The 72,089-nt window shown below is 42.6% G+C and overlaps 2 protein-coding genes across 3 annotated transcripts in view; one reads left to right on the forward strand and one right to left on the reverse strand.

The window, feature by feature from the left end:
* Nucleotides 1-9,002: 9,002 nt before the first annotated feature.
* Nucleotides 9,003-49,581, forward strand: HTRA3 (HtrA serine peptidase 3). 2 transcript variants are annotated; one of them, XM_073342620.1, is made up of 9 exons: nt 9,003-10,047; nt 27,713-27,812; nt 29,968-30,190; nt 31,727-31,921; nt 34,585-34,617; nt 35,279-35,393; nt 43,800-43,848; nt 46,870-46,965; nt 48,510-49,581. In XM_073342620.1, the coding sequence occupies exons 1-9, from the start codon at nt 9,624-9,626 to the stop codon at nt 48,673-48,675; spliced, it is 1,401 nt and encodes a 466-aa protein (XP_073198721.1). In that variant the 5' UTR covers nt 9,003-9,623; the 3' UTR covers nt 48,676-49,581. The 2 variants fall into 2 exon arrangements, with proteins under 2 accessions (XP_073198721.1, XP_073198722.1); XM_073342621.2 differs by lacking the exon at nt 34,585-34,617.
* Nucleotides 49,582-68,557: 18,976 nt separating this feature from the next.
* The window catches only part of LOC144930514 (uncharacterized), a 14,068-nt gene continuing 10,536 nt past the window's right edge, over nt 68,558-72,089 (reverse strand). The window contains exon 2 of the mRNA XM_078852587.1: nt 68,558-70,937. Coding sequence (XP_078708713.1) covers nt 70,300-70,857 — 558 coding nt within the window. The 5' untranslated portion in view covers nt 70,858-70,937 and the 3' untranslated portion in view covers nt 68,558-70,299. The remainder of the gene's footprint in view (nt 70,938-72,089) is intronic.

Genomic DNA, 72,089 nt, shown 5'->3' on the forward strand with positions numbered 1-72,089 from the left:
GTGGCTGGGTGGCCTAGGGGCTAGATCACTGGTCTTTCAGTCTGCAAAGCCAGAGCGGGTGGTGGGGGATCCAGACCCTCCTTCTTTATTGGGTCCCAAGCCAGGGCCCTGTGTAGATCTCCCCTTAAACAGGGGAGATGATGTCTCTCTCCTGGCAGGGAGTCAAGACCCACTCCCCTGGGCTACATCCTACAAGTCTCTTCAGTTTGGGGTGTGGCCCCATTAATCCAGTTGCCCCTATTGCCTCCCTTTGGCAGGGGAGCCCTTACTTGCCTCAAGCGTCTGGCTGGTCGCTGACCCATCCCTTCAGTTAGACAGACAGAGAGCGCTTGTCTCCTCGCCAGTCAGCCTCCTACTGAGACAGACTCCCGTCTTTTCTTCCCCCTCCAAGCTTGGCGTTTGCTGGAAGTATAGCAGGGTGGGGCTAGCTGAACCCAAAGGTTTTCTTTAACTCCCACTGTGCCAGATGGCAGTTTCTCTGCTCCCTCACACTTATATAGCACTTTTCATCCATATATTTCAAGGAATTTACCAACGTGGTTGTAATGATCTGCATTTGACAGATTCATAGATTCCAAGGCCTGAAAGGGCCATTGTGATCCTCTAGTTTCATCTCCTGCATAATACAGGCTATGGAACTTCCCCAAAATAATTCTTAGAGCATATCTTTTAGGGAGACGCAGCAAGACAATGGCAGAACTTGGACCTGCTTGATTTCTAGACCTGTGCCTTTTCCAATGGGCCAAACTGTCTTCCCCCTTATTGTGCCTATAGGCATATGCTTTTGTGGTGAGGAGTTGTGAATGGAGTAGAAAACAATGAAAGATGTGACTTTTCTCTACATATGTCTGACTCTGTGCTCATGCTGTGAGCACAGCCTATGTTTTTCTAGCTCTTGGCCAGATTCTTCTGTCACACCAGTTTCAATGAGTTCAGAAAAGTCACTTCTGATTTGTATGAGTGTATACTACAGGAGAATTAGCTCCTTGATTTTAGAACATGCTTTCACGAGCTTTTAAAGGACACATGAGTTTAATGCATTCTAGAGATTCGGTATTTCTTTCAAAACTGTCTTTTTGGTGTCATAGGTTTGGACAGAATACAAGAAGGGAAAACTGATCCCTACCTGCCTTCCATCACTGTCACAGAAGAGATTTGCAATAAGAATATGCCTTTGTTGTGCAGCGATAAAGGCCTCAGGCACAGCTTCCCCCTTTGATGAAGGCAGCTGAGAAAATTCTCACTGTTTGGGCTGACCTGTTTGTGAAAGTTCTCTTTCTCCCCCTTTTCTCCCTTGCAATGTCTAGTCTGAAAACAAACTGACAGCTGTATTCTTGGACCAGTTTGTGGGAGTTGCAGTGTCAGAAGTGCAAACAGACTGTAGCTACTTAGTTCAGGAAATGAAATGCAGATAATCTGATAAATAAACAGTGTTTATTACTCTGTTTTATGTGTGCTTTGGATTTCTTTTCAAAATACTCCTACAAGGAACTGCGAATGCATATTAAACATGTGCTATTAATTTAAAGTCCTGAATGGCAAGGTCAAATTGGTCATTAACTTAAATAATTTGATCCCCAGAAAAGTGAGAATCCTTGAACTTGAACCATATTAAGTAAACAGTATCAGTGCATTACTTTTATATAAAGAAAAGGAGTACTTGTGGCACCTTAGAGACTAACCAATTTATTAGAGCATAAGCTTTCGTGAGCTACAGCTCACTTCATCAGATGCATATCGTGGAAACTGCAGCAGACTTTATATATACACAGAGAATATGAGCTGTAGCTCATGAAAGCTTATGCTCTAATAAATTGGTTAGTCTCTAAGGTGCCACAAGTACTCCTTTTCTTTTTGCGAATACAGACTAACACGGCTGTTACTCTGAAACCTACTTTTATATAGAAATTCATCCCAAAGAAGAGCAAAGCACTTTGCAATATGAATGCAGACAGGGCTAGATGCGAGTAAAAGGGATAAAATACTACAGAGTTTAGGACAGAGGGTGGAGAAGAAGGTTGTATCTAACTTAAATGGAGAGGGAATTATTTAAGTAGGGTGAAAAGTAATTACCCAAACTGGAATTTGGAGAGGACAGTGGGATTTAGTTACCCAGTTTGGACAGGACAGTGGGGTTGCGTCCTTACCATTGAAATAATTTGTTAAGATATTTTTAATTATCACAGGGGTTAAGAGTCTGGTTTGACATTTCATCCAAATGACAGCTCTCTAGCAGCACGGAATTCCCTAGATCAGCACCAAGATGTGGCGTCGGTTCCTTCCTAAGTCAGGGCCAGTTTGTGACCCATTTAGTTAAGGTTCCCCCTTACTAGTCTTTAGTGGCTACCAGGACTGCTAGTAGCAGCACAGAATGGAAAATGGCATTAATGGATCCAGCATTAACATTTGTGCAGCTGGGCAAGGAATGGCCCAGCAAGGATAGGGATAGGGTGAAGCCTTGACTCCATCCCCACAGGGGGATGAGCATGCACAGCAGGGTAATTAATCTAGGCCAGATATAGGGCCTGCATGGATTCCTTCTCCTCTGGAGCAAGAGCAGAACCATGACCAGAGTGTGATTCTGTGAGTCACAATCTGGCTCCTGGTGTGCTCCTAGGGCAGGGCCATTACAGGCTACCCCATTCTCAGAGCTTGCAGAAAAGCTGCCATCTAACCCTCAGGAGAGAAGGCAGCCACCCACTGAATCATCAGCACTCTTTCCTGTACTGCCCTGGGTTTGTCTTGAGGAGCCTCCCATCCAACTACTGACCCAGCATGACTCTTGCTGAGTGATTCAGAATCCATGTAATTGTTTTTCCCATTGTGCAGAATTCTTTTCACTGAACAATCTGATTCATTGTCTGAAGGAATTTTAGCTGCATATATTTGGTATTTGTATGTAGTGTAGTTGTAGCCATGTGGGTCCCAGGATGTTAGAGTGACAAGGTGGGTTAGGTAATACCTTTTATTGGGCCAACTTCTGTTGGTGAGAGAGACAAGCTTTTAAGCCACATAGAGCTCTTCTTCAGCTCTGGCCACTCTACCTTGAATGGTCCCTTACTATATGTGCTAACTACTTATGCTAAACAATCTGTTCCAAATTGCATTTTGCTATGATACTAGGAGTACCTTTTCCAGACCTGAAGAAGAGCTTTGTGTGGCTCGAAAGCTTGTGTCTCTCTCACCAACAGAAGTTGGTCCAAAAAAGATATTACCTCACCCACTCTCTCTCTCTTATATTCAATATTTGTATTTGAAGTGAATTTAAGGGCTAGGGAAAGGTATTGGATTGACAGCACTGGACAGGGAAGTTCTTTATTTATCCACAGATGAAGTACAGCATGCACAGTGTCAGTTCCATTTCTTTTCACCCCACCATGTGTGTCAACCTTGTTTTGGAGAGAGAACCTATGGGAGTAAGAGGGTAGCTCAGTCTCTCTAACCACTTAGGCTATGTCTACACTAGAAAGCTTACAGTGGCACAGCTGTACCAATGCTGCGCTGTCCCCACCGCCAACCTAGTATAGTCCACACCGGCGCGTTTGTTGGTGTAACTTATGTCACTCATGGCGTGGGTTTTTTTCCCACACCCCTGAGTGACATAAATTATACCAGCATAAGTGGTAGTGTAGACATAATTAGTCTCTGGTCTCTCTGGTGAGACTGCTAAGGAAGGGTAATAAGAGATTGATCTTGCATGGTGATGAATTCCTACTAGGAGTTGAGAGCGCTCAGTACCACTCTGGACACAATCAAGATGGAGTCCTAGTGGGGGCAATGTTTTTGTTATGTGTACACCTGTCCCAAAGAAATTGTAAACTAATTCCTCTTACTTTGGCCACTGAACAGCCATCAGATAAAAATACTTTTAGACCCTCCCAGCCTGAATTAACAACATGCAAGCCACTAACCTAGATGTGAAGGGCTATGTAAAACTCCACACACTTGCTAGATTTCAAGTTCCCCAAGGACAGACCTAAGTCATCCTATATATTTGTAGGCCCCTAGTATAATGGAGGCCTTAGCCTACTTGGGACTTCTATGTGCTACTACAATAGAAATAATAATAATAATGATGATGATGTGAAAGGTTCTGTCACCCATCAGAAATACCATAGTCTACTCAGTCGCTCACAGCCCATTATTTACAACTAGAAATCTTTTCCTTGACCTCTCACTTGCAGCTAAGGTTGTGCCAAAATAACGAAAATACTTCCATGAAATATCACAGACAGACAGACACAATTGCACGCACACAGGTAGTTTCTTTCTGGAGTTTGTTTAAATCCCAACACTTTTCTTTTTTGTGATTTCTCTTCCCCCCTCCAAAAAAAAAAAAAAAAAGTTTTTGCATGAAAACACAGATGTTTTCAACATTTTGTTTCAGTTAAAAAAAATCTTTGTCAGATCATTTCAGTTTTTGAAAATGTCCAGGATCTGCTCAAAAGCAAAATTTCAGTTTTTTTTCTCCCATGAAACTGGACTAGTTCAGGAAAATCCAAAAGGAGTATGATAACAGAACATTTCAAAGTCTTTGAATTTTAAGTTGAGCTACACCGAACATTCTCAGTCAAAGCTTGTTTAGTTTTTCAGTATCAAACACTATAAAAATATTTTCTATAAAGTAACAAGAAAATGAATATTTTGATTTACAGTAACAACTAAGGCCACAATCCTGCAAAGACTTACTCATATACTTACCTTCACCCAATGGGACTACTCACAGAATGTAAAGTTGGATGGCCCAGATCCTCAAAAGTATTTAGGTGTCCAACTTCCACAGAAATCAGTGAGAGATAGGCGCCTAAATATCTTTGAGGATCTGGGCTGATGTGTGCATGATTCAGCAGGATAAGGGCCTAAAATGGTGATGGCAACTGGTAGCCTAGGGGCTGTATCTGGCCTGCCGGATCATTTTATTTGTCCTGCCACTGCCCAGCTTGATGCAAATGATCCAGCAGTGCCAGGGCCAGGAAGGGGGTGGGGGGCCATGGTGGGGGCAAGGTCTCTGCATGCAAGGCCCCGCATGCCTGTGTCATGTGATGCTGTGGCGAGAGTCAATGGGCCAGGGAGGAGAGCTGGGCCCAGCTCCATGGGATAGGAACTGCCACTGAGGGGTGGATGGGAAGGGCGTGCTCGCTTTCAGACCCCCCCCCCGGCCCTTCCACCCCTCTAGGGGCAGGACCTGACTCCCCCACATCACACAACCCAGCCCGCCAAAGGGTTTTAGTGGATTTTGTGGACCTCTAGTACCTTAAAGTTGCCCATCCCTGGCCTAAAATAACATCGATCTGCTCAAGTTAAAAGATTCCAGTTTCCAGGAGAGTAATGCACTTTTTGAAATGTTTGGCCTTTAAAATCTTTAAAAGTTATAGTTTAGTTGCTGCTTCCTTTACTTACTTTGGGTTAGCATAAATATTCATGTTCATACATTTCTGAGAATCAAGTTATTTATTTGAATAAAGAAGCGCTTTATCTTTCATGCAAATAACCCTCCAGACAAAAGCATATATAAAGTAAGCTGACCATCTGTTCCAATCTTCTAAACTAGATCTGCATATCAAAGGTTGGAGAATAGTATGGAGTTCCATGTAATAATTTCTCGTGGAAAGTTTTGCCAACAGGGGGAGGCTATTGACCCTGAAGATGTGGGGGGAAGCTAAGAGAGCAAGATATGGCATAATCTAGGGTGAAATAAGTTGGGAATGGGTGATAGGATCTTCTCCTTCCAAAGATACAAATTTGCGGCTTCAAAAAAATTGCACTTTTACTGGGACTATGGGAGACTCATAGTTGAAAAGTAGAATGTTTGGGCTGATCTGCAAAAGCATCAGTGTGTCTTCCATTCCCAGGGCAGAAGCTGTGAGCCAGGGCTGTTTGCACTAAACACGGAGAATTCAAACCCAGCAGGAGAGACAGATGGGAACCATTGTAGCAGCACTTGGTTTATTTGTTTAAAAAGGTATTCTGGAAGTGAGCATGAACTTACAAGCACTGAATCTGGGCATTCCTCTCCTCTCCCTTTTCTAACAGTCCTGCTCAGATAGAGTGGGGCAGCACTGTGTGTCTCCACCCGGTCCTCCGCTAACTCCCCCAATCCTATCCGCCCTATGGCTCCTCCAATCTCTCTGAGTTTCTTTCTTTGCTGAACCCTCTCTTTTTCTCCTCTTGCCAGTGTGTTGCATAATGAACATAGGAGTCCGCAGGGGCCACTCTAGCTACAGGTAAACAGACATCTGCCCAGGGCAGCAGATTCTGTCTAAGGCACCAGGGGTGGTTGGGCCAAACCTGAGTGATGGTGTGACCCGTGTGCCAGGTTACAATGCCATCCCTCAAATTGGGTCCACGTGCGCCACTCCTCGTCATGACCGAGGGATGGCTGGCCCAGACCTGAGTGAGTAGCATTGTGACCTGGCGCTTGCCCCCGCATATCTACCATAACCATCGAACCGTCAGGAGGCTCGATGCACTCCCATCCACAGTTGAGAACCTCTGTTCTATGAGTTAGGAGAGGGGAAGACTGTCTTGAGCAGCCTCTGCGAGTCTTGGGGAAGAAGGGAAGCACCGATTCAGCTCCTGCACACAGGGATTCCTGCAGGGAAGGAGGAAGTACTGTGGTGTCTGGGCTCTGCAGCATTCACCCTTTCTGCCTGGCAGGGCAGCATATTGAAGGATGATTAGGGAAAGGATTAGGGCTTTTCTGAGATGTCCGACTTTCCTCTCTGCGTCATCCAGGCTTTCCCTCAATGTCATGCTCTCCTACGAGGTCTATTTAGAGATCTGTGGCTGAAGAAACCATCTCACGCCCCATTCTCAGACTGGAAACAACATGCAGTGCCAACTCGAAGATCTGCTTGCATTCAGGGGATGAATCCCACTCTTGTGGCCCAGGGTGTGACACCACGACTGATCTCTCGACTCTCCTCTGCTACAGCAGCTCATGCACTCCTGGACAAGAGCACTACTGGCCCTTTACCATGCACAGATGATCAGTGCTGCCAGGGAGCTAAAAAAGACATTTTTATAGAGCAGAAGCATTGGTGGGAAATTCTAACACACTAAGCAAATTCAGGAGCCCATCACTTGTCCACTGGACCAGGCTCAACAGGCTACTCTCTGGTTCATCCAGAGTTGCCTCAGCTACGTGCTGCACTGGCTTTAGATTCTTCTCCATGTTGTGACTGTAGGGCAGCAGTGCAGAAAATAGCTCATGTGGTGGAAGAGTGCCCAACTGAATATCTGGAGGGCACTTTGCAATACCTAGCCTCCCTTGATACAGAGACCATGCTCTAGCTACAGAATCGGGACATTGAGCTCTGATGTCCGCATACGAAAAGAAGGAATTTCTCCTGCCCAGAGCTTGCTTGAGATTTCAACTTGTGTGCCTGAGAGAGTTAACAAGGAGGGAAACTATACCGGCTCCACAGGATGGAGAAGGAAATAAAGTTAACAAAGATCAAAGACTATAAAAGTGACACAGGATATGTCTACACTTCAAAATATAAATAAATAAAACCATCTGTGGCAGAGTCTCAGAGCCGAAGTCAACTCACTCGGTCTCGTGGGGCTCATACTATGGGGCAAAAATAGCCTTGTAGACTTTCCTGCTCAGGCTGGAGCCTGGGCTCTGACACCCTCCCTCCTCGCCTGGTTTCGGAGACCAGGCTCCAGCCCTCGCAGGAACATCTACACTGCTATTTTTAGCTCCATAGCAAAAGCCCCATGAGCCCATCGGCTAACGGGCTCTGAGACCATAGGTTCTGGAACTAGGGATGCTGCTGCACCCCCTGGCTTGAAGTGGTTTCCACCATATACAGGGTTTACAGTTTGGTTCAATGGCTCTCAGCACCCCCACTATACAAATTGTTCCAGCATCTGTCTGAAACTTGCAGCCGCAGGTTTGTTTTTGCAGGGTAGACGTACCCACAGAGAGAGAGAGGTGCAGTCTGAACAGATGACTGGAAACTAGAAATTCCTGATTACTAATGCTGGCTGTGACAGTGTCCTCTCGTGCCCTTGGTCAAATCATTCATGACCTAAAGTCAATGGGTGCAATCTGGCCCTCAATCCATGCCGTAATTGTCCTCTCTGTAAAATGGGAATATAGTATTACATCCCTACCTCACAGCACTATTAGGATTAATTAATGTGTGCAAAGTACTATGTAAGTATTACCTCCTACTGAAATATTTTATAAGAATGAGAATGTAAAAAATAAGCTTTAAAGTCATTTTCAGCGAGTGGTGATTTGGAGGATTGCAGGCAAAGGGCCAGATCCTCAGCGGGTGCACATAGGCATGATGATTTCAGTGGATCTATGCAGATTTACATCAGTTGGGACTCTTACTCAGAGCTGGGAGTCAGGAATTCCTCAGCTGTAATCTAGCTGTGCCACTGAGCCTTTGTGGGGGTCGGGCAAATCGCCTAATCTCTCCCTGCCTCAATTTACTCATCTTCTAAAAAGAGGATCATAATACTTATTGCCCTGGTACCAGTGTTGTGGGAATTCAGGGGAGAGTGGGGTCCTGATCTCGGTTGGTCGCTAGGCCTCACCACAATTAATAATGTTTGTGAGGTGGTTTGAACATATATAATTTGCTATATTTAAAGGGTATTTAATTAAGGGCAAAGGTGAGAGGGAAAGAGGAAGAAAATGAGCGTGGATGATGCCGTAGCCCACTTCCCTCTCCGATTTCCAGGCATGCCACGACTGACTTGTTCACAGCTATTTTGGACCATCTGCTTGTGAGTTAATCCCTCATTTTCACACAGTGTAGCTCTGGCCTTCTGCCCACGGGCTCGCTGCTGCTTTTCATCCTCGCTCTGTTTAACCAACAGTTACTGTGGTGAGGCAAACATGAAAACCCGAGCCTCTGCCCCCACGTAAACTCAGTCACTTCCCTTTGCACGGAGCCCAGCCAGCTTGCTGAGCCCGGACACGGTGCAGCCCAGTGCGTGTCCGCAGGGAAGGGAGGCGGCTTCCCCACGCCGGAGGTGGGGCCTGACCGCCGGCTGAAGCGGCGGGCTCTGCAGCTGGTCCTGCCAGTGCTGCCGCTGACAGGGACCCCGGAGAGGCAGCTGCTGCCGCCGCCGCCGCCGCCGCCTCCCGCATCTAACTGCCCGGCGTCACTCGCTTCTGTCTCCGCCGCGCTCCCGATAGCTCCTGCAGCGGCTCTGGGGAGCCGGAGGCCGGGGGTGGAGGCTTCGTGAGGATTAAAGGAGCGCGCAGAAGCCCAGCCCGGCAAGCGCGTCCCGAAGAGCCGCTGCGCTGTTGCACGTTGACTCCACGCGGATGGACTGACCCAGCCTTGACTTCGGGGCTTCGTGGTTTAACCTCTTCCCAGCCTCTCTTTTCTTTCTGCCTGCCGCTCCCTCCTGTATTGTGGAGAGCCCCATAACTTTAACAGGGGTGTGCCAGTCACAGGCTGGGGGGCTGTTTAAGGAAGATTAACTCTTTCCTTTTCTTGTGTGTGTGCAAAGCCTGACTTCCCCTTTTCTGTTATTCCCTCACTGCATTTTAATTGCACATTTTGCCTGTTTTTGCCCCCGCCCCCCCGCACGCCCTTCTTATTCCCCTGGATTTGCACATTTTCCTCTCCCCAATTAAAAAGGTGTCACAGGTGATGATGGTTTTTCTGTTGCGAGTTTTGCTCCTGCTGGCGCTAAGTTCTAGCCGGACCTTTGCAGAGCCCTTTGTGGCCAATGGCAAATGTCCAGCTCGTTGCAATGTCTCCAAGTGCCCGAGCCCCAGCTGCCCAAGCGGCTATGTTCCCGATCGTTGCAACTGCTGCCTTATCTGTGCTGCGGGAGAAGGTGATTCCTGTGGCCGCAAGGAAGACCCGCCATGCGGGGACAGCCTGGATTGCAAGCACCCCGTGGGCAAGCGCTTCGGCAAAGGGGTATGCCAGTGCAAGCTCAGCTACCAGGTGTGCGGCAGCGATGGCAGGACCTATGACAATGTGTGTCAGCTGAAGGCGGTGAGCCGTAAGGCTTTGCAACAGGGGTTGCCAGCTGTCATCCAGATCCAGAAAGGCGCCTGTGAATCGGGTAAGACCATGCAGGGCACCGCCACCCCCATCATTACCACTGGTAACATTGAGCTGCTGCACTTTCAGCAGGACCATCTTGGGTGCTCGGGACTGCTTAACGTGTTCCACCCAGGAGATAGGATGCAATGGGTGGGGGAAGGGAGGCGTTTTGTGGGTGAACATGAACCCCTTAGCTGTTGTGCACATCACACATCAGTTTCCAAGTTAATGAAACATTTAAATTTCAAGTGATCTTGGAGGATGGGATGGCTCAGGGGACTGGAATGAGATACAGAGCTGTTGTCAGTTAGACTCCTTACTCAATTTGGCAACCAAAGAAGATCTAAGCTGTTTGTGAAATAAGCCAGGGTGTTCAGGCCTTGTCCATATCAGATCAATCACATTCACTAATGGGCACTGTGGTCTTGTGGTTAGAGCCCTGGATTCAGGAGTACTGTGTTCTAATCCTGGCTCTGCTATTGATCTGCTGTATGACCTTGGGTAGCTCACTCTCTGTGCTTCAGTTTACACCAGTTTAAAATGGAATAATGAAACTTACATTCCTTTGTAAAGGTACTTTGAGATCTTTGAATGAAAAGTGATATAAAGGAATGAGCATAACATTTTATTAGCAGTAAGAAAGCAGCAATAGAAAAGCCACAACTGCATGGTCAGCATTATCCTTTCAGCCTTAAAAGTGGTCCTTCCAAGTCAAAATCAGGGCACTGAAATCTTACAGTCTGGGGCATTTCACAATGCCTACATTTACACAGTGAAATGTTTTGACCTGCCATACATCGATTAAAAAAGCACATGTGATATCTGATGTATAAGGCAGAGCAAGAAGAGACATAACAATAACCAGCCCAGCAGGTGCAAGCTAAAGTATCACTTATATTTTGTTTTACTGTAACAATGTACTGTAGTCCATCATCCATACAGTACTCCCCACATATCAGAGTGCTTTTGTGTATTTTGAAATGGCAAAGATACCAGGATGCTATTGTCTGTTCAACTTGTACACTAAATCATTTGAATGTTTTAGAGTGCAATTTGGTATTACTGTTTTTGTCTGACCTAGGATATTGTACTATTCCCAGCTCACGTCCAACTGGATTTACTAACTTCAAAAGACTTTGGTGATCAGTTGTTGATTTTTAGGTATTAAAATGAACGACTTTTCTGAAAGTGTCGATTTGACTTATTTTTGCAAAAGTTCACAAATTTTCTAGTAAATTATTTAATGGCTGATTTTTACATTGTTTCCATCAACATCCCCGAAAACAACAGTGGATAGGTGTTCTGGCATTTTAAGTGACACATCAATGCTTCAGTAAAGTCAGATGAAATATATTAGCAAGGGTTGTAAAAACCATAAGAACTTTGAGCAAACAATTCATTGGAAGGGATGTAGGTAGGGAAAGGGGACTTGCCTATTGTTAGACTCTTATAGCACTTTTCATCTGTGGCTCTCAAACTGCTTGAGAAAGGAGCTAAATATTGTTATCCCCATTTTATAGATGGGGAAACTGCGACAGAGAGGTGGAGTGATTTGTCCTAGGTTATCTAGCAGACCCCAGTCCACTGTACTTTCTACTGAGCCACTTTGCCTCCCTAAAATTTTGAAGTTGTAACGTTCTCTTATCTAGACATCTCAACATATAAAACCATTAACTCTGACACTTTCAATACTTAGTTTGAACTCATTCATTCAGAACATTTAGAATGTTTAACCATAAAAATTAGTATTTGATATTGTACCTAGGGACTTAAGGAATGTTTTGTTTTTAGTTTCAGAGTAGCAGCCTTGTTAGTCTGTATTTGCAAAAAAAAAAGGAGTACTTGTGGCACCTTAGAGACTAACAAATCTATTTGAGCATAAGCTTTCGTGAGCTACAGCTAACTTCATCGGATGTACTCAGTGGAAAATACAGTGGGGAGATTTATATACATAGAGAACATGAAACAATGGGTGTTACCATACACACTGTAAGGAGAGTGATCACTTAAGGTGAGCTATTAACAGCAGGAGAGCGGGGCGGGGGGGGGGGTTTGGGAGGAAAGCCTTTTGTAGTGATAATCAAGGTGGGCCATTTCCAGCAGTTGACAAGAACCTCTGAGAAACAGTGGGGGATGGGGGGGGAATAAACATGGGGAAATAGTTTACTTTGTGTAATGACCCATCCACTCCCAGTCTCTATTCAAGCCTAAATTAATTGTATCCAGATTGCATATTAATTCCAATTCAGCAGTCTCTCGTTGGAGTCTGTTATTGAAGGTTTTTTGTTGAAGAATTGGAACTTTTAGGTCTGTAATCGAGTGACCACAGAGATTGAAGTGTTCTCCAGCTGGTTTTTGAATGTTAAAATTCTTGACGTCTGATTTGTGTCCATTTATTCTTTTACATAGAGACTGTCCAGTTTGACCAATGTACATGGCAGAGGGGCATTGCTGGCAGATGTCATATATCACATTGGTAGATGTGCAGGTGAATGAGCCTCTGATAGTGTGGCTGATGTGATTAGGCCCTATGGTGGTGTCCCCTGAATAGATATGTGGACGCAGTTGGCAACGGGCTTTGTTGCAAGGATAGGTTTCTGGGTTAGTGGTTCTGTTGTGTGGTGTGTGGTTGCTGGTGAGTATTTGCTTCAGGTTGCGGGGCTGTCTGTAAGCAAGGACTGGCCTGTCCACCAAGATCTCTGAGACTGATGCGTCGTCCTTCAGGATAGGTTATAGATCCTTGATGATGCTTTGGAAAGGTTTTAGTTGGGGGCTGAAGGTGATGGCTAGTGGCATTCTGTTATTTTCTTTGTTGGGCCTTTCCTGTAGTAGGTGACTTCTGGGTACTGTCCTGGCTCTGTCAATCTGTTTCTTCACATCAGCAGGTGGGTATTGTAGTTTGTAAGAATGCTTGAAAGAGATCTTGTAGGTGTTTGTCTCTGTCTGAGGGGTTGGAGCAAATGTGGTTGTATCGTAGAGCTTGGCTGTAGACAATGATCGTGTGATGTGGTCTGGATGAAAGCTGGAGGCATGGAGGTAGGCATAGTGGTCAGTAGGCTTCCGGTATAGGGTGGTGTTTATGTGACCATCGCTTATTAGCACCGTAGTGTCCAGGAAGTGGATCTCTTGTGTGGACTGGTCCAGGCTGAGGTTGATGGTGGGATGGAAATTGTTGAAATCATGGTGGAATTCCTCAAGGGCTTCTTTTGCATGGGTCCAGATGATGAAGATGTCATCAATGTAGCGCAAGTGGTGTAGGGGCATTAGGGGACGAGAGCTGAGAAAGCGTTGTTCTAAGTCAGTCATAAAAATGTTGGCATACTGTGGGGCCATGAGGGTACTCATAGCAGTGCCGCTGATTTGAAGGTATACATTGTCCCCAAATGTGAAATAGTTATAGGTGAGGACAAAGTCACAAAGTTCAGCCACCAGGTTTGCCGTGACATTATTGGGGATATCGATCCATTGTCTATAGCCAAGCTCTATGATACAACCACATTTGCTCCAACCCCTCAGACAGACACAAACACCTACAAGAGCTCTATCAAGCATTCTTACAAACTACAATACCCACCTGCTGAAGTGAAGAAACAGATTGACAGAGCCAGAAGAGTACCCAGAAGTCACCTACTACAGGAAAGGCCCAACAAAGAAAATAACAGAACGCCACTAGCCATCACCTTCAGCCCCCAACTAAAACCTCTCCAATGCATCATCAAGGATCTATAACCTATCCTGAAGGACGACCCATCAGTCTCCGAGATCTTGGGGGACAGGCCAGTCCTTGCTTACAGACAGCCCTGCAACCTGAAGCAAATACTCACCAGCAACCACACACCACACAACAGAACCACTAACCCAGGAACCTATCCTTACAACAAAGCCTGTTGCCAACTGTGTCCACATATCTATTCAGGGGACACCACCATAGGGCCTAATCACAACAGCCACACTATCAGAGGCTTGTTCATCTGCACATCTGCCAATGTGATATATGCCATCATGTGCCAGCAATGCCCCTCTGCCATGTACATTGGTCAAACTGGACAGTCTCTATGTAAAAGAATAAATGGACACAAATCAAACATCAAGAATTATAACATTCAAAAACCAGTTGGAGAACACTTCAATCTCTGTGGTCATTCGAATACAGACCTAAAAGTTCCAATTCTTCAACAAAAAAACTTCAAAAACAGACTCCAACAAGAGACTGCTGAATTGGAATTAATTTGCAAACTGGATAAAATTAACTTAGGCTTGAATAGAGACTGGGAGTGGATGGGTCATTACACAAAGTAAACTATTTCCCCATGTTTATTCCCCTCCCCCCCCCCCCCCCCCCCCCGCCCCGCACTGTTTCTCAGATGTTCTTGTCAACTGCTGGAAATGGCCCACCTTGATTATCACTGCAAAAGGTCGTCCCGTCCCGTCTCCCCCGCCCCCCGCCCCCGGCTCTCCTGCTGTTAATAGCTCACCTTAAGTGATCACTCTCATTGCAGTGTGTATGGTAAAACCCATTGTTTCATGTTCTCTATATATATAAATCTCCCCACTGTATTTTCCACTGAATGCATCCGATGAAGTGAGCTGTAGCTCAAGAAAGCTTATGCTCAAATAAATTTGTTAGTCTCTAAGGTGCGACAAGTACTCCTTTTCTTTTTGTTTCTAGTGCATGTGGCATTTCTTCCTGGCATCCTCCTGTGTTCACTGTAATAACTTAGGAATTTGGAGCAGTGGGGTAGAGGTTACATTTTTTTTCCAAGTAACTGTTTTTGTGTTCCTGTTATTTGGCAATTTGTTTCTGACCTGGGAAAACGTCAACTCCAATGTAACATCTGGTTTAGAGTGAAGTTCTGATTTTTTTTTTTTTAAATTCTACAGCTGTGCTGACTGAAGCTCAAAGTGACCAAGTGTTTCGCCCAAGGTCAGACAGAATCAATGGATGAGCCAGGCGTAGAACTCAGTTATGGTTCTTTTAAAAACAGTAACGTGCTATGGCTGTCATAAAATATTTTAAAAGACAGTAACTGTTCAAAGTTAGTTGTGTGTCTACATTTTCTCTGTTTGTGCAGGGAATCTGGCTGCAGATTGCTCAGAATTTGGAGACACTGACATACTTATAAAGTTGATCCAATTTCACTCCACCAGTTGTATATAAAATAATATCCAGACTAACGATAGCTTTACCAAGTGGTTTAGGTTATACCTTACAGAGTATACCATGAGGAGTAACCTTGGAACTTCTGCTGCTTTGCTTGTCAGCAGTTTGACATATGTATGCAAAGTTAGGTAGTCACTATAGTTAGCTAAGATAGGGAGATGCAACACTGGCTGTACTTTCTAATGACATACATCTGTGATAAGTGTGGTTGGATAAAAATAGGGCTGGTGGAAGACAGAGGGAGGAAGAATACATGTCAAAAACAAAGGCACAGAATGACTGAGGGGGTGAAGAGTGCTCATTTTTCTGATCACCTCTGCTCCTTCAGAACATTCTTTGGTTGAGAAAGGAGCACGAAGGACCGCACAGACTCCTATACCTGGGCATGCCGAATCCAAAGAACTGAGTATCATAGATCATTTGTATATACAAACACAGCTATAAGCACCAGATCATGCTGTCACTATTGTTACTGTATAATGGCTTGAGCCTCCAACATGAACAGCCTTACTCAGGTGAGTAGCCCAAGTGACCGTGGGACTACTTGCAGAACTTGAGCTCAGGCCATAATGAGCAAGTAATTTGTTACTGATTTAATACAGTGCAAATTCATTTCTTTTCTTAGCAAATCAGCATTTTGCTACAGCTCTTAGTTTTTAAATGAATGTCTTCTATTGAGTTTTCTATCCCAAATGTAAAAAGACAAGCCATCCAAAAATTAAAGAGGCTAGGACTTTTCAGCTTGAAAAAGAGAAGACTAAGGGGGGATATGATAGAGGTATATAAAATTGTGAGTGGTGTGGAGAAAGTGAATAAGGAAAAGTTATTTACTTGTTTCCATAATATAAGAACTAAGGGCCATGAAATGAAATTAATGAGCAGCAGGTTTAAAACAAATAAAAGTAAATTCTTCTTCACACAGTGCACAGTCAACCTGTGGAACTCCTTGCCTGAGGAGGTTGTGAAGGCTAGGACTATAACAGGATTTAAAAGAGAACTAGATAAATTCATGGAGGTTAATTCATTAATGTCTGTTAGCCAAGATGGGTAAGGAATGGTGTCCCTAGCCTCTATTTGTCAGAGGGTGGAGATGGATGTCAGGAGAGAGAGATCACTTGATCATTACCTGTCAGGTTCACTCCCTCTGGGGCACCTGGCATTGGCCACTGTTGGCAGACAGGATACTGGGCTGACCCAGTGTGGCCATTCTTATGTTCTTATACAGACATAGAATATCAGGATTAGAAGGGACCTCAGGAGGTCATCTAGTCCAACCCCCTGCTTGAAGCAGGACCAATCCCCAATTTTTGCCCCAAATGGCCCCCTCAAGGGATTGAGCTCACAACCCTAGATTTAGCAGGCCAATGCTCAAACCACTGAGCTATCCTTTCTCCCCCATGTTTTCCTCATTGTTTTAATAGCAGCTTAAACCTGCCTGGAAAATAAATGCTTTGCAATCAAAGATGCAAACCCTTACCTTCCATTAAAGTAAACATAATTAAGTTGTAATTATATTACTTATGCTCCCAATAAAGTCAATCAAAGTATTCAAATGACTAAAGAATTGAAAGATCAGGCTCAAATTTTGCAGGTGTATCACATATGTTTTGTATTTCTCTTGCTGATTTCTTAACTATTAAAGATATTTGCATGCAACAGGTTCTTTAGAGCTCCTTAGAATTCATGTGCTGTTAATAAAGTATCCCCTGCATGAAATCATAATTCTCTGCAACATCAGAGGTGGTTTCTGTGTGAACAACCCTGATATATATGTAAATTTATATATAAATAGATTTCTATGATCTGGAGAACAGTAGAAAGGAACAGGTGAAGTCTTGGAAATCTTCTCGTCATATAAATACATTTAGCAATAAAAATCCAGGTACGAAAATCAGAAAAAATAACTAATACACTGTGCAAGTGGAATTACTATTCCTAAATCTGTTATATTTCAGAATAGTGTATGTGCTCAGTATACTGCATATCCATGCACACACATATTTATCGTATATATTTAATTATAATATGTAATATTTCAAAAGTTACTTATGGGGGTAAGTAGCTCTTCAGGGGCTTGATCTAAAGACTATTGAAGTTGATGGAAAGAGTCCCTTTGACTTCAATCAGCTATGGATCAGGCTTTATGGCATTAATCCTGCAAAGATTTATGCTCAGAGGAACTTTATGCCATGAACAGTCCTGCTGAAGTCAAAGACTACACATGGCATGAAGTTAACTGTGTGATTCAGTCTGCAGGATCAGACCCTAAAAGATGAGTTGACCACAATGTTTAAATTCTTGAAAAGAGAATCAGAAAATATGTGACTACAAATCTATCCAGCACAGCTCTGCCTGCGACATTGAGGTTTACCAACTGTTTGTACATGTGAGTAATCTTGAGGCTACAACTTGGTATATAATTACTTTAAATTTTTGAGGAATAAGGCTAAGTGAGAGAAATACTGGAGTCTTTTATTTGTATTGCTGTCATAAGAGCCCCCAAGCAGCCTATGACTGTATATTTTAGTTAGGGCAGCCCATTGCAAGGTATCAACTGGAAACACAAACTCTAAGTCTAGGCCACTTTTTTTTTTTTTTTTTGGACTGGTTTTGTTTAGTCTGGGACTGTTTTAAAACATTTGCTTTGAGCTCTTGTGGGTGAGAAGGGAAAATATTATTTAGTGACCAAAAGGACATTTAGAATTTGATATTTTCTTGTTCTAGTACAGAACATCTAAGAGGAAAGGGACATTTTGATGATTTCATATTGCTTTTATTGCTTGCGAAAAAAGATCAGGCAGAAAGGCAAAGTGAAGCTCTCTCCTTCTGAATCTAGCTAGGCAGCAAACTGTCCTCAACTGGAAGGTATCTTTCAATCCATCTCCATCCTGCCTTTGTTACCTCAGCTAAAGACTGAGAAATCCCATTTCAGTGTTTGTTATAAGAACATAAGAATGGCCATATTGGGTCAGACTAATGGTTCACATAGCCCAGTAGTCTTTTGACACTGGCTGGTGCCAGATGTTTCAGAGGGAATGAACAGAACAGGGAAACTACTGAGTGATTGATCCCCTGTTTTCCAATCCCAGCTTTTGGCAGTCAGAGGTTTAGGGACACCCAGAACATGGGGTTGTGTCCCTGACATCTCAGCTAATAGCCATTGCTGGACCTATCCTCCATGAACGTATTTAACTCTTTTTTGAACCTACTTATACTCCTGGCCTTCACAACATGCTCTGGCAAGGAGTTCCACAGGTTGGCTGTGTGTTGTGTGTAGAAGTACTTCCTTGTGTTTCTTTTAAACCTGCTCCCTATTTATTTCATTGGGTGACTCCTGGTTCTTGTGTTATGTGAAGCGGTAAATTACACTTCCTTATTCACTTTTCTCCACACCACTCATCATTTTAAAGACTTCTATTGTATCGCCCCTTAGTCGTCTCTTTTCTAAGATGAACAATCCAAGTGTTTTTAATCTCTCTTCATATGGATGCTGTTCCATACCCCAAATCATCTTTGTTGCCCTCCTCTGTACTTTTTCCAATTCTTTTCTAATATATCTTTTTTGAGATGGGTCGACCAGAACTGCATGCAGTATTCCAGAAGTGGGTGTACCATGGCTTTATTTAGTAGCATTATGATAGTTGCTGTTCATCATGCCGTTTTCATCTGTGCATGTTAGACATCCATTATAATAATATGTTGCCTGAAACATGACATAGTCTTATATTGACCAAGACTTTATGGTCAATGCACAGCTATGCAACTTAATCTTAATTCATCAGAAAAGCTGCTGGGGATCCTATGGTTCCAGCAGATGTTTCTGTTTTTTAAGCAGACACATAATCTTTTTATTTCTTTTTCATTTCTTTCCATGAGCAAATCCAAGCACAACAGGGACAATGCTTTCCTCCAGTGATCACTTCTGTCAGTTTGCAGTCCTCCATAAGCCTTAATAATACAGCTAAACACACAAATCTCTTCAATTTTAGACTTTAAATAAATTCTGAACCTGAATTTAAGAAAAAATGTGAAGACCACTGTGATGGGTTGGATCACAGAAACCCCCTGGGAGCTGCCACCTGATGTGCCAAGGCTACTTCTGCTCCTGCTCTCCTGCCCAGTCAGCTTAGGACTTCAGTGTCTTGCCTGGTTTGAGCCAGACCCACTAGCTTGCTGCAAACCCAGACCCAGGTCTGAACCATGTCCCCTAACAGCTGTAGGCTTAACTGAAAGCAGTTTACAGAAGTCTGCCTCTCTTTAACACTCAGATGCTCAACTCCTAATGGGTTCTACACCCTAAATAAATCCATTTTACTCTGGAAAAAGCATATACAGGGTAAACTCATAAATTGTTCGCCTTCTATAACACTGATAGAGAGAGATGCACATCTGTCGTCGTCCCCCCCCGTATTAATACATATTCTGGATTAATTAATAAGTAAAAAGTGATTTTATTAAATAGAAAAAGTAGGATTTAAATGGTTCTAAGTGGTAACAGACAGAACAAAGTGAATCACCAAGCAAAATAAAATAAAACAGGCAAGTCTAAGTCTAGTACAGTAATAAAAACTGAATACAGGTAAAATCTCACCCTGTAAAATCAATCAAAATCAATAAGTTTCTTTCACACACCGAACACCTTTCTAGTCTGGGCACAATCCTTTCCCCTGGTACAGCCTTTGTTCCAGCTCAGGTGGTAGCTAGGGGATTTTGCATGATGGCTGCCCTCTTTGTTCTGTTCCACTCCCTTATATGGCTTTGACACAAGGTGGAAATCCTTTGTCTCTCTGGGTCCCCCACTCCGCCCCAAAATGGAAAAGCACCAAGTTTAAGATGGATTTCAGTACCAGGTGACATGGTCACATTTCCTGTGAGACTCCAAGCCTTCATTCCTCGCAGCCTGACCTACAGCAGCCATCCACAGTCAATTGTCCTGGCTGATGGGCACCATCAAGGTTCCCAACCACCATTAGTGGCCCACATTTTGCATAATTACAATAGGCCCTCAGAGTTATATTTCATATTTCTAGTTTCAGATACAAGAATCATACATTTATACAAATAGGATGACCACACTCAGTAGATTATAAGCTTTGTAATGATATCTTACAAGAGACCTTTTGAATGAAACATATTCCAGTTACATTATATTCACACTCATTAGCATATTTTTATAAAATCATATAGAGTGCGTCACAACCACAAATTCTTACTAAGCACAAAATGGCCTATTTTAATATAATGTATTACCTCCAGAAAGGTACTAAAGGTAGAAATTGGTTAGTCTCTAAGGTGCCACAAGTACTCCTTTTCTTTTTGCGAATACAGACTAACACGGCTGTTCCTCTGAAACCTCCAGAAAGGTAATGAGCCTCATTTTGCTCTCACTCTTACTAATAGGCTAGATCCTCTGCTGGTATAAATTTCCATTGACTTCTCAGGGGGTATGACCATTTACTTTAAAATGAACTAAGTCTATTTATTCTGTATCCTGTACCCTCTTTTTACTCTAGATTTCCCCTTCCTCCATTTTAGATTTAATGGCTATGTCTACACTGCAATTAAACCCCCGCGGCTGGCCCGCGTCAGCCGACTTGGCTCATGGGGCTGGTGCTACGGAACTGTAAAACTGTGGTGTAGACATTTCAGCATGGGGCTGGAGCCTGGGTTCTGGGACTCTTCCCTCTTGTGGGGTCGCAGAGCTTGGGCTCCCGTCTGAGCCCCAATGTCTACACTGCAATTTTATAGCCCCACAGCCTGAGCCCCGTGAGCCCAAGTCAGCTGACACAGGCCATCCGTGGGTGTTTAATTACAGCGTAGAAATACCCAATATCTCACTCCCCATTTCCACTTATTTCTGCCACACAAACACTCTCTCTCTCTCTCTCCCCCACTTTATTTTATTGAAGGAAGGGACAAAAGTATAAACTCACCATCAGTTGTTTGTATCTAATATTAATAAGTTACATTTTGGAATCTGTCATTCCAGCTGGTCCAGATCAAGCTCTCTCAGTACGTGATCCTGCGTACATGCACTATGTTCCCGGCATCCAAGGCCTGGACGCAGTCTTCTGCTGCTAATTAGTATGAAACACTTCTACAAAGTTATAAATTTTGCTTCTCCAGCCAGTCACAAGGGAGTCACTAGAGTCAGGCTCTGAATCATCCTGGAGTATACTGTCTGCAGTGCTTCTAATATCTGCTGGCCAGGGAAAGAGGGGAAAAGTTGTTTCCAGGCTAGGTGGTGCTCATTGGTACAGGACTGGCCCACCTAATTTTGTCAGTCCCCTCTCTGTTTGTGTGACTTTCCCTTATTACCCCCAGCTTTGTCTTCTTCCCTTCCTCTCCTACCATATGTTCCTTCCTCCTCTTCAGTTTTTCTTTCCCTCCTCCCCTAGATCAGTGGTGTACAAACTTTTCCAGTCGTGCCCCCACTTACCATGCACGGAATTTGTCGGAATTTGTCATACCTCTCCCCCCCATTATTTTTAATCTGAAACTGTTGAGTTTTTTGCAAGTTGGCAGAAGGAATGAAAAAATAATTTTTATTACTAAATTTATAAGACCAGCTAAAAGTTATTAGGAAGTAGTAAACACAGAGGATTACAAACTGCAAATGTAGATTTAAAAAAAAAAATTCAAATGAAAACAAATTAACCACTTGTATGGCAATGTGAATAGTGGTATTTGTTAATAGCACTTTTCACAGCAGACTTACTAGCACCCCATCGCCACCCTTACCTCTGCGCTGCTGCTGGCAGCACCACGGCCTTCAGAGCTGGGTGTCTCTGAAGGCCGCGCCGCCACCAGAAGCAGCACAGAAGCAAGGGTGGCGATGTGGTGCTAGTAAGTCTGCTGTGAAAAGTGAAATTAATAAAGTGTCTTCATGCCCCCAAAGAGATTAGGCCCTATGATGGTGTCCCCTGAATAGATATGTGGACACAGTTGGCAACAGGCTTTGTTGCAAGGATAGGTTCCTGGGTTAGTGGTTCTGTTGTGTGGTTGCTGGTGAATATTTGCTTCAGGTTGGGGGGCTGTCTGTAGGCAAGGACTGGCCTGTCTCCCAAGATCTGTGAGAGTGATGGATCGTCCTTCAGGATAGGTCGTAGATCCTTGATGATGCACTGGAGAGGTTTTAGTTGGGGGCTGAAGGTGATGGCTAGTGGCGTTCTGTTATTTTTTTTGTTGGGCCTGTCCTGTAGTAGGTAACTTCTGCGTACTCTTCCGGCTCTGTCAATCTGTTTCTTCACTTCAGCAGGTGGGTATTGTAGTTTGTAAGAATGCTTGATAGAGATCTTGTAGGTGTTTGTCTCTGTCTGAGGGGTTGGCGCAAATGCGGTTGTATCATAGAGCTTGGCTGTAGACAATGGATCGTGTGATGTGGTCTAGATGAAAGCTGGAGGCATGGAGGTCGGCAAAGTGGTCAGTAGGTTTCCGGTATAGGGTGGTGTTTATGTGACCATCGCTTATTAGCACCGTAGTGTCCAGGAAGTGGATCTCTTGTGTGGACTGGTCCAGGCTGAGGTTGATGGTGGGATGGAAATTGTTGAAATCATGGTGGAATTTCTCAAGGGCTTCTTTTCCATGGGTCCAGATGATGAAGATGTCATCAATGTAGCGCAAGTAGTGTAGGGGCATTAGGGGATGAGAGCTGAGGAAGCGTTGTTCTAAGTCAGCCATAAAAATGTTGGCATACTATGGGGCCATGCGGGTACCATCAACTGCTGGAAATTGCCCACCTTGATTATCACTACAAAAGGTTTTTTCCCCCCGGCTCTCCTGCTGGTAATAGCTCACCTTACCTGATCACTCTCGTTACATTGTGTATGGTAACATCCATTGTTTCATGTTCTCTGTGTATATAAATCTCCCCACTGTATTTTCCACTGAATGCATCCGATGAAGTGAGCTGTAGCTCACGAAAGCTTATGCTCAAATAAATTTGTTAGTCTCTAAGGTGCCACAAGTACTCCTTTTCTTTTTGCGGATACAGACTAACACGGCTGCTACTCTGAAACCTCCCCAGTTTGAGCATCACTGCCGTAGATCACACCTGGAAAGCTGCTGCCATCCATAATGCTTCCTTAGTGGTCCAATAGGAGCAGCCATGTGTAACTGATCCATTGTTTGCGAGATTCACTCTGCTGCTGTGGCTGCTTCTGGTGGCTAGGGAAATGCTGCACACAGGATCCTAGGCACAGACACAAAGGGTGAATTGGTGCAGTTCTATTGTTTTAAATGGAGCCATGTTGATTTTCATCAGTAGAGATATGGCCTACAGGGACACATTTATCATTAGATTACTATAGTTTTGTGGCAGTTTACACCAGCTGAGGATCTGGCCATCAGCCTTTCAAAGAACCTATAGGAAGATGTGATAATAGTATTATGTCATGTCAGGGCATGTATTCATAGATTCATAGATACTGAGGTCAGAAGATGACCATTATGATCATCTAGTCTGACCTCCTGCACAACGCAGGCCACAGAATTTCACCCACCCACTCCTGCGAAAAACCTATTACCTATGTCTGAGCTACTGAAGTCCTCAAATCGTGGTTTAAAAACTTCAAGGAGCAGAGAATCCTCCAGCAAGTGACCCGTGCCCCATGCTACAGAGGAAGGCAAAAAACCTCCAGGGCCTCTTCCAATCTGCCCTGGAGGAAAATTCCTTCCCAACCCCAAATATTGAACTTGCATGTAAGTATTTAAACTCTTATAAGTAGATTTCATTAGAACAAAATGAAATGTACTACAGAGTCAAGCAAATTGCCTGTGATTTGAAAGTCAAATGAATCCCATGTAGCAGTACATAAAATAAACAGCAGTATACACTGCTTATAGCTGACTGACCTATGTGATCCCTGTTTGCAGTATCCCCTTCAAACAAGGTACTGGAGCAAGTCTATACGGTCAGTTAGAGAGATTATTCAGAGTGCATGAGAATGAACATAAAAATAAAAGGTTGCATCTAACTCTGCCAAGTCATTCCATCTATTTACACAATCATATAAATTTAGCTTGCTGAATTAAGTGTGGTTTCCACTAAAAAGCAAATCCTGCTCCAACAAAAGAAAAACCACAGCTGATTGTTACTACTATGGGAGTTCTATGGAGAAATGCCCAATTGTCTTTCAGTTGGTTTAATCTGTGAGAGGTTTCTTTCCTTGGAACACTTCACTGGTATTCGTGTTACAATTGTATCCACTCCATACAAAACTCACGTTGCACTAAAAATCCAAGTCATTTTACCCAAGCAATCAGGAGTGAGCTGAGTTGTAACCTAATGAGGAGTATGTAACCTAATGAGGGCTCCTGGTTCTTGTGTCACAAGACAAAAAGAACAGAAGCTCCTGATCTACCAGCTCTCTACCATTAATTATTTTATCATGTTATCTCTTCTTTGTCTCCTTTCTAAGGTAAACAGTCCCAGCCCACTTAGTCTCTCTTCAAATTAAAGCTTTTCCATGTCCCTCATCTTTTCCGTCACTCTTTTCTGAACTCCCTTTAATTCTGCCCTAGACTTTTTGAGGAGGGGTGACCAGCCCTGCACACAGACATTCAGGCGCGAATGCCACCAATTTATATAATGGCACTATAACAGCTTCCATTTTATTTTCCATCCCCTTCCCTATACATCCTAACATCCTGTTTGTTTTCTTGGCTGCAGGCTGCACAGTGAGTCAAGGCCTTCATTGAGCTGGCAATAGGAGCTCCCTTTCCTGAGTTGTTACAGTTAATTTAAAACCCTGTGAGGTGTATGAATGGTTTCATTTTTTCCTCCACTGGTGCATTATTTTGCATTTGTCAACAATGAACTTCATTAGCCATTGTGTTGCCCATTCACCTACCTTGTTTAGATCCCCATGATGCCTCCTAGTCTTCTCTTTGGACTTCAGTAAATAACTTGGTGTCATCTGCAAATTTTGCTACTTCACTAATCAGCTGCCTTTCCAGTTCATTAACACAAATATTAAACAGCACTAGACCTGATAACTGAGGCACCCCATTGTTCACATTTTGCCAGGATGAAAACTGACCCTTGAGTCCTCTCTTTGTTTCCGGTCTCTGAGACGTTTTTGGTCTACGACAATACTTCGACTCTCACCCCATGACTACTTAGCTTCTTTAGTTCCTTCTAATGAGAGACCTTGTCAAAGGCCTTTTGGAAGTCTAAATAAATTATGTCAACTGGTTCTCCTTTATCCACTAGTTTACTGACACGTTCAAAGACTTCTAATAGATTAGTGAGACATGATGTCCTTTTGCAAAATCCTTACTGGTTAGACCATATCATACCGTGATCTTCCAGTTGTCTTATTATTCTGTTTCTAAAGATTATTTCAATCAATTTATCAGGCACAGATATAAGGCTAACTGGGCTGTAATTCTCTGGATCACCTCTAGAGCTCACCATTAAACTTTGGTGCCCACGATAATCTTTGAACTAAGAACCAGATAGAATATCAAAATATAGGAAAATGTTTTAAATTATTACTGATTCCTTCTCCTATCCCTCTTCCCCCAGCCCCGTGTCTCTCCTTCTTCTTCCTCCTCTGTGTCAGCCTCTCTCTCTATTTTTCCTTTGTTTCTGACTCCCTTCCCCCCAACCTCTTAGTCTCCCTACTCTTATTCTTACTCTCCTTCTGGGTCTGTCTCTCTCTCCTTCTTTAAAAGTTAGGTAAGCAGCTGCAGAAAGAAAACAATGCAGATTATGCAGAGAAGTGCTTTATCTGTGCCTCTTGCTTGTTACATTGGCTAGGCTAAGAAAAGTCTAATACATTTCAGTAGTCTCTTCCATTCATATAGCATTTTTTTCCCTGAAACACTACATAAACTGAACATATTATGGAGCCAATTCAACCTTGAGCAATTCAACCTTGAGCCTGAGCTGAGCTCAGTGCAGGGACTGAGGAGGAGGCATAAAAGATCAGACCTAAACAGAATGGGCCTTACTTCTGTTCTAACAGTGAGCGAATAGGCTGTGTTCCATTCTCATTCAATCCACATCCTGCAAGAGTCCCTTAGGTACCAGCTGTGATGGAGTAAGTTTTATGATGTGTACTGAGCCCACTAGTTCCTTCCCATAAGACATGGAACTGCAGCCATTGCACCAGATCTGAACTAACCTAGAGATGAAAAGAGCTGTGTCTCATTACAAATCCTCTGAGCAATCCGGTACTCTCAGAGTTTATTTTAAATCACTACGCTGTGTACATATGACAACAATTGGGGTAGCTGAAGATGTAAAAGAAAGCTGAGTTTGATTTTCTGACAGTGTTACAAACAAGATTAACTCTTTATCGGTTTAAGTACAAAGTTTACATTTACCCTGAAATGACTATACTGTGTTCCAGTGGGGAATGCCTTATTGTATTGATTTCTATTACCTGTTTAGACTCCACCATGGTTTTGCTGGGTGGGAAACTAGTCACAATTTTGGTTACAGGTGTAACGTGTGATCTCCTCCTGCTGTTCTGTGAAGAAAATCAGCTCAAACTTTATTCCTATTCTTGTGCATATTCCTGCTGACTTAGATCCTGAACCTCCAATGAGATTCATTCGCGTGGAATGCCATTGAAGTCATTGGTACTCCCCGCCAGCATAAGGCTCTGCATAAACACTTCCCTTTGCAGGACTGGAGTCTTAGTCATTATGGGAGTGTACAATTCAAGTTGTTTACAAACAGCTTCTACTATGCTAGGAAATTTGAGAAATGTACTATTTGCCATTGCAAAACATTTGCAACAGAGTTTATTATAAAAGTGCTGAGAAACAATTGTCCATGTCTTTTAAGCTTCCTGTAATTTCTTTGGGGCAAGACTATCTTCTACTATTATGTTTGTACAGTGCTTAGCACAATGGAGGCCCTTTCTCCCTAGACACTCATAATAAACATGATTAATTAAAATGTAGCAGTACAGATGTTTCCAAACTTCAGTGTCAGTAATAATACTGAAAGCCTGGTGGCTGTGGTGTTTATCTCAGAGCTATTCTTCCTTTTATAGAATTTCATATTTTATTCATGTTTCTTTTCATAATACTGTCAAACTTATTACTGAATTATAATAACAGATCATAAGGATTTTGGTAGATCTGCTTTCATTTGATATTTTCACAGTGAGTTCACACATAAGCTTTTGGGGCAAGGACTGTCATTTGCGGTACTTTATAGTGCCTAGCATAGTGGGGTCCTGACTTGGTTAAGATCTCTAGGTGCTAATGCAGTAGAAATTTTAAATAACAATTATGACTAGTTGTGAAAAAAAAAAACAGCCAGACAAGGCCATCACTACATCTTGTGAGTTCCAGTTAATCTAGGAAGTTCTTAGCCAAATGGCCTTGCCCTTTTCTCAGGACAAAACAAAACACAAGCAATTTTTAAAAGTCTCTTAATGGCTTATATGCCTTTCCCCTGTCTGGCTGGAAAATGTCCCCTTGTGAACTATAGACAAATTTATCTGATGTGATTGGTACAAAGGGTATTTTCTTATTAACATACCCATTTTTTCTGCTAGTATAGGTCACCAACAGCCCAACAGCCCAAGATACAAGTTTAACTTCATTGCAGATGTGGTGGAAAAGATTGCACCTGCAGTTGTTCACATTGAACTTTTCCTGAGGTAACTTTTTTTGACTGTGTGTGTGTGTGTGTGTGTGTGTTCTAACTGCATTGTTTAGAAGCATGCCAACACATGATTGCGCTGCCAGTAGCAGACTAGTGCTCTAGCAGAAGCCTGTAACTGGTAAAGTTTTCTTAGAAACCAGCAATCTCCCATGGCCAGACAAAGATAAACAAAACCAAAGTCTTGCAGGCGTGTTTTTTCAAATGATATCTCAACCACCCTGGAGCAGGATCTGTCCAGTGTTAATTCAGCTACGCTTGCATGTAGGAAGGAATCCTGGTTTTAAGTGGTAGTGCAAATGGATAATAAATGATACTACTAATAGTACCTCTTAACATCTTCACAGTACTGTACAAACATTAACTATCCTCACAACCTTTGGATTATATGGAATAAAATGAAGCTATCATATTTGTTTTTGAGATTCATTCAATCTTGATTTGGACAGAATGTAAAATATGAACCATTCCAGTGAAAAAAAACGTACACAAAAAGCTAAGCTGGAAAAAGGCTGCTTACAGTGAGAGCCTAAAGAACATCACTGTATTTACTTTATCCAAGAGAAGGTTAAGAGGCAAGCTGATCAGGCACTATAAGTACCTAAGTGGGGGAAAAAATATCTGATAGGAGAGGACTCTTGAATCTATTTGACAAAGGCATGATAAGAGCCAATGGATGGAAGCTGAAGCTTGATAAATTCAGATGAGAAGCAAGGTGCATTTTTAACAGGTAAGGTAATGAACCATTGGAACAGTTTACCTAGGGGTCTGGGGGTTTCTCCATCACTTGAAGACTTAAATTAAGTTTGGATGTCTTTCCACAAGATCTGCTGCAGCTCCAAGAGAAGTTACAGGCTTGATGCAGGAATCATTTGGTGAACTTCTATGATCTGTGGTATGCAGGAGGTCCGACTAAATTATGCTGCCTGTAACATCTATGAATCTATTAATAGTTTACAGTGTTCGGTCATTTGCAAAAACTCTAAAACCCAAGACCTGTTTGCTCTCTCTGTGTATATATTATAAATCCTTTCTCCTTTCCAGAAAAGAAAACATTTGCCCCCGAGTCCTTGTAAAAACTCAAATCTGATTAACTCCTCATCCCTCAGTGATGTGCGATGTACTAGGCACTGATTGAGCCCAGAGCTGGCTGCACTTCAGTGTTGCTGTATGTACCATGGGCTTCAAATAATTTCACAGCCTGGACTGCATCTTACCAGGGAGACAGATTCCTAGACCAGCTCCCCTCCCATTTGCTATCACTGGAACCATCTCCATTCCTATTTGCATAAAACACCTGAAGCAATGGCAACAATTGCTTACCAGGAAGAGTCATACTTAGAAAAATCTTTAATGTATCTGTAACTGTCTTCAGTGCAGTAAGTGTTTCTTCAGTTTTCTAAATCACACCATTTGCTTGTTCTCTTAATTTTGTCTCCCTTTTCTATCTCTTCTTTCCCCTTCTCAACCCCTGCCTTCCCCTGAACAGGCTTTTGTGCCCCCTGCTCCAGTCTCCTATCCATGAGTACCTACTGCCATTTCCTCCTCTTTTTTGCACAAGCTGCCTTGCTGCCTGGGCCTTTCCCCCCTGTTCCCTGGTTCCCCACTCCTACCAGAGGCGCCAGTCCCACTCTTAGCTCCCTCTGGTGGTGGAAGCTCTTGTTTCCTGCCTTCATTTTCCTCTCACGTAGCAGCAGTGATGAGTGGAGTCAGACGGGCTGATCCTTTCCCTGTATTCCAGCTACCTTTACTGGCATCCAGGCGCCTTCTTTGCAATGAAAACTCAGATACCTGTAAAAGTAGCTGAAAACAAAGGCGCAAAAGGACCATGTGACCTTCCAGCTCTTTGCAAACTGCTAGGAAAGTGCTCCACAATCCCACATTTGAGAATCCCTGGCATGACATTCATTCGAGCTGGTCTAACAATGGATCCACGTTTTTGTGCAAATTTTTTTTTTGTCAACGTTTTAAAATTCAGTATTTTTTTTACCAGATCTAACATCAATGATAAAGTGCTTTGGGATTCTTCAGAGTGACAGATGATCTATATGTATGAGCTGCTACAAACTGTAATAAGCCTTGTTAAATAATAATATTATTATTCCCCACAAGCTGTTTAATGTATGAGATATTGTTGTTTGTTTCTGGTACAGACATCCTCTCTTTGGCCGAAATGTCCCCTTGTCCAGTGGATCTGGGTTTATAATGTCAGACTCGGGTTTAATTGTAACCAATGCCCACGTGGTGTCAAGCAGCAATGCTATATCAGGGCGACAACAGTTAAAAGTGCAGCTGCAGACTGGAGATACCTATGAAGCAACAATCAAAGACATTGACAAGAAGTCTGATATAGCAACAATAAAGATTCATCCTAAAGTAAGTAATCTAAGAGGTTAAACGAATCAGACTGGTAGCCTCAGCTCAGTTGTGTTTTAGGCACAGCCTTGTTTGTTGGAACATATTCTTAAGAATCTCTTTCGAAACATGTGTGGAATTGTTCATTATTAATGTAATGCAAATTTCACAGTGCAAATGAACCTAATATATTTTTAAGAGCAAGTCATCGTGTTCACATTTCTTTGCTCCAATCAGGAATTAACAGCGAGAGAGACTGCAAAATAAGCAAACAGCTTTCCAAGGAATTGTTTATTAGCAGATCTTGTTAATATGATACAGGGCAGATAAAAAAGGGAAAAAGAGAAGGTTCCCATTTCAATGACTAAATATATAGTCAAATCAAAGGCCCAGAACCAGTGATTTCAATGCAGTGCTCTGAGTTATATCACTGAAGATCTGGCTCAAAATGTGGAATATTACTATTCGTGGAGCATCACAGTGATCGTTAACGAAAGTATGGTTCTTCCAGTATTTAGACCAGAAATGGTTCTGTCATTGGGCAGAAATTGACCAAATTGTCTCATGGAAACTTATTTTGATTGTTGCCTGGGAATACTATATATCTCATTCACTAGTATTTGCTAGTCAATGTGAAGCCTAATATAAATTGTAGATGAAATGTAAGGAATGGACTGCAGCTGTAGGTCTGGAAAATTTCACGTCTTGTTCATAAATTATTTCACTGTTTCTGGTATGGAAGCACTGGTTAAAAGAAAGATGCAGATTCTGCATATTGGAAAACATAACTGAAGACGTGAGTGTGACTGTGTTTGAAGAAAAAAGTCCTTTTGATGTTGGGAGAGTATGGGGATATCTGAAGTGAACATCCTCTCTCTCAAAAATCATCTGCTTTATTGGGACAGTTTAATACTTGTAATTAAAGGCTCCATCCTGCATGAGGGTGGGGTGCACAAGAGGGGAACATTGGTCAAAGGGGAAGAGCCAGCCTGCTGAGAGCAGACTATATGATGTGGTTGTACAGAGGGGAACCTGCCATAGTACACAAGAGTCCCCCAGCAGTTACTCATTGCTTACATGTAGCCAGGCTCTCCCACCTTTACTCACACTAGGTGATACCATACTCCGCAAATAATTCCGTTGATTTCAGTGGTGCTACGTAGGCAGTAAGATACTGCACAATGTAAGTAAGGATGGCAGAATCTGGCTTGTGGTGGGTTGCACATCATGACAAGGGTCATCCCATGGAAAATGCATGAGTTTGTCCCAGAATCCTGTTGGGGCTGATTCTGCCATCTACAATGATTGCAAGGCAGCTCCATGAGGACTGAGCCCTTTTCTTCTGAAGACAGTAGCAGGAAGCAGCGACCTGCAGCGCATTGAGCTGGCCTGAGCTGTGATATCCTGACTTCCGATGGCAGAATTGCTCTTCCGCTGGACATAGGTGGCAGCATATCCTTCTGGTCTGTAGCTAGGGTTTGGGCCTTACATTTCATTTTGAGTAACCAGCCATAAACTGACAGTAATTCTGTTTTCTTCCTGTTTTTATTTTAAAAGAAAAAACTACCCGTATTATTACTGGGCCACTCGGCCGATCTGCGTCCTGGGGAGTTCGTTGTGGCTATTGGGAGCCCTTTTGCCTTGCAGAACACTGTGACAACAGGGATTGTCAGCACTGCTCAGCGAGATGGAAAGGAGCTAGGCCTGAGGGACTCGGATATGGATTACATTCAGACAGATGCCATTATCAACGTAAGTATTGGGTAGGTGAGGAGTTCAGAAAGTCACCAGATTTATAGTCCTGGAACCTTGAAATTCCACTGGTGCTGCAGGGAATAACTGCCCTGTTAGATGAATTCCACTGAATAAAAGGGACTTCCTATAAAATAAATTATGCCCTCTTCATGCATGACAGATAGATTATTCTGTGTCTGTGGGTTAGACTCTGACCTGAGGAAGAGAAGGTGCATAAGATGCCCCACCCTAGCAATAGTCCTGGGAGGTATTATGAATGAGAAGCACCCCTTGAGGTTGCAATCCCCCCCCACATTTCTGCCTTATTCCAGGGAGCATATGTGCAATGACATACAGCTGGTATAGATCAGCAGTGAATTATCATGCTCCTGTCTGCACTGGCTTGGCTACTACTGTGCCAAAGCTCCATTTTTTCTCTACCCAGGGAAAGAATAAACGGGTGAGTAGATCTACTTATCTGTGTGTGCCCAGTTTTAAGGTTCAGGGATCCCACAGGGACTTAAGGAGAAGTTCTTACTCTTGTTCTGCCATATAGTCCAAATGAGAATCTAATCCTAAATCACTGTAACAGCCTGAGACTCCAATCAGGATTGAGGCCCCATTGTGTTACGTGCTGACCAGACATATGAGGGGCTACAAGGGATGATGGAAAAAGACTAAATTATGCCCTGAGATACTTGCATGCAACTTCTAGTGAATTTAAGGGGAGATGACAGCTGAAGTCTGCCAAAACTTTAAAACAAAAATATTCTCAGAAATATGTATTCACTACATTCAGACAATGTACTCAGCAGAGTAAATTAATAGTATTTAGCCATTTACATGTGCAAAGCCCTTTGTAAATATTCATTATTTCTCACAACACCCTTTTGAGGTGGTTGTATCAAAGAATCTGGTTTATACACTGGGAAGAGGTTCAGGGTGAAATTTAGCAGCCTAAGTCCCATTAACTTCTAAATCTCTGAGGCACTTTAAAGATTTTATTTGAAGGGGCAAACAGCAAGTTGGTGGCAGAGCCAGGATTAGAACAGGATTTTCTTGACTTCATCTCTGCCCCCAAAAGCTTCTGATCCAGTTCCGACACAGGCAGCTTCTGATCCAGTTCAACACATAATACAAGGGCAAAGGTGATATTATAGTAGGCAGGGCTTAAATTCTCATAGAATATTTCCCAGAGCCCCCCACTGCCACCCCCCCAAGCATGCTATGAAAACTCCACGGGGTCTGAAAATATTTACTGGAGCTCTGCTCTGGACAGCTGTGGCTGAATTTAAGCCCGAGAGTAGGGAAGGAAAGAAAAGACAGGAAAAAGCGACATTTTGAGTTGTTCTTCCAACAGACAACATGGGGTATGAAGATGATCTCTGGCCTGGGGAAGCAGTAAGCTTAGTTAACTAACTCATTCCTCCTGAGCATAGGCAGAGTCTGATAGTTGCTCTATTCAAAAGCATTCCTGTTGCTCAGCCAAGACACTTCAGCAAGAATGCGTAGCTGCCTTGTGAGAGGAGAGACCAAAGAGGGAATGGGCAATACTGTAATAAACTGAACTATATTGTATATGTACATATGGGTTTTTTACCATCAAATTATTCTGGCATAGGACAGCAAGTGAAAGGTTCTCTGGTTCTCTGTTATTGTGAAAGCTTTTGCATGATTCAGGGTATTGTATCTGAAAAAGCTGCTTTCATGGCTCAGTTTTTCACAGTCAGAAATAATTCAGATCTGTTACAAATGATTACTTGAAAAAGATATACCATGAAATTAATAAAAATCAAAGTAGATTTATGTTTTATTTTTCTGAGAATAAACAGCGCTTTGCCCAGTGCAATCAACAGGTAAACTCTTAGATGGCTCGTATTGCTATTATTCATCCATTGCTTGTTTATTTTGACTGGTAGGTTGCTGCTCTTGGCTCTTTGATAAACTGGCCCAAAAACTTGGCCCAACTCAAAAACAAATTTGTGCAACCAACAAGTAGATAGGCAAGTGACCTCTACACCTCCCATTTCCTGCAGCTCTCTGCTTTTGGGGATTTTTCCTTGAAAGTCTTCAGATGCTGGGAAAACTCAAAACTGCTTAGTTAAACAGTTGCCACATTTCCCCCCAGAGCTAGCTGCATATCTATGATTAGTAAAGCAACCCCTGTGTCTCCTTACCTACCTCACAAGGAGATGCAGTGAGGTTTAATTAATGTTGGCCACGTTCTTTTTGCTCCTTGGGGAAAGTAGCTGACAGTATCACAACCCAATCTGCTGATTGACAGGTCTAGGTTTTATTAAAAAAATATTGGTTTATTAAATTGTACTGAGATGTAATTTGCTAAACATGGATTAAATGTTTTCCAACTCTTTTGTAACAATACCTGGGAGAATAAAAATATGGTTTTACACTTTAGAGACTTTCTTTAACATTTCCCCTAATATTAACCCCAGTTTAGAACCTGATCCTGCAAAGAAGCAAATATAATCCTAAGGATTCATCACTTGGATTCCTTTGCAGAATCAGGCCCTTTGATTCTCAGTTCTTTATGGTAGGGATTGTGTCCTTCAGTGCAGTGCCTAGCTCACTCTCAGGTGCTAATAAATAACACAATCTGAAGTGCGATTTTCCTTTCCTGACGTAAAATAACAATTTAACATATTCTGCCATTATATTTACAGTATGGAAACTCAGGAGGACCTCTGGTTAATTTGGTAAGAACGGATTGATTTTTTTTTCCTTTACAGAACTGGCGTACTTATCTCTTATGTTCTCAGTGAAGATGGAATGTCCAATATATTATACACATACACAAATCTTACATCATTAAAGTGACAGGTCTTCAAGAAAAAATCACTAATGGCTAAATTGTCAGATAATGGCATATAAGTTATGCCTGTGAAAAACATCTATATATGTCCAGTGTGGCTGTAAACTCTCCCTTTGCTAATGCAAATCTGGAAATTGCACGCCTAACTGTATGTGCAGAAAGACATGTATCTGACGTGCGTACAAATGCCCATTTTTTGCTTGGAAAATGGGCAAGTGCACATTTTTGGCCCATAGAACTTACACGTGAAGGTCTGAAAATGTGTCCCTAGAAGACAAGTAAAGAAAAACAATTTGATTCAAAGTGAAGAATAATTTTATCATTATTTATTGTATCACCACTACCATCTTTTGGGTACCTTTCTCAAAACCCATGAAAACAATGATAATAGGAAAGAATAGCTTCCCCAGTAAATCATTGCTCTACTTCTCCAGATTGTGAGTAACTGACCTCAGTTTACTTTTTTGAAAAGTAAAGGCCTTAGGCAGTGGGATTAACCTTGTAGTCCTTTACAGACAATTTCATTGGCTGTCTTCTTTCCACAGGATGGTGAAGTGATTGGAATAAACACTTTAAAGGTTACTGCTGGAATTTCCTTTGCTATTCCTTCTGATCGCATTTCTCAGTTCCTCACAGAGTCACATGACAAACAAAATAAAGGTAAATTCTTCAAGCAACGCTGGCTAGAAAAAATACCATTCTAAATGATACTGCGAACTCGTATTTCAGTAGTTTGGTCTGTGTTAACCAAAAAAGAAATACAGTGACTGACTGCAATGTGCAGCATATCTATTGTATTTTTGTGGCTCCATTTCTATAATACCTCACAATATCTAATGCATTTATCCTCACTAGTCCCCTGTGGGGTAGATATTATCCCCTTTTTATGTATGGTGAACTGAGCAAAGAGAAAATAAGCAACTTGCAAAAGGTCATTCAGGCCACATGTGGTAGAGCAGAGAACTGAACCTGCATCTCCTGGGTCCCACGCAAGTGCCTACTCATTGCATCATTCTTCCTTTCTGTTAGGCTACTCTACTGTACTCTGTATTATAGAATAGCACCATGCCAGCAGTAATGTTGAACGACAATAAAATTAGTTCATAGAGAACCTTTCATCTTGAAGGGATAAATTATATCCCTATGGAAACACATAATAACGTTATAATAACTAAAAGAATTAAACATTATTTTACATTTTCCTTAATTAGTACCCAGTTCTAAGAGGCAACTAACAAGCCTCACAACAGTAGGAAGAGAAATTTTGACTAAGAAACGCTGCTATATTCCCATTAAAAGTGCCATAACATCTATAATAGCCACATAGGGTTGACAGGACAAAAGTGAGGCTCAGATCGCTATATAAATAACTTACAAAACACATTTAATTAATAGGGAGGTGCTCTGGAATGCATTTATTTTAAGAGACCTTCCTGTTTTTATAAATACGTTATTCAAAAATACTGTCTGGATTTTAGTTGTAAATTATCTGTTCGAGAAATGCGTAATTCACACAGATTCAGCTGGCAGTGTGACAGAATGGATCGCTACAGCTCTGGGACACTCTCAGGTATGGACTTGGGAGGTGGGGGCTGTCAGTGAAAGGCCACCAGGATGCAAGTCTTGGTTTCTGTTGGTGTTTAAACTGAGAAGGACAAATGCCACCTACCTGCCCCAATGGGTGGGGGAACTTGATGCGGACGGCAGTGAAGGGGAACGGGCCCAGCAGCGAGGGAGGGAGACACTCACTCACTTACGGACAGTAGGTAGCTCCTCCTCCTGAGCATCTCTGACACCCGTTGGCCAGCTGGTGGGGAGGGCTGCTGATTGGCTAGCATTCACCAGCATTCAACCTGGAGTGGGGGTATGTGGAGCCTCTTTTTTTGCTCCTGGAACCAGTTAAATGCCTGGTACAGGAGAGTATGGGTGATGGGCAGGTCACACCTCTCCCTTGTGTCAAAGTTTAATAAAAGTTGGGGCCTCCTGCTTAATTCCATGCATGTGCCTGTCCTCATTTTGCTGCTGGGTCCACATGAAATCAGAGGAAGGCTGCACACAGCTGAGGGAAGGAGTGTTGGCTTACAGCCTGAGAGAGGTTGTGGCGTCATTGTATGTAGAGATTTGGGATTTGAAGACAGCTTCTTGGAAGAAAAAGTGGTATTTCGTTATTCCTAAACCTAGAGACCCAAAGAATAGACAGTATCTCATATATAAGACTCAGAGGGAAAGTCATCAGAAAGGGTGAGAGTTGTAGATGAACCAGCTTAACTTGAGGTACACTTGGGAACAGCTTGTAACTTGACTTTAATCAAGGAGGATTTCCCTCCTCTTCTGTGTCTTTTGCAAGGGACAGGGACAACCCCCACTCCCGCAGATTATCCTAAGGAGGCAGGGAGCAGGCAGGGTGGGGAATAAGATCCAAACACCCAGGACATACTGGGTAGCTTTGGGAGGGATAATGCCGCTACACTTTATTCATAAATGACTTCTATTTGCATGGTCTCCACTACTGCAGTGATGATGATCATGATGATGACGATTATTATTATTGGTATGGGGTAGCAGGCAGGCACCCCAGTCATGGGCCACAAACCCATTGCGCTTGGTGCTGTACAAACACAGAACAAAAAGATTATCCTTGCCCCCAAAGAGCTTACAGTAAGTACACCAATTACTGTCAAATGTACTTCCCCACTCTGGACTTATCTGCTGGTCTTCAGGCTCCTATCTCTAACTGTGTCTGACACCTCACGCTGAATGAGTTGTTGCCATTTCAGATTCAACATAGCCAAAACTGACCTACTAATATTTCAGCCCAAACCTTCCTCCCTACCTCAGTCCTCCAGTGCAATTCATAACTTTACCATCCTCCCTTTCTCCCAAACCCATAACTGGTGGCCAAGTGGGGTCACTTCTCTAAAACCTGCCCCTTCCTTTCTGTCCTGACTGCCAAATTGTTTGTCCACACCCATATCCTCTCCCACCATGACTGCTGCAATCTTCTTTTCTTGGGTCTCTTCCCTAGTACCCTGCCCCACCTTCTCATGCCTGTCCATCCAAAATGCTGCTGCTGAAATCAGTTTTCCTATGCCATCCCCTCAGCCATGTTGAGTCATTGTAGTAGCTTCCCATTGCCTGAGCCTCACATTCACAGTCTTTGTGTTCAAGGCCAGACTTAGCCTACATCTCTGACTTGGTCTCCTTTTGTGCCCTACCTCCCACTCCTCTACACTCACCAATGATTCTGGCCTCGCTATCCCCTTTATCTGCTTCTCTCACAGGCATGCCTGTGTCTCTTTCCATGCTGGAATGTCCATCCTGAACCTGTACAAGAGGTTATCTCCCTCCTCTTCCACCATATCCAACTCCCTACTACACAGAGCAGACAAGAAGTGAAAGGGATGAGCCAGACCATTGTGATGTGTATGTACCATACGGAGTGGCCGCCAGATCTTGTTATTTTCATCCTTGTTCTTTCTGTGTATGGCACACTTGGTTACTAACCCTCACTTGCAATGTCATACTGAATCAAGACACTCATCTGGTCAGGCACCACTTGTATACTTGTAGGAAGCACCTGGCCCATTTGCCCTGAACCACTGCCAAAGCAGGGCTATTCTTTAAAGTCATTTACTAGCCCATGCTATGGTGGAAATGTGGAAGGAATGAGTTTATTTCAGCAGTTGTTTGCATGGTGTTAAGGATTAAGTTTGCATTTTTGGATACTTAGTAATAGCTTTCAAATTTCCATACTTACGTTGTTCCTTTTTATGACTGTAAATAGAATTTCTAGTTTTTCATCATCCTTTTCCTTTGGGCCAGTTACATTTCATCATATGAAAATATAAAAAGGGAATTGGTCATTTAACTTTGATCCACCCTCAGAATCATGCTATGATTAAATCATAAGGAATAAGGATAATGGTGTTTCCATTCTGCATTGAATATCATCTAACTGAAAAGATTGGGTTGTGGAAGCATAAACTATTACAGTACCCTTCTTAGGAAATACCTCTTTACAACTTGATTCTGGTGTAGAGGAGACCGCCATGACATTGTAAAATTAGTATGACTGTGGCTTTTAAAATCTCAGTTGAGCAGATAACTTTCAGTGTTGTATAATGTGCATAGTCATGAAATCCATACTGTGTGTTTATTGCACACAAATATGTAATCCTACTTACAAAGCTGAAGAATCAAAAATATACACTCTATTAGGAATTATGAGCAATATTTAAATGTAAAGTCATTTAGCACTATATCACATGGGATGGTCATAATAATAATACCTTATTTATTATTACCATAATAATAGTGCTTTTATTATATAGAGCTTTAGCCATTCAAAACTCTGTAACAGCATTAACTAACCCTGAGTACCTCAGGGAGGTAGGTAAATCATCCCCATTATATACATGGGAAAATTGACCATGCAAAGGCTGGATTTTTCAAACTGGGGTACCTAAAATTAGGCACTTAAATAAGTGGTCTGATTTTCAAAGGTTCTGAGAATCCCCACCTCCCAGTGACTTCAACAGCTCAGCACCTCTGAAAATCAGGCCACTTATTTCGGTGCCTAACTTCAGAGATCCAGATATGAAAAAATCGATCTTAGCAATCTGCTGAAGCCCAAAGTGGGAATCACTGGCAGGGCTGAAATCAGAACTCAGGACTTCCTAGAAGGATATTAACAGTGAGTGCTGGGGTGAAAGACAGTAAACTAACAATTAGACTAAATATCAGCAAAATATTCTTGCCTTTGGGGACAACTAAACCAAAGCATCTCACTGGATTGGCTCCATCCAGAGCTAAGCGAGCTGTTGGGTTTAGCAAATAGTAATAATTATTAAAAATAATAATAGAGATAAATAGCTGCATACAGGTAAAGATATTGAGAACTGTCATTTGGGCTGTTCTTCATCTTAGAGTTGCATTCAGGTAATTGATTCACTCTATAGCTCAGTTAGTTATACAGCTTGAGAAAATACACAGCCCACCAGTAAACAGGAGAGGCTGGAGCAGTTTCATTGTATCTGTTTGACAGTGGAATATTTTTCTTAAATAATTTCAGGCCTGCTGATGCAGTCTAAATGCAATGCGTGTGTCCTGAGTAGTAGGAAGTTTCCCTGCATACCAAGTAGAATGCAAGATTAGTTCCTTCCTTAGAAGGTCTTGGTGAAATCCTCACCCCATTGAAGTCAACAACAAAACTCCCATTGACTTCAGTGGCACCAGGATTGCACTCTTACTGACTGGACAGTGGCAATACTCACATGATAAAGTTATTCATGTACATGAGCGTTTGCAGGTTCAGGCCTGTAATTTGGCTCTAACAATAATACTTTTTCTGTAGCTTTGTCTGTGGTTATGAATATTCATGCCTTTAGCCCCTTATTGACCTGTCTCATTTTGTATATTATCATAATCATCAATCAAAAAGTTTAACTTTGAGAAGAAGAAGCTGATAGTATCTAGTGTCTTTCTTATGCATGAAAATATCTCATACAATAGAAAGCTTCTTAAGTAGTTAGGTACTTCCAGCCTTTAGGGGCCAGATTTACAAGCAACCTCCTGGTGCTTTGCACTACTCCAGTTTAACTGATCTGTTAAGCCAGGTTTGCAGCTGTTTTGCATCACTGGAGTGGCACAAATTATCTAGATCGCACTGGTGAATCCGGCACCTTCTGTTTCAGAGATCTTTAAAAGATCTCCTTCTCCATGGGTCATACTGGCTTCAGACTGAAGTTGTTCCACATATGTATAGCTTGATTATTCCAGCAGATGAACATTTTAAAATAATAATAATAAGAAAGCCTTAGTTACTGTGATTTCACTCTGGTGAGAGGCTCATTATTTTCAGGACCTCTTTCCATTCTGTGCTTGCTGTCTTAATGATTTTTTCTTCTGCCTCCTGATCCCTACAGCAATTTTAAGTGCTCATGAAAACTGCCATCTTGACAGCTCTGGAGACCATGGCATGGCACACTGTAACTCCAGCTTCCCAGCACTGCTCTGCCAATGTAACTCAACTCTGCCCTCAAAAGGGCCATCCCTTTGTGGTAACAATGCACTGTAATTGATTCTCAATGCCCATTCATTCCTTGGCTTCTCTGCTACGATTGCCAGCAATGCTGCCAATTTATACTCCCTCAAGCTGGTTTTGTTGTAGAAAACTTAACTTTAGCATATGACATTCAACTTGGAGAAATGTAAAGTGATGTACTTTTTGCAAAGAGAGTCTTAGGTTCTCATATGTTCTGATGAGAATGCTCCAAGAAAAGAAGATGCAGGAATTCTTGCAGAAGGGTTCTGCCCACGCTGCCGCAGCAGATAAAATAATCTCCCAAAGTAGATCCCGTGTGCATTTTACTATAATTACAAAACCCTTATTTTAAATGAGGTTTGTCAAACTCATTCTGGAGAGAGAGCCAAATTCCATTTTTACTTATGGTCCATAAATCTTCGGTCCACGGCAGATCTCCCACTGGTCTGTATGGGCAATTTGTACAAAGATCTAGGGTGGAATAAAGCTTTACGTAGTAACTAAGCCATTATCATTATTTGTTATTTGTTCAGTGCCTCATTGTCACATTTAGCATTACCCACAGGGATAATAGTGCCCTTTAAGATCAGCACTCAGTCTTCCCTTGGTTTCTCATCCATCCCTGTTCTTGTACCTATTCCATGTCTGTGCCTCTTATCCTTTCATTCATCTGCATTTTTTTCTTTGCATCAATTCCCGATTCAGCCCCCCTCTCCATTTTGTGCACCATTGTACTGCTTCCCCCTTCGCTATCCCAAGTGTTAAAATGACCAGCAATAAAATAGTTAATGGTGACATTTAAAGGATCCTCCGACTTGTACACACTCTCAGAAACATCTTTTCAGACTGATTGCAGACTCAGGAAGACAACACACTGCATCATTTCACACTCAGGTCCCACTCAAGTTTGAGAGGTTGCCTTTGCAAACATGAGAGCTAGGAACTGTGCAGGTATTTTTTTTTTTTTAAATTGAAGCTTGAGTTCTGAAGAAGCTATATATATATATAATGCTATACAGGTCACATAAATGGATCTGGCACAGGGCCATGGTGGTTGACAGCCCTGTTTTGAACAATAGAACTCTATCTGGAGTTTACTGTAGCCAGTTTTGCTCAATTCATCTTAACAATTTCAGGAGAGACTAAGCATTCCAGGGAAGGCAACACAGATAGCTGGAGGTATGCTGCAAGATTGCCAAGGGTCCAGTAAATCCCACATCTCTGGGGTGTGTTCCATTGACTTTAATGGGGATATAGAGTGTGCGAGGAATGCAGGAGCAGGTCCCCAGCCTGGGATTGTTTATATCCTGGAAAGAACAAGTATTAAAGGCAACTGTTTAGTTTCTCCTCTTCATCCTCTCTCGTAACGTGAGAGCAGCGGGATGCTCAAAGAAGTTCCAAGACAGTTATTCTGGACCAAGTGAGAGGAAATTCTCTTTTATACAGGATATAATCAACTGCTGAAGCACTCACCGCAGGGCTTCATCAAATCAAATTAGTACATACAGCAGCTTTTTGGCATCACTGCCACTCAGAACGGTTGTAGCTTCAGAACCAGTGGAGCTGTGCCAGCTTATAGGAGGACTGAATTTTGCCCCATTTAAACTCACTTGCACCACAAGTTCAAATGTGTAAGGATCACTTCACCGTGTTTTCATTCTTTGGAAAGCAGATACGTCGAGGGCACCACTGTAGTGTTCTATATTGAAGAACTGTAGTGCTTCAATATAGATACTAGCTTTGCTGACAGGAGAGGTAATCCACCTCTCTGAGAGGCAGTTGTTATGGCGGCTGAAGAAAGAATTATTCCATCAGCTTAGCGCTCCCTACCTAGGGTCTTAGGTCGGCTAACTGCATCACTCAGGGGCGTGGATTTTTCATACCCTGAGTGACATTTTCTAGTGTAGGCTGGCCCTAAGTGTCATGTAATTTACTTGTGTGGGGCTTTCAGAGGTGTCCTTAGAAGGTTCTGTCTCTATAAACGTGAAAGAGCCCATGGCACTTTTGTCTCATTGTTCAGGCACAGGCCTGGGAGGCAGGAGACTGGCTCTGTGAGAGATTGTCACATAACCTCTCAGTAAAATGGGGCTGATCATACTTATCTGCCTCATGTGTGGTGAATCTAAACTAATTGCTGTTTAGTGGCTGTGTATATAGTATTGTAAAGCACTTTAGAGTGCTATGGGACCTGTTCGCTATGTGTGTTGTGCGACTAGTAGCCTAAGGTATTGTTTCTGCTCCCTCCTTGGAAACTTTTAAAACAAGAGAATAGGCCCTGATCCTGCGAGCAGTTCTGTATGGGGATTTCACAGTATGACCTGATAGTTAGCAAATGTGGGCTTTGACAAACCAACAAGGGAAGCAATTTCCAGGGTTGAGGACCTTTTACTGAGAATTCTTTGCCTTTAGCATACTTCTGATTAAACCAGGAACTCTGAGCTTGAGCACCACACGTGAGCTCAACTCCTGCAGTATCAAGCAAGGAATGAATTGTTTTATTTATTTATTTAGCATTATATGTATTTAGCTTTTTTTGTGAAATTTCCATTCCCCAGCCCCGAATTTTTTTTTCAAAATCTCCTTTTGATGAAATTGACTTAACCATCTTTAGATCAAACATAGTTAGTTACAAAAATTTGCATTCTCTTAGGTGTAATAAGTTCTAAAGATTTTTGTGCTACTAAATCTTTTAGAAATCTTGGATGTTTTCTGAACTTTCCTTAAGTAAAACTTTTATAGTACTGAAACTGATCTTTTGTGACTCCCTTTATAGCAGCCGTTATCTCAGCAATGGGACTAGAAGGGAGAAATCCTAATTTTAATCATCCACGGCTTCATGAGGGAAGGCACAAGACCTTAGAAGTCATTCTAATCACTATGCATGCTTTGCATTCTCTGTGGTATTAATCTTAGTAAAGGCTGATACCTCTTGCTTGTATTGGCTCTTACCATTTCAATGGAAAAGGTGTTCTTGTGATTGTTTGCCTAAAATCTTTATATATAGCTGCTGTGTTTTTTTCCAGATGGGAAAAAACGCTTCATTGGCATAAGGATGCTGACAATAACATCCATGTAAGTATCTTTTAAATATGTTTTATATAAACTGCACTGGTACACATAAAATGCATTATAAAGGTTCAGCAGTGGTTCAGAGCAACAAAGTTCAGATCTGTATGTAAACTTCCACAAGGTTTGTGGAAATTTTTAGTTTTCAGCAGTGAAATTTACATTCTGGGATCAGGAAATTAATCATCTTACAGTTCTCCCACTCCTGCCACTGGTGACAATATACATTAATGTGTGCTTTGCAAAATTTCTCACTCTGCTTTTCCCAGTCAGCTGACGTTCTGTCAGAATCCAATTCCTTTTCCACAACCAAAATGAAAGTCACACTAAGCATTATTTTGATACAAGGGCAGTACTTTTCCTTTAGTCCAGATACAGTGTAGGACTAAAAACTCCATTCATTTGTCCCATCTCACAGCTTACTTTGAGAAACCAACAAAACACTCCCTTGCCAGCTGAATGTATGCAAAAGAACTGGCAGAATAAGAACAATTTCTTCCAATTCTATCTCTTCATCGTATTTAACATAAAATCTGTAATTGTCTAGTGTCTGAAATATCACTGGAGAGCAAATGAATGAACGTAAGAATGGCCATACTGAGTCAGACCAATGGTCTGTCTAGCCTAGTATCCTGTCTTCCAGTGGTGACCAGTGCCAGTTGCTCCAGAGGGAATGAACAGAACAGGGCAATTTTTCTTGAGTGATCCATCCCCTGTCATCCACTCCCAGCTTCTGGCAATCAGAGGTTTAGGGAAACCCAGAGCATGGGGTTGTGTCCCTGACGATCTTCGCTAATAGCCATTGCTGGGCCTTCCTCCATGAGCTTATCTAATTCTTTTTTGAACCCATTTATACTTTTGGCCTTCACAATATCCCCTGGCAATGAGTTCAACAGGTTGATTGTGTTGTGTGAAGAAGTACTTCCTTATGTTTGTTTTAAACCTGCCACCTATTAATTTCATCGGGTTCTTGTGTTATGTGAAGGAATAAATAACACTTTCTTATTCGTGTTCTACACACCATTCATGATTGTATAGACTTCTATCATATCCTGCCTTGTCTCTTTTCTAAAATGAACCGTCCCTTCCCCATACTTTGCCAATTCAAATATACCATTTTTGAGATGGGATGACCAGAACTGCATGTAGTATTCAATTTGTGAGTGTACCATGGATTTATATAGTGGCATTATGATATTTTCTGTCTCATTATCTATCTCTTTCCTAATGGTTCCGAACATTTAGCTTTTTTGACTGCTGCTGTACATTCAGCAGATGTTTTCAGGGAAGTATCCACAATGATCATCGCCATATTTGGGGTTTGGAAGGAATTTCCCCCGGATTGGCAGAGACCCTGGTGGTTTTTCACCTTCCTCTACAGCATGGGGCACGGGTCACTTGCAGGTTTAAACTAGTGTACATGGTGAATTCTCTGTAACTTGAAGTCTTTAAACCATGATTTGAGGACTTCAGTAACTCAGCCAGAGGTTAGGAGTGAGTGGTGAGGTTCTGTGGCCTGCAGTGTGCAGGAAGTCAGACTAGATGATCACAATGGTCCCTTCTGACCTTAAAGGCTATAGGCCTATGACTGCATGATCTTGCTTGAGTGGTAACACCTAATTTAGATCCCATCATCTGTATTATATTGGGATTATATTTTCCAGTGTGCATTACTTTCCATTTATCAGCATTGAATTTCATCTGCCATTTTGCTGCCCAGTCACCTAGTTTTGTGAGATCTCTTTTTAACCCTTTGTACTCTTCTGTTTACACTAATACAATTCCTCTTTTACACCAGTAGTTCTGTCTCCAGTGTGGCAGAAGGCTGTGTGACCAAACACCTGTTTGCAGCATATCCAGCTGATGTTTTTGACTAAACAGTTTTTATTTTATTGAGTTATATTTTTGCTGTCTCCCGCATAAGGGTCAAATCCTCAGCATGAATAAATCAGTGTGTCTTCATTAACTTCAGCAGAAGCTGACAGACACCAGCTGAGGATTTATCTTTAAATATCATGACATATGCAGTCAGTGTGAGGCATTGCTGCATTTGCAGTATCTAAAGAAATACAGCAAGAAGTTGCCCTTTTTTGGTAAATAACAGTGTCTCTCTCTGTGTGTTTGTTTTTAACTCTATTAACTTCATGGGGGGGGAGGGGGGGAAATTAAGCGGTTTGTGAAGCAGTGAAGGTTTCCTTCCTGTCTGACTGCATAGCTCACAAACTCTCCGCTTAGGAGACTGAAGCACAGCTATCCATGCGACTGAGGTTGAAAGTCTTCACACCCAGAGAGAGGCTTGAAGCAACTCTGTACCCTAAGCCTGGGAGTCAGTCATCCTCCAACATTTCGGGGGCCAAGGTGTTTTACAATCTGTATTTTACACTGGCTCCTTACTCTAAAAAAAGCCAAATGCAGAACACTTGAAAGCAGAGTAAAATTTCCCAAACAAGATTTTTCTTGAAAAACTCGGGAGTCTGGTCTTGCTGTGGACCAGACACAGATCTCCTGTTTACGACTGGAGTTTTCAAAAGTGTTGTATTTTTAATTGAGGACACAATGAGAATGAAATGCCAGAATAAACAAACTGGACTATTAGCAAATGTTTGCCTTATCGCCAGTGTGAATGTTACTCAGCTTATAAACTCCCTGGGCCATCTTTCCATTCTGCGTTAGTACAGCACTTAGAACAATGGGGTCAATGACTGGAGCTCTTAGGTGCTTCCACAATACAAAGCACAACAATAACAGAACAAGCTATTTCTGCATGAGGTACAAGAGAATAATTATGGCATGTGCCATTGAGGATGCATGATAGTAAATCTGATTCCTTTAAAAAATCTGCTGATATAGAGAGTGTTTTTCATTCCGGCAATTTTAATGCAAGATGATTTGTGGATACATACTTAGGTTAAGTAATGTATTTTATTACACTTATTTTATTCAAGAGAAAACTCAAGAATAATGTGCTTTTGAAAATTATTTCACTTTGAAACAATTACTGATTTCAATATTTCTATCTTCTCTTAGCCTTGTGGAAGAACTAAAACTCAGTAATCCTGATTTTCCTGATGTGAGCAGTGGAATTTATGTACATGAAGTTGTTCCAAATTCACCTTCTCAGAGGTAGGTGGAATCCAAAGCAAACATAATTTTTCTTCATGTTGAAGATACTTATCCAACAGAAACTGGCAGGCAGTGTTGTTGTTTATATTCAAGGTCTTGCATGTTCTTGCTTTATATCATTTTTGCTTTTCAAAGAGAATTTGGGCCTTTTAGTAAAATACCTGTTAAAATATTTTGATGAATTTCTATTAACATTTAAAATGGTCAAATATTTATAATATCATTGCTAAGGGCAACATCTTAAAGTATTAGCTAGTTTGAATTTTTAAATAAATAAACATGCTTGAACAACGATGTAACCATATTTGTATTTGAAAGGGAAAATTAAGTGTGAATAAATTTATTATAAATTTAATATTTATAAATTAATATAAATAAATGCTGCTTGCCAATCTTTGTTGAATAAATGTCTTCATATGTTCCTTATTATTATGATATAGTAGCCGTTGGCTTGAATTTTCTACAGACTAGGCTCAGTTTTCAAACTTCATTTCATACTAATATTGTTAAGCCCCAACACTTCATCTTCGAGGAATGAATGATTGTTTTTTCAGGCTTTCTACATATCAGATTTTAAGACTTTTTCTAGGAATTAATAAGAAAATTGGAGGATGAACTAAAAGTCATTCAGATAAATATTTGAAGGCAAAGAGAAAATTAATGACCAGCATTTTGGTCAGTACATACCGTCCACTTTAGAATTTTTAGAAGTAGAATTTGTTTCTTCTCAGGGCATTCAGTGTTATTACGGGGACAGTCCAATCTTGGATGAACTAGAAAGACTCACTGGTGAAAGGTATCTTTCATGTCTATGTTGTTATAGGTACTGAAGTTTTGAGAAAACAATACCTAGTGAAAACTAGATTTGTGTTCTATCTGTCCTCACTGTTTTAGAAGACAGATCTTCAATTCAATGCTCGATGGGCACCATTTTTCATATAACATTTTTTTTTTCAAAGATTGCAGATTCAGCAATGCCAAAACATTTTGCAAATTTGTGTAGATTTTGCCAAATGACTCAGTTTGGAAAAAAATTCAAATAAATCAAAACATCTCATTTCAATTTTTCAGTTTTGAAATGACTTTTTTGTTTCAAAATTTTCTTTGTTATTTTTAAAAATTGAAATATATTTAAAAATTGTCAAAATCAAAAAGAAACATTTTGATTTTGTCAAAATGAAGTATAAATCTGAGCAAAAGCAATTTTGTTCAACTGTGTAATTCACTAAAAATTCAGAATTTTAATTTTTTATCCATTCTGAAATGATTTTTCAACTTTTTGAAATTGCTAACAAACCAAAAAATCCATTATTCGCCTAGCTCTAATGCTTCGTGTTTGATTCTAGAAAATTGCCGAGATTACAGTTTACTGTAGTTAGTAACACCCTGAGTGAAAATCAACTCTAAGGAAAGGCTGAGAGCAAAACTTATGTGCCACTTACGTCAAATAAGTGCTGCATAGACCTTGTGCTGGTCTTCTATACAGGGTGAATTTAATGCCCTTGACTACACAGCTTAATCCTTGCTTTATCTTGCTTATGCAGAGGTGGCATCAAAGATGGAGACATCATTGTCAAAGTAAATGGACGTCCTTTGATGACCTCCAGTGACCTGCAAGACGCTGTGATGAATGAGTCACCTCTACTACTTGAAGTTCGAAGGGGAAATGATGACTTGCTGTTTAACATAGAACCTGAAGTTGTCATGTAAATCAAACTGAGGAAGCTCACACCATAACTAAACTCACTTATTCTGAAACATCAGATACCTCCTTTACAGCTGCAGTAATTATACTTCCTGTTGACTAATGACAAGGTGGACTAACTTGATTGCCTGAGCCATGTCTGTACATAGTAGCTAAATTTAATTAGGTTACAAAATGAAAACAAACGTGATTTTACTTTCAAAGTAATTTTGTTAAAATATATTTTGAGGATAACAATAAACAATATACAGGTCTTCAGACTGGAACTGGTGGTCCCTCTTAATGGTGATGGCCTTAAACTCTATGACTCTTTCTGGGGTGTCACTATAGAAACTGGCTCCAATCCCAGTCCCTTTAAATTTAATAGAAGTTTTGCCATTGATGGCAGGGTCAGTCCTGTAATTTGAAAGTCCATAACTCCATCAACAGTGAGAAAACATGGTTAAAAAGGAGAAATTGCCATTGGATGATTATAAGCAGGATTTTGACACAGCAGAACTAAGCTACTTTGACCAAAAGCTGAGCTTTTTTTTGTTTGTTTTTGCATTTCTTTGCCTCTTTGAATGTGAAATTAGCATTGACAAAGCCTTTATTTGTTCTTGGAGCTTGTACATTATATGTGAATGCAGGTGGGGAAAATCTGTAAATATAAAAATGGTATGAAAGTGGTAGCAGGCTATAGAGTGTTACACCTAGGTCATGCAATTCTGGAATATAGTAAATGATTCTTATAGAATTAATGCTTTAGTTAAATATATAAAAGTCAAAACAGTGTGCAGAAAAAGAAGTTTGAAAGTTCACAGTATTTTTACAGGGTTTTTTAAAGTCATGGTACAAATTAGTTTTTCATTATACAGGTACACTTTGCTGAAAAATTGATATACTACTTATGCTTGTACTGTATATGTTTCTACTGTAAGGAAATTGAAGTTTACACAAATAAATTTTGCTTTGCATCGCTGTTAATTATTTTTGCGAATAGTCTCTTGTGCTGGAACAGACTCTCCCAAGAGATGATTTAGCTAAAGAAAGTTAGGCTGATTGATATGAAAGCCTTTTAAAGGCTACAGAAGCCTTGATTTCGTAGCTTTGGAACGTAATTTTTTTGCTGAGATTCTGCCCTTACTTAGCCTATGTTTAGTAATGCCTTATGCACATTATAATTCACATTTTATAATGTGATTTTTATTATTATTATTTGTACTACGATGGCAACTAGAGAACCCTGCTAAGATACAGTTGGGGAACTGAGGCACGGAAAGAGAAGGTAACTTGCCCCAGGTCAAACAGGGTATGTCTACAATGCAATCAAAAACCCACTGCTGGCCAGTGCTGGTTGAGTTGGGCTGAGGGGCTGTTTTGGAGCCTGGGGTCTAGCACCCTGCGAGGTGGGAGGGTCCCAGAGCTTGGGCTGCAGCCCACGCCCGAACATCTACACCGCAATTAAACACCCCTTAGCCCAAGACCTGCAAGCCTGAGTCGGCTGGCACAGCCACGGGTGACAATCTGCAGTGTAGACATACCCACAGTAAGCCTGGGGCACAGCCAGGAACTGAACCTAGCTCTTCTGAGCCCCAGTGTCTAAAACATAAGAGCCGCCCTTCTCAGTGAAGTTCACCGTCGTTCCTACCTCATGTGCAGGAATTTTCTAAGGCCACTGCCTTTGTTCTGTCTTGTCAGGGACTCTCTTTAAAACTAGCCAAACGTTTTAGTCTTGGGTATGGATTCTGCAAGCCTTGTGCACGTGGAACTCCCACGGAAAGCTACAAGAGTTCTGTATGTGGATCAGATCAAGCCCTTTGCAGTAAAATACATGCACAGGCCCCAAACCTGCAAATACCTATGCAAGTGCTTAACTATTAATGTAAGTAGTCTCACGTTTTCTGTATAGGTTTCAGAGTAACAGCCGTGTTAGTCTGTCTTTGCAAAAAGAAAAGGAGGACTTGTGGCACCTTAGAGACTAACCGATTATTTGAGCAGAAGCTTTCGTGAGCTACAGCTCTGTATACAAAGCTCAAGCTTTTTGGCACCTGTGACAGGGCGCATGAACCCCACACGAGCCTGAAAAGGGTAAAGGAGCTGCTCTGTGCTGGAGTAGCCCTGCCCCGCCACATCAGTAAGTCATGCCAAAAGTGGAGGAGGATTTTAAAAGGAGGAAACTCATTTCAGTAATGGGCAGCTCTGGGGACGGGGACAGAGTGTTGAGCATCTCAGCTCTCAGGAAGTGGCTTGGTAGCCAGCAGAGCTCATGCCCTTGCCTAAAAGGAATACAGGTTCTTTCTGTTGAAGGGGGAAGACTGTATCCTACAGCTCTTACTAGAGAAACAGCGGACTTTGAGTTGGACTTCAGCCCATGCAGGGCCCCTCTGAAGAAAAAGAGGTTTGTGTCTTAGCTGGGACTACCTGTTTATTTTCTCTTTATTTATTTTCTTTTGCTGCTCCTGAGTGGTTGGTCTGTTCTCTGGCGTACTGAAAGGGGGAGAAGTATGCAGAAGGGCTTGGCTGGATGAGAACCCATCACTGCCAGAGTTCTATAGAGGGCTCCTACTGTAGCAGCTGGACCTAAGTGAATGCACATTCCCTGCAACACCCCAAAGGGCTGCAGTGGTAGCATCAGGTTCTTGACAGGACCATGTAAGTTATTACTGCATTTAAAAGAAATCACAAAAGTTTCTTTATATTGAGATAATATGGAGTCCTAATGTGATTTTTTTTTTTTTTTTTAGCCAAAGCTAAAAGCTTATAAATAAGACCCTGTACAATGATTGTTTGCAGTGTTGTTGTAGCTGTGTTGGTCCCAGGCTATTAGAGACCAGATGGGTGAGGTAATGTTTTATTGGACCAACTTTGGTTGGTGAAAGAGACAAGCTTTCAAGCTACACAGAGCTCTTCTTCAGGTCTGGGAAAGGTAACCAAAGTGACTCAGAGACCTTTAGTTGCTAAGCATCCCTGTGTAGTTTATTTACACTTGCTCTTTCCACCACTTTACTGATTCATACACCATAATTATTATTCAGTTTCTCCTCACTTCTCTCAGAGGAGATAGAAGAGATCCTTCCCAGTTCTGCAAGCCTGCCTTTTCTCCCTTGTACTCCCTTGCTGTACCTTATTATACCTCCTGTGTTAATGGACCAATTTTCTCATTAGTCTTCCGCCAGCCCATTCTAATCCACTAAATTCAGCTGTTGGTTCCCAGTACTCTGTCACAATGTCACAGCTAAATACAAGGTGGAACAAATTGTTTAGTTTAAGTAGTTAACACATTTCAAAGGACCACTCAAGGTGAATGTAGACCATTAACAACTCTGCAGTCATAGGATAAAAAAGGGAGCTAGGGTGTTACAGATTGTTCTTGTAAACCATACATCCAGTGTTTTTATTAAGACTGGTTTCAGAGTAGCAGCCCTGTTAGTCTGTATTCACAAAAAGAAAAGGAGTACTCAAAAGGAAAAAGAGCTGTAGCTCACGACAGCTTATACTCAAATAAATTTGTTAGTCTCTAAGGTGCCACACGTACTCCTTTTATTAAGACTGTGATTTTTAGTGTCTAACAAAATTATGAATTTAAGCTCCAAGGCTCATCTTTTGAAGGTGTTGTGAAGGTTTCCTTTGAGGATTAGGGATGGAGAGGTCCGACATGAAGTGGTGGTTTTGTGAAAAGTGTTTGCACATGGGTGATATGGTGTTTTTATCTTTTATGATTTTTTCTCTGTGCGTTCATTCAAGCATATAGTGATTGTCTGTTTTCACCCATTTAGTTGGTGTTGGGGCATTTAGTACACTGGATGAGGTACATCACATATTGTGATAGGCATGCATAGGTCCCGTGGATCTTGAGAGGTATGTTATAAGTGGATCAAAACTTCTCACTAATGGAGATGTGTCTGCAGGCTTTGCATCTGTTAAGAACATAAGAATGGCCATACTGGGTCAGACCAAAGGTCTGTCTAGCCCAATATCCTGTCTTCCGACAGTGGCCAATGCCAGGAGCCCCCAGAGAGAATGAACAGAACAGGTAATCATCAAGTGATCCATCCCCTGTTGCCCATTCCCAGTTTCTGGCAAACAGAGGCTAGGGACACCATCCCTGCCCATCCTGGCTAATAGCTGTTGATGAACCTATCCTCCATTAATTTATCTAGTTCCTTTTTGAACCCTGTTATAGTCTTGTCCTTCATAACATCCTCTGGCAAGGAGTTCCACAGGTTGACTGTGCATTGTGTGAAGAAATACTTCCTTTTATTTGTTTCAAACCTGCTGGCTATTAATTTCATTTGGTGACCCCTAGTTCTTGTGTTATGAGAAGGAGTAAATAACACTTCCTTCTTTACTTTCTCCACACCAGTCATGATTTTATAGGCCTCTATCATATCCCCCCTTAGTTGTCTCTTTTCCAAGCTGAAAAGTTCCAGTCTTATTAATCTCTCCTCATATGGCAGCTGTTCCACACCCCTAATCATTTTGTTGCCATTTTCTGAATCTTTTCCAATTCCATTATATATCTTTTTTGAGATAGGGTCACCACATCTGCACATAGTATTCAAGATGTGGGCATACCATGGATTTATATAGAGGCAGGGTCTGGTGCTGCTTTGAATTGGTGGGTACAGCTCTGTGGGGACCTTGCTTCTAATGATGAGTTTGGTGAGTTTGGGCAGCTGTTTGAAGATCAGAAGATGAAGTTCAAAAATATTTCTTTCTGGATGGAGTCTCCATTGACTCCATGGAGTATGGATTTTAGTTGTTTGACACCCCATATGGGTTCCAGTATAGGGTGGTAGGGGACAACTTAAGGGTGTGCAATCAGAGGGTCTTGTATTTTTCTTTATCGAAGTAAGTTCTCTTGGGGTATTTGGGTGGCCTGTTTGATGATGCGATCTGCTTTTCTGGTGGAGTGCCCTTGTTTGTGAAGGCAGTTTTGAGTATGTATCCTGGAGTTTCTTCTCTGATTATGTTCTGTGGGATCTGAGAGCCTGGCTATAGAAAACAGATTTCTTAGTGTGTTTGGGGTGGTTACTGGCTCTGTGGAGGTAAGCATAGTGAGCTGGTGATCTTGTATGCTATATAGTTGTCTGTAGGATTTTATTGTTGTTGCTGGTGTGGGAGTGTTCTAGAGAGTTTCACGGGTGGTGGTTGTTTGAAGTTATGGTTAAAATCTGAGGAATTTTAGGCCTTCTGCCGAGAAGATGAAAATATCACTGATGTATAACTTTGGTTTTGTGGTGTGTTGTCTAGAAATTCTTCTTCAAGGTGGCCCATAAAGAGGTTGGCATATTGGGGAGCCATCCTAGTACTCATGGTTGTTCCCATGGTTTGGATAAAGTGTTTGTGGTTGAATGGGTGAAGACATAGACAAATTTACCTATGTTTGCAGTGGTTATCTGAGAGTTGACCATTGTCTTGCAGATATTTGAGGCAGGTCGTGATGCTGTCATGGTGAGCGATGTTGGTGTATAAGGAAGTGACATCAATGGTGGCAAGGATGGCGTTCTGAGGGTTGCTAATGTTATGGAGTTTCTGGAGGAAGTTGGTTGTGTCCTGGAAGAAACTGATATTTTGTGTGGTGAGTGGTTTGAGATGATTTTTATAAGTCCTGATAATTCTCCAGTACGAGTGCTGTGGGTCTGCCAGAGTTCACTTGTTTGTGTATCTTGAGAAGCCTGTAGAAGATCCTTGGGGTGGGTTTATGGGGGATGAGGTTGTGGAGGTTTTTTTGAAGTTTTTTGGGGAAGGATTTGATGATATCGTTAAATTCCTGGGTGAATTGTAGTGTTGGGTCTCCTTCGAGTTTTTTCTTTACAAAAGTTTCAACATTATTCCTGAAGCAATCAGCATACTGATCAAGTGTGTAGTTTTTGTTCACTGAGAGGTCTCAGTCCTTGCCCTTCCCCTTCAAAAGATGAGCCTGGGAGCTTAAATTCATAACTTTGCTAGAGATAAAATTCATGGCCTTAATAAAGACACTGGCCCCAGAATCTAGCATGGGGACTGATGGGAACCAGCAGCAGGATTGGGGACAATGAACTCACTCTGTTGCTGAAACCCATTCCAGAGCAGGCTTTGGAGCAGGAGCAGCACATTCTGGGTCCATTCTTGGAGGAGCTGATGGTCTCCTCAAGGAACAGCCCACTGCGGAACCTGCAGCAGACGCAGATGGGACAGAAGCTGACCCTAAGCTCAGTAAGTTTCTGGCTCTATTTTAATGTTTATTAATACAGTAATAGGAGCAGATTCTGCTCTATGAACCAAGGCAAAAGTTATGAGAAGCCCTGGTTAGCAGCATGTATCTGCTATTGGTGGTTTGTATGCCAGTGGCGTGGCTTTTCCCCTCCTTCCTCCTCCACTCAACCACAGGGGTTCAGAAAGGTGACCAGGACCAGGTGATTCAAACAGTACAGAACACCTTTAAAATTTATTTTGACTGGAAAGGCACAGACATTTGCCATTCCTTTTTCTTAAAAATAATAACCTTACCTTGCCGTACCTGTAAGTATGCTCCTCTGTAACCATTCTACAGTCTTTTGGGTCACCTGGAAACAGTGAGTTCTGTGTGTGTGTGTGTGTGTGTGTTTTCTATTCACAAATCTAGTCCATTTCAATTACAGGTAGTCCTTGTAGTGCATAAGTGACAAAATCATTTGCCCCAAACATGCCTGTGCTTTGACATTTTGTCCAGAAATGTGCCGGTGGGTGGGGAGGAGAAAGACTGTGAATTTCTCTGTGTTTGTATGCAGTAATAACAGGCTATGCCATGTGGAAGCTAAGGCAGCATTCTGTTGATTCCCTAATGAATTCTGGCCCAATCCTGGGTGCTGATAGCTGCAAACTTTTCCTGAAGCAGGAACTCTAGATAGGTAGTCACATTTTGGGGGTGGTCGTATTTTCCAGGGCGACTTTGGTAGCTGACCAGCCCACGCCACTCATAGATGTGCTACTTAGTCACTATATGTTTGAATACGTCTGTTGCATAAAGTGTAGGTTTCCCACCAGCAGCTTGGTGTAACGTCTTCCTTTGCCAGTCAGGAACCACAAGGACTGTTATGTCCTTCAAAATGTGGAAGCCTGGAAATAATAGAAAAAGCTTTTGTAGCACAGCCACTGATGGGAGCTGTAAACCACAAACCCAAGTAGTTTTGCAATTTTCTGAAATCAAAAAAGCAGATTTGCATTTTTAATTTACCATTGTGACTGCAATTTTTTTGCTGCCATTAACCGGGCTGTGTCCAGGGAGCTTCTGTGGTCAGAAGCATCCTTCTCACAATATACTGAAGTTGATTTTATAAAAGTACCATGTTTTGTCCTAGAAATTCCACAAGGATTTTTTTCTGTGTTCCTGCACTGAGCTATTTGAGACAATAATCCTCCGAGCCTTGTCCTTTCCAGGCCCCTGGACCTCTATTGGCTGCAGTACCTCCACAGTTTGCCCGCACAGCAGTAGAAGCCTGGGACATTGTATTTTCATCAACCTTTCCAAGAGGAAGCATTTCCATGATGAACTTCAAACGTAAGTTCTGGAGAGGACCAACAAGCGGGTCCAGTACCAAAGACAGAGGCACGTACGGCTGGAGGAAAGGCATACCACAAGACAAGAGAAAGGGTCAGCCTGGCTGCACAGCTTGAGGAGAGGTCTTCAGCCCAGGAATGGTGGCTAAGGGAGGAGGACAGAGTTCACCAGAAAGAGCTGTTTGAGTGGCTCATATCACTAGTAACTGCAAAAATAGTGGCTCCCGCTGCATCACCTCTGCCATGGCCTGAGTCCCCTGTGTGCTACCCCGAGCTGCAGTCCAGAAGCAGCTTGAAAGACTCCATCACTGGCTGGCACCTTGCCCCATGCAATCCTCCATATTGATCCGCTCCCCTGTGGATGTCCCAACCTCCCTCCTACAGTGTTGCATGCATGGCAACTGGGGAAAGAAGAACAGGTGGCCATAGGACGTGCCTTGGTAGGGGGTGTCTGTCTTGTACGTGATTTCACTGTTTATGCAGGTATTTTTTTTTCTGTAAGGTTCTGTTACTAGTGTTTTGGTGTGGTAATAGGAGCTTGCCTACCTGTGAATGGGTGAATATTTTACTTTTCTAATACAGGTTTATAAAGGTTTTTTTTTATGTGAAGAATTTTTTTTTTTAATTTCTATTACTGCTTCACATTGTATGATGTGTAACCAAAATAATAAAGGTAAACACATGATCAGGGACAATTAGAAATTAGTATGCAAAGACTGTCCCTCAGTATAGTTATCTATAGCAATTCATACTTCAGTCACTTCCTTACATCATTCCATACTGTGAATAATCACGCTCCCCCCCACCAATTTCATAAGTGGTCTTGTCATTCAAAAGTACATTACATGGCATTAAAATTCCAGAAAATTCCTCCCCAAAAACTCCACCCCTCTTCACAATCAGTAAGCCTCCATACCATCACTCCTCACAACCCCCCACCACAAGCTTATTCATAAAGATACTATTCCCCCTCTTCCGTTGCACCATGCAAGTCCATAATGTGGGAGCACAAAACATCCCTGGATTCTGGTACCTGGGTGCATCCAGCTTCCGCTGTGGTAGGTGTGCTTTCTGGCTGAGCATACTGATTCAGGGGTCCCTCGTTGTCATAGGTCCATTCAGGTGGAAATGGCTCACATCTGGCTTCACAACGATTGTGAAAAGCACAGCAAGCCACAGTAATGCAGACACCACTGATGACACTGGCATCCAAATGGGTCTATAAACATCTCAAATGGGATTTCAGTCTGCCAAAAGTCCCTTCAACAACCATTTTGCACCTGCTGAGAATGTAATTAGAGCATCTTTTGCCAGGGCCTCTGAAATCAGGATATAATTCCATAAACCAAGGCAGAAGGAAATATTCAGGGTCCCCCAGAATAACAGTGGGGACAGTAACTCCATTTATGACAATGTCATTTGGTGGGAATATTGTCCCAGCCTGTCCATGAATGTAGACTCCATTTGGTGGAAAACCCTGGCTTCATGAACTTTCCCAGTGCAACTCACATTGACATTCATAAATCACTCTCTGTGGTCCACTAGGACCCGCATAACAATAGAGTAGTACTCCTTGTGGTTTATGTGCTCCTTGAGGAGGGCAAACTATGGGCACATGAGTCCCATCAATGGCCCCAGTCACTTTGGAGTAAACCACACACCTGATTGCCTCAGGAACCTCCACAACCACTTTCCAATACCAAACTGGTTTGCAATGAACCTGTAGCAGTGTGGGGTAGCCAGTTTCCAGACGGCTATAGTTACCTGCTTCTGGACTGGCATGGGTGGCCTCATGCATGTGTCTTTATGCCGGGAGGGTCAGGACAAATTGCTCACAAAGCTCCAGAAATGTAGCTTTCTTCATGCAAAAGTGCCAGACCCCTTGCTGGTCATTCCAGGTCTGCATGATGATGTGATCCCACTTGTGCTTGTGGCCCTGCTCCTGAAGTGCCGGTGGGGGTATCGGGGCTGTACTGAGAAGCCTCAGTTTGTCTGCCATGCTCGGGTACCCCTCCTCCTGCTCCCTAATAAACTGTGTCAGGTTCCTTTGGTGGGTCAGAAAACTGCCGAAATGTCCATCAGCATCTCATGGAAGCTCTGCCTGTTTCCTGACACACGAGCAAGAGGAGTTCTTCAAAAAGTGCCTCCTCCATGTAGCTGCCTCCAGTAGCTGGGAGCACACTGACCAAAATGACTATTTGGCAGGATGTGCTGGTGGATTGTTCTGACTTCTTGTAATGTGCAGCATGGAGCCAAGTTTTCCCATAGTGCACCATGGTCAAAGGGCTAGAGTGGCCACATTTTGGGTGGGTGCCAGGGAGTCTGGGATAGGGTTGGTTTGACTCAGGTGCTGCAATGTGGACACCAGAGCCCCAGATTCCAGCCTGGGTTAGAAAATTCTTAAGCTAGGGTTAACGATCAGTGTAGATGCTCAAGCCCTGGGTTCTCTAATCCAGAATCAGTTGACTTGAGTCCCACTAACCCTCGGTTTACATTGCAGTGTAGATGTACCCTCTGAGTACTTTCCCCAGACCTGAAGAAGAGCTCTGTAGAGCTCAAAAGTTTTTCTATTTCACAAGCAAAAGTTGTTTCAATAGAATATATTACCTCATCCATTTTGCCACTGTATAATGAGTCCATAATACATACATATAAAGGGAAACAGGTATTTGACTTTGCTCCTAACAGCTCAGTGAAGGTGTTCCATGACAAAACATTTTCCTAAACTTTGTCTGAGTATCCTTTGGAACTTACATATCTGACGATCCATACAACTGCTGTACCTTTGCATTGGAATAGATTTGGTTCTAGGGAGAATAAAAGGTCAGAGGCTGCTTTGTCATTTCTCTCCAACACAATATTGTCTGTGGCTCTAGTCTAATAGTGGTGTGACACAAATGAAAGCTGGGAAGAAAGTATGAACTCTATTTCCTGGGCCCAGTCATGTGAACTGGGTCATGGTTTCAAAAGTTAATAGCCTGGTCATAAAATGAGTTTGGCGTCCACCAATGCCAGGAGCTAATGTTCCATCTAAAACACTATATTGCCATCCCTAGTTTCACAGCACCTATTTTAGCTAAGATCTTTGGACTTAAAATGTTTGGCAGTATCTCCTTAAATGTTCAGGCACTTTTCTGTAACACAGTTGGCTGGCTGTCTCTCTCTCAAGGCAAAAATACTGGCTACATATGGCAGAAGTATGATTTTGATCTCTAAGAGAAAACTGGCAGCTGCAGCTTGTCTAAGTCAAATTCAGGTCAACAGGATGAAAGCATTTGGTGTTCATTAGCTGGACAATCCGTTATTCCCAGAAAGATGTCTAATCCTACCTCACTGTTTACATAAAAGGCCTGATCCATGGAAGTAGAATGATAGACTCCCATTGACGTCCATGAATGATGGATCACGTGGAGAGTCACACAGGAGTACAGGGCATTCTGCAGCCACATAAGAAAAGAAAAGGAGAACTTGTGGCACCTTAGAGACTAACAAATTTATTTGAGCATAAGCTTTTGTGAGCTACAGCTCACTTCATCGGATGCATTCAGTGGAAAACACAGTGGGGAGATTTATATACACAGAGAACATGAAACAATGGGTGTTACCATACACACTGTAATGAGAGTGATCACTTAAGGTGAGCTATTGCCAGCAGGAGCATTGCCCGGGGGTGGGGGGTGTGTGAGCTCTCTCTTGGGAGACAACTGGTTTTAAGGAAGCAGATCTTAATCTTTCGTTTTACATGTTTTGTGGGTCAGATCCTTGGCCAAAGTTACCATAAAGTTGGCTTACCCAGCTATATGGGGATTCCTTCTGCCCATGGGACTTCCCCATTGGCACAAAGCTGACTTAGTGGCTCCTAATCCATTCCTTCTCCCTGCCCTCAGTGCAGTGGTGTATGACTGGGACATCCCTACATTCCAGCAATGCCCTCCTGCCAAAGTGGGCCATGCAGACCATTGATGGTGCAGATTAGAGCAGCCTTGAGACTGGGAGTGGTTTGCTGCTGAGCTGCGGGAGCATGCAATACCTTTCTTCACACACATATACCTGTGATGGGATAGACCAACCCCACAGAGAACCAGAAGAGATTAATGAGAGCCTGTGGGCTCCATCAGTCTTGTCCTGCTACACCTGCAGTAGATGTCAAGCCTGGAGGGAGGAGTTGAAAGGGCTGAACCCAGCTCAGCTGGGGGCTGACTAGGAATAGGAGTAGAGCTGGAGCTGAATGAAGCTGCTGGCAAACAGAGCTCCCAGAAGATAGGCAGGCAGGCTGGCTGTAGCTGGGAGCTCAGGGTGGTTGGGAAGGAAAGCGGGAGGATGTGAATCTGCCCAGTATTCTCTGTGCTCGTGGAGGGACTTGAAGGGAGCTGGAAGATTCCTGTTGAGTCAAGGACTGCCCAGGCATGGGAATAGAGGAAACTCCCCCTGCCGCAGAAGGTGCTGAGATGCTCTACAGTAAACCTGTGGAAGAGGCTTAGATAGAGAGGAACTTGTACATGATGAGCTTGGGAAGAAGCTGTGGCAAAGGCAAGGACAAACAGGTGGTCTAGGGAGGCAGCATGGGGCCTGGACCTGACCCCAGAGAAAAGGGACTTGGGAGGGGTCTGGTTCCCCTACTGGCCCACTGAGAACAGTGGAGTGGAAACCCCCTGACAATGTGGGGGGACTACTGAAACCCCCCTGACACTAGGGGTAAGGGCTAGTGAGTCTGAGGTCAATGGACTATTATATGGACTACTAGCTTGCCCCAGAAGGGTTGGGACTACATGTGACCCAGCTAGAGAGCCTATTGACAAGAAGCAGAGCACCGCAGGGCTGGAAAAGAAGTCAGCAGGAGGCACAAAGGGAGCCTGCTATGCCAGGCCAAGCAATAAGGGGTGAGTCACACTTATGATGCCCTCTGCCACTTTCCTGGGCTGCTCTTGGCAGCATTCCTCAGCCACAGGTCAGTTTTGGGCCCATTATTTGCTGCCATTTCCCTCCCACTCCTGCGATGTGAGCATTTGCACTTGCTGAGTTCAGATAACTGCTGCTATTGTAAGGAAAGGAAACTAGTATTTAGAATCAAAAGTGCAGCACAAAGCCTTCAGTGGGGTACTATATAAAGCCAAGGTGTGTTTTCCCATTTAGAGAATTACTCCGCCCCCAAACTTATAGACTGTTTGCATATACTTGGATGTGATTAGATGGGTGCATGAGCCTTAACTCACTTATATATCAGCTGGCATTCTGTAGTTGTTGTTCTTAATAGCCCTTTCTTGCGTGAGGGTTTGTTTGCTTAGGAAGAATTCAGAGGAAAGGTGACTAGAGGAATTTTTTTTTCCTTCTTGGATTCAGCAGGAGTCTACAATACTGTTGTGTGCACTGGGTTGATCACTGTCTTGTCTGGTGGCTAGGTAAACTGTTGTGGTGTAAAGAAACTGGGTTTGATCATCAAAGTTCATAGAGGCCAGGAATTGGGACTCAGGGAGAGAGAGAACATGAAAAACAGACCAGAAAAGGTGTGCATGTGTGTGATATGGGCGCCAATGTGCACTTATGAGACTGAAATATAAGAATTGTTTTGAAACTTGCCAAAGGCTGTTTTGGAAGTTTGTGTGTGTTTTTTGTTCTGGTTTATTTTATTTATTTATTTTATTTTTGAGTTTCTACTGCCTTCATTTAAATGAACGCACTTGGGGAAACATCCAGGCCTGTTTTGGCTCTCATGCCATGTTCCCGCAACTGAAAATTATCGTTTTGTGTTATGCAAATACCTTCAGTCTTCTATTGAGTCCTTTCCACCAACACTCATAAGCAGACGGGGTGTCTGCCTTAAAGCATTAAGAGGCGTTCCTTTTTTTGGAAGTAAATTCAGGCAGAAAGGACCAGGCCCACTTGCAACTGTGCAGATGCCCCTAAAGAGTCTCTGGTGGCTGGCCCTGCTCTGATTGACAGGAGTGAAGTTCTCTGGCTCACACATTGGGGAATCTGCTATTGTGTTCCATACTGGGATGTATTCTGTGCTATAGTCTGCTGCATTAGTATATCAACCAGGCAGAGAATGGATGGAACAGAAACTGCCTCTGGACATGGTAGTAAGGCTCTGGACTGTCAAGCAGTAAATAAATATTACTGAATAACAGGAAAAGTATATTTACTCTTTCTCATGTGAGATTTTTTTTCTCCCCTCTGGGAGAGAAGGAAAGCCAGGAAAAGCAATTGCCTCCCCTTGAAAGGACTCCTCTGGGCACTGTGGGAGCATGTTAAAAAGCTACTCACTCTTTGTTGCTCCAACAAACACTAGCCACAGCTTTCACAAACCACTCACCCCAGTCATGGTAAGAGAAAAACAAGTTCCTGCAGGAAGCAGTCGCCAAGGAAAACACTTGGGCAATTCAAAAGACTTAGTCACACAGTTGCACAACTGCTAAATTCAATGACTTATAGCTGCAAGATTGTCTCTATGTGAAATTGTGTTCCACTATATCTCACCTTCCCTAGATGGGAGTGGTGAGCACTTTGTGTCGTTACCTGGAAACCGGGAGCTTAGCAAAAGCTAACACACAGTTTTGCTTCCAACCATAAAGCCTTTTGAGGTGTCCTCATTGGGCCACATTAAGAACCCGATAGGATGCTGAGGAGAAGAGACCTCCTGGGGCTGGAGAAAACTGCGCTGGTGCTTTGGGAACTGACTCTAGCCTCTGAATTGGCAATGAAACAGCGTGCCAGCATTGGGGTTAGGATACAGGACACTGTTGTTAGAAGAAAGAAAAGGAGTACTTGTGGCACCTCAAGTACTCCTTTCCTTTTTTGCGAATACAGACTAACTCAGCTGCTACTCTGAAATCTGTTGTTAGAGTAGTTGTCTTCCATGTCAGATAGAAACCCCACCTGAACGTTTGTGGTCATAAAAAAAATCTTAACTCTTTTCAGAAGATTAGGATATTTGCCTTTGGTTGTATCTAAAAATGATGAATTGCTTTTTCTAGACCTTAAAAATTCAGGACTTTAAAGTCCAATGCCTTGGGACCTTTCCTGGCTAGAAACCAGTCCTGTGCATTCCATTGGAAAAGCTGGGCATTGCCTATGGGATTGGCTGCCATTGCTACCTCTCGAGGATCACAAGAGATTTCAAAATTTACAGCATATGCATCTAGGACTAAATATTGTCTATCCTGCCATTTGGTCTAGTGTTAGTCTAAGGAGAATGTGCCATATTTGAGGAAAAATAGGAAATGTTTATAGCAGATGGATGTTTTGTTTTCTTACGCGCTTTATAGCTGCTCAGTAGCTCAGAATGTTGAGAAAGGGTGAGTGGGGACAGATTAGTGGGCAGTTTGCAGATGGGGTGATGAAAGTGCATTGATAAATTCAGTGGTCACATGGATCTGCAATTAATAGCTATCAGCTCCACAGAGAGGGTGTATAGATCTTGCACCCAGTTTACTGAGCTATTGGGGTATTTTTAGAGGAAAAGCTCTGAGGTCTCTTGCTAATTTTGTTATCAGGATACATCCACAGGCATATTGCGTGGAAGCAGCTGTTTATGTTGAATAACAGCAGCTGCAAAGGAAAGAAAGACACATGAGTAGGACCTGGGGAAATTGCAAAAAAGACATATGAAAGAAAAGCTTGGTAGAAATCTTGTAAATCACCATGCTGACTAAACATTCCTATTAAAGCCTTGCTAACATGATTATAGCATAGTTACAATTATGGAATTTATTACGTGTGCTGAAAAGGAAAAAATCCTGGAGACAATGTTTGTCTTAAGTCTGCATTTTAATGGCCGCCAAAGTCTTAGTGGTATTTTGATGGCTAACTCACAGTGAAATCCATGGTAGATGGCTAAATACCCTTTAAAAACCTGGCTTAGTATTTACAATATTTGCCCTACTTTCTGAATTTTCTCCACTGCATATAATGTGACCTTCTGCATGGGTTCACAGAATCAATATTTTCTTTATGAAGAATTGAGCCTGGGTCTAACTTTTACATCTTTTTTGTTCTGCATACTAAAAGGAAACTCTAATCAGTTCAGTACTTACGAGGGTCTTTCCTATTCCTATTGACTCTAATGGTGTCATATCAGGCTCTGAAATGAAAGACTAAAAGCTAGCCCTTGGCCTAACGAGGCCCTTTTGGAATAGCCTTGGGCAGATTTTAGTAACCCTGTGATTCCAGGTCAGGAATAATTTGACAATAAGTGACAATGTGTACAGTTACAGAAAGGTTTAAAACTTCTAGAAAAAGTGATATGTTACCATAGTTTCAGAAGAGCTGTATCTTGCAGGAAGTTTGCCAGGATAAGGCCTCTCTCCTGAGGCCCACCCTGACTGACAGACATAACCACCTCCTATATAAGCCCTCTGCAGTGACCCAAATTAGCAGAAATGATCATCTTAGAACAGGAATTGACACGCAACACACTGTTTTTCTCTTCAGAAGACTCAGTTTAATTTTTGACTTAAAACAGAAGTTGAATTCCATCTCCAGAGGTGAAAAGTTGGGATACTTGTCAACGGGCACCAACAGAGATAGTCACTGGAGTTGGTGGGAGGTGACTGCAAGTAAAGGACATCAAAGGTGGAGCTGTGGGAATTATAAAGTAAAAATCTGTCTGTCTTATCATTCAACAGCTGTATTTACCACATTAATAGTGATTAGAAACAGAGTCACTCTGTGAAATAAATAAGCTGTGGTCTGAAGCAGAGCAAAAGGGTGGAAATTGCATTGACTGCAGGTAGGAATGCTTTGCAAAGCAGAACGGTGGCTATGCAATACCACCCCACTCGCTACATAGTCCCCTACCACAAGAAGGTGGGGAAGCCAATGGCAGCATGGAATATCCTGTAAGGAACACGAGTTATTGGGAGGGCTATATGGATATATCTATAAGTAATAGGGGCTGTATTAAAAACCATGCCATTCAAGTGGATGGTGGTTGGTTCTCTGTGTATGGCCCATGGGCTTTTCGTTTGTGTGCCTTCAGCCTACAATTGCTTTCCCATTCTCTGGCAAATATTATGACATTTGATTTTTGTCCTGAATTGCAACCAGAAAAATCAAACAAGTGGTGATTTTCACAGAATAAAAAGTTACAAAAAATTTCAACTCAGGAATGTTAAAACAATTCTGTAACCGGATGTACTAAGCTCTTCAGGAGGCTCCGTGGTCCTATTACACCCCACCCCAGGAAAGGAGCAGTGAAGATGGGTCCCCCAGGCCTGCCTAGAGAGGCTTCATGGAAGTAGCCAATCAGAGTCAAGAAGGCTCAGATAAAAGGAGCTGCAGGGCCTTAGCATGTCAGTTCCTGGTTGGGATCAGAGTAAGAAAGAATGCTCCCCTCTGGAGCTCCCAAAGGAACTTAAGGAATAATAAGAGTCTGTTTCTGGCTTCATTTTGCTTAGACGGGCTTGCAGGGAGACAGAGGCCCTAAGAATCTTAACTCTGAGGTAAGGGTGAAGCAAAATGGGGCCAGGTAAGAAAAGACCCAGGGAAGAAGTTCCAACAAACTGAAATTGAGTAGTGCATAGCTGCTGTGTATAGAGTCCCTGGGCAGGGGAAATAGTGGGCAGACCTGGGTTCCCTTCGTGGCCACAACTAAAGTGGTGTAAACCCCACAAAGTGGGCAGGACTGAGTTGGGAGCTCAGACAAAGGGCTACATTTAAAGGGGCCCCAGTCTCAGGACTGAAGACCCTACTAAGGATAAATAGACTGCTTTTGACTGTGATCTGGCCAATGGGCTGAGCCACTGAAGACTCACCAAGCAAGGCTGACAGCTGGCAGGGGTGCCAGGAGCAGGCAAAGGTGTGCAATACTAAATGCAGCAGCAAGACATAGCAGGCGGAACCCACCTCGTGAGTGGAAGTTCATTTTGACCTCTTTATTCAAAAGAGAATTTGATATTCTGACATAAAATTGATGTGAAACAAAACCTTTTTATTACATTTCATCCACCAGAGCCACTGTGGCACTGTATGGGAGTTGTGATTTGGGTGTTTCATGCCCCTATTCTCAACTATGGGATGTAGCCTAGTTGCACTTTGGCTATGGGACCTCTGTGATGCACCAAAGCAGGTTTTCCAGAGGCTAGATCAGGGGTTCTCAAACTGGGGGGTTGGGAAGTTATTACATGGGGAGTCGTGAGCACTGTTCCCTCTAAGGTGTGCGCATGCACACAGATCCTAAACCCTGTGCACACGGCAAAACACCGTGCACACACAAATTTGCAGAGAAGCACAACAATTTGCACAGAAGAAATTTTTTGCACACACGGCCTGTCAAAAATTAGAGGGAACATTGGTCGCGAGCTGTCAGCCTCTACCCCAAACACCGCTTTGCCTCCGGCATTTATAATGGTGTTAATCATAGAATCATAGAATATCAGGGTTGGAAGGGACCTCAGGAGGTCATCTAGTCCAACCCCCTGCTCAAAGCAGGACCAATCCCCAACTAAATCACCCCAGCCAGGGCTTTGTCAAGCCTGACCTTAAAAACTTCTAAGGAAGGAGATTCCACCTCCTCCCTAGGTAACCCATTCCAGTGCTTCACCACCCTCCTAGTGAAAAAGTTTTTCCTAACAGCCAACCTAAACCTCCCCCACTACCACTTGAGACCATCACTCCTTGTTCTGTCATTAGCTACCACTGAGAACAGTCTAGAGCCATCCTCTTTGGAACCCCCTTTCAGGTAGTTGAAAGCAGCTATCAAATCCCCCCTCATTCTTTTCTTCCGCAGACTAAACAATCCCAGTTCCCTCAGCCTCTCCTCATAAGTCATGTGTTCCAGTCCCCTAATCATTTTTGTTGCCCTCCGCTGGAATCTTTACAATTTTTCCACATCCTTCTTGTAGTGTGGGGCCCAAAACTGGACACAGAACTCCAGATGAGGCCTCACCAATGTCGAATAGAGGGGAACGATCATGTCCCTTGATCTGCTGGCAATGCCCCTTCTTATACATCCCAAAATGCCATTGGCCTTCTTGGCAACAAGGGCACACTGCTGACTCATATCCAGCTTCTCGTCCACTGTAACCCTTAGGTCCTTTTCTGCAGAACTGCTGCCTAGCCATTCAGTCCCTAGTCTGTAGCGGTGCATGGGATTCTTCCGTCCTAAGTGCAGGACTCTGCACTTGTCCTTGTTGAACCTCATCAGATTTCTTTTGCCCCAGTCCTCTAATTTGTCTAGGGCCCTCTGTATCCTATCCCTATCCTCCAGCGTATCTACCTCTCCTCCCAGCTTAGTGTCATCTGCAAACTTGCTGAGGGTGCAGTCCACAGCATCCTCCAGATCATTTATGAAGATATTGAACAAAACCGGCCCCAGGACCAACCCTTGGGGCACTCCACTTGATACCGTCTGCCAACTAGACATGGAACCATTGATCACTACCTGTTGAGCCCGACAATCTAGCCAACTTTCTATCCACCCCTTATAGTCCATTCATCCAGCCCATACTTCTTTAACTTGCTAGCAAGAATACTGTGGGAGACCGTGTCAAAAGCTTTGCTAAAGTCAAGGAACAACATGTCCACCGCTTTCCCCTCATCCACGGAGCCAGTTATCTCATCATAGAAGGCAATTAGATTAGTCAGGCATGATGTGCCCTTGGTGAATCCATGCTGACTGTTCCTGATCACTTTCCTCTCCTCTAAGTGCTTCAGAATTGATTCCTGGAGGACCTGCTCCATGATTTTTCCAGGGACTGAGGTGAGGCTGACTGGCCTGTAGTTCCCAGGATTCTCCTTCTTCTCTTTTTTTAAAGATGGGCACTGCATTAGCCTTTTTCCAGATCGCCATGAGTTTTCAAAGATAATGGCCAATGGCTCTGCAATCACATCCGCCAACTCCATTAGCACTCTCGGATGCAGTGCATCTGGCCCCATGGACTTGTGCTCGTCCAGCTTTTCTAAATAGTCCCGAACCACTTCTTTCTCCACAGAGGGCTTGTCAAGGTTCCTCCCCCACTCTGAACTCTAGGGTACAGATGTGGGGACCTGCATGAAAACCTTCTAAGCTTATCTTTACCAGCTTAGGTCAAAACTTCCCCAAGGTACAAAATATTCCACCCTTTGAACTTGGATTGGCCGCTACCACCACCAAACTAATACTGGTTACTGGGGAAGAGCTGTTTGGGACGCGTCTTTCCCCCCAAAATACTTCCCAAAACCTTGCACCCCACTTCCTGAATAAGGTTTGGTAAAAAGCCTCACCAATTTGCCTAGGTGACTACAGACCCAGACCCTTGGATCTGAGAACAATGAAAAAGCATTCAGTTTTCTTACAAGAAGACTTTTAATAAAAATAGAAGTAAATAGAAATAAAGAAATCCCCCCTGTAAAATCAGGATGGTAGATATCTTACAGGGTAATTAGATTCAAAACATAGAGAACCCCTCTAGGCAAAACCTTAAGTTACAAAAAAGATACACAGACAGAAATAGTTATTCTATTCAGCACAGTTCTTTTCTCAGCCATTTAAAGAAATCATAATCGAACACGTACCTACCTAGATTACTTACTAAAAGTTCTAAGACTCTATTCCTGGTCTATCCCCGACAAAGATAGAATATAGACAGACACACAGACCCTTTGTTTCTCTCCCTCCTCCCAGCTTTTGAAAGTATCTAGTCTCCTCATTGGTCATTTTGATCAGGTGCCAGCGAGGTTACCTTTAGCTTCTTAACCCTTTACAGGTAAGAGGAGCTTTCCCTTGGCCAGGAGGGATTTCAAAGGGGTTTACCCTTCCCTTTATATTTATGACAGGGCTGGTCACCTCCTCCCCATGCTGTGCTGCCCAGTGCAGTAGTCTGGGAGCTGACCTTGTTCGTGAAGACAGAGGCAAAAAAAGCATAGAGTACATTAGCTTTTTCCACATCCTCTGTCACTAGGTTGCCTCCCTCATTCAGTAAGGGGCCCACACTTTCCTTGACCACCTTCTTGTTGCTAATATACCTGAAGAAACCCTTCTTGTTACTCTTAACATCTCTTGCTAGCTGCAACTCCAGGTGTGATTTGGCCTTCCTGATTTCATTCCTGCATCCCCGAGCAATATTTTTATACTCTTCCCTGGTCATTTGTCCAATCTCCCACTTCTTGTAAGCTTCTTTTTTGTGTTCAAGATCAGCAAGGATTTCACTGTTAAGCTAAGCTGGTCGCCTGCCATATTTACTATTCTTTCTACACATCGGGATGGTTTGTCCCTGTAACCTCAATAAAGATGCTTTAAAATACAGCCAGCTCTCCTGGACTCCTTCCCCCTCATGTTTATTCTCCCAGGGGATCCTGCCCATCAGTTCCCTGAGGGAGTCAAAGTCTGCTTTTCTGAAGTCCAGGGTCCGTCTTCTGCTGCTCTCCTTTCTTCCCTGTGTCAGGATCCTGAACTCTACCATCTCATGGTCACTGCCTCCCAGGTTCCCATCCACTTTAGCTTCCCCTACTAATTCTTCCTGGTTTGTGAGCAGCAGGTCAAGAAGAGCTCTGCCCCTAGTTGGTTCCTCCAGCACTTGCTCCAGGAAATTGTCCCCTACCCTTTCCAAAAACTTCCTAGATTTTCTGTGCATTGCTGTATTGCTCTCCCAGCAGATGTCAGGGTGATTGAAGTCTCCCATGAGAACCAGGGCCTGCGATCTAGTAACTTCCGTGAGTTGCCGGAAGAAAGCCTCGTCCTCCTCATCCCCCTGGTCTGGTGGTCTATAGTAGACTCCCACCACGACATCACCCTTGTTGCTCACACCTCTAAACTTAATCCAGAGACACTTAGGTTTTTCTGCAGTTTCATACTTGAGCTCTGAGCAGTCATACTGCTCCCTTACATACAGTGCAACTCCCCCACCTTTTCTGCCCTGCCTGTCCTTCCTGAACAGTTTATATCCATCCATGACAGTACTCCAGTCATGTGAGTTACCCCACCAAGTCTCTGTTGTTCCAATCGCATCATAATTCCTTGACCATGCCACGACTTCCAGTTCTCCCTGCTTGTTTCCCAGACTTCTTGCATTTGTGTATAGGCACTTGAGATAACTCGCTGATCGTCCCTCTTTCTCAGTATGAGGCAGGAGCCCTGCCCTCTCGCACGCTCCTGCTTCCTCCCGGTATCCCACTTATCTCAGGGCTTTGGTCTCCTTCCCCCAGTGAACCTAGTTTAAAGCCCTCCTCACTAGGTTAGCCAGCCTGCTTGTGAAGATGCTCTTCCCTCTCTTCGTTAAGTGGAGGCCGTCTCTGCCAAGCACTCCTTCTTGGAACACCATCCCATGGTCAAAGAATCCAAAACCTTCTCTCTGACACCACCTGCATAGCCATTCATTGACTTCCACGATTCGACAGTCTCTACCCAGGCCTTTTCCTTCCACGGGGAGGATGGACGAGAAGACCACTTGCGCCTCAAACTCCTTTATCCTTCTTCCCAGAGCCATGTACTCTGCAGTGATCCGCTCAAGGTCATTCTTGGCAGTATCATTGGTGCCCACGTGGAGAAGCCGGAAAGGGTAGCGGTCTGAGGGCTTGATGAGTCTCGGGAGTCTCTCCGTCACATCGTGAATCCTAGCTCCTGGCAAGCAGCAGACTTCTTGGTTTTCCCGGTCGGGGCGGCAGATAGATGACTCAGTCCCCCTGAGGAGAGAGTCCCTGACCACCACCATCCGCCTCCTTCTCTTGGGAGCGGTGATCGTGGAACCCCCAACCCTAGGACAGTGCATCTCATGCCTTCCAATGGGTGCAGTCTCCTTCTGTTCCCTTCCCTCAGATGTATCATCTAGTCCACTCTCCGCATTAGTACCTGTGGAGAGAACATGAAAATGGTTACTTACCTGTATCTGCGTTGCTGGTACATGGACGCTCCCCTTTCTTCTTCTGGAGGTCACATGGTGCCAAATGTCTTTCCTGTCCCCGCTGCGCAGCCTGCTCTGAATCTTCAGAACGTTTTGCCCGTAGAAGCATATCCTGACATCTGTCCAGGAAATCTTCAGTTTATTTGGCTTATGCCCAAATAAATATGTTAGTCTCTAAGGTGCCACAAGTATTCCTCCGTTCTTTTTGCTGATAGAGACTAAAATGCTACCACTCTGAGTTTTATGCTGTTACACTTGGGTGGGATTGAATGCACCTAAGTGAAAATCTGGCCCTATGCTACTAGAAATGGTTGTAACATTTGGGAAAAATTAATGTAACTAAGCAATCTAATCATATTTAGATATCATTCATAATTTATTGTCTAACAATTAAATATCTACTAACAATAGAAAATAATGTTGATTACACACTATAATGAGACTCCTTAACTGAAAGGTAAATCTATTTTGGAAGACTGTTCTATGTCTAGTCTTTAACTTTGAATCACCTTAAGATAGGAAAGAACTGTGTGAGACTAAAATTTGTTGCTTAATGGTGTGTAGCACAGGTGTTCCTGCTGTAAATAATTCCCTAACTTTTATTTGTGCTAACATTAACAAATACAAAGTCATACTGATTGGGTTTGTTTTAGCTTAAACTTCCTCCTAAAAAAACCCCTGCAAATGTGGTATTTAATTTTCCTTATTCTATATAGATTGGAGAAAAGAAATCAACAAATGGGTCTTAATTACATGAGGTACAAAAAAACCCAGACTGTCCTGGGTTGTACCCAAGAACTAATGCTATGGCCGTATCAAGTTATAAATACTAATTTTTCAGTTTTGGTTGTAAATGTTTCTAAAAATAGAGGGACTGAGGGAACAGTTACAATTTGTTACAATGATGAATCACTGTTACTTTTTCCACGTTAAACCTTGTAGGGCCTTTGTAAATGTGTGTGTGACTCAATAAGAACTAAATCAACAACATAATATAATGAAGTAGAAAGTCAAAGAACTGTGTGGAGCAAATCCAGTGGATGTCTTACCTTAGCTGTCAACCTTCCAAGATCCAAATGTGTTATAACAATCTAATGTAT

This window comes from Lepidochelys kempii, chromosome 4 (assembly GCF_965140285.1).
Source record: "Lepidochelys kempii isolate rLepKem1 chromosome 4, rLepKem1.hap1, whole genome shotgun sequence".
Taxonomy (NCBI): domain Eukaryota; kingdom Metazoa; phylum Chordata; order Testudines; family Cheloniidae; genus Lepidochelys; species Lepidochelys kempii.

Bases quoted from the DNA above. Each gene is read 5' to 3' on its own strand.
- HTRA3 (XM_073342620.1), top strand. From the start codon at position 9,624: ATGATGGTTTTTCTGTTGCGAGTTTTGCTCCTGCTGGCGCTAAGTTCT. The intron at 10,048-27,712 runs GTAAGACCATGC...CTGCTAGTATAG, and splicing joins GAAAGGCGCCTGTGAATCGG to GTCACCAACAGCCCAACAGC. The intron at 46,966-48,509 runs GTAGGTGGAATC...TTGCTTATGCAG, and splicing joins CCAAATTCACCTTCTCAGAG to AGGTGGCATCAAAGATGGAG.